Below are 72,089 nucleotides of genomic sequence, written 5' to 3'. Positions count from 1 at the left end.
TTGCTGCTATTAAAGGAGAGGCCCTTGGCACTTGACTTGGAACAGCAGATCTTGCAACCGAACTTTAATTTTTTGGAGAATATCTGAAATTATTTTAAACAATATCGGGCAGAGTACAATTAGAGCAAATGCACTCCTGGAGGTGCCTGTCTGCAGTCAGTGTGACTGCTGTGCCGATGTCTCTGGCAGCTGGTAATGGTGCTCCAGAATTCGTGCTCACAGCCTCAGATATGCTTTCTGCTTTGACATGATAACCACTCAGAAATGAAATGCATATCTCTCTCTCTCCCTTTTTTTTATCTCTCTCTCTCTCTCATTTATCTCAATTTTAAGAGCCAATAATGAGACGAATTAAGTGGTGATGCCCTTTCATTTTTCCTCATTAGGGTTGCTGGCTATTTCAGCCTTACTTTTGCTGAAGAATTACTTCAGGGATGCAGCCATCTTGCAATTCCTCTTCATTAAACTGGATGAAGTAAAAGTATGTAAAAATCACATTGTCCCTGTTGTGTCAGCAGTCTGGATGAAGAATTTAATGGTTATAAATGGGCTGTCTCTTCTAAAAATATCTCATGTGTGCAAAGGTAAACATAACTTTATAACATTGTATAAGCTTTGCTTTTGTTCACCTCTGAGAATTCTGCCTAAAACTTTGGGGTTTGTCCAGAATTTCTGTAACTGATGAAAACTTGTTTTCTCAATTTTAAAATGTGAAGAGGGGTTATACTTATTCACCACAAGGAAGAACGAGAAACCTAAATGTATCTCTCCTTTTCTCACATTTGAATTCCATTTCTGTTTCTAGCACTTTTTTTACCACAGACAGTACAAGAACAGCCATCTGACTCACTCCTAGCTCTGTTCTGTTCCTGCTGACACTACAGTTACAAACAAGCATTGAAAGTGGAGTATTTTCCTGTCACAAAGATAGTGTTTCATCAAAATAGATATTTTGAGAATAATGTCTATTTGGAGAACGTTTTTCAACAAGTCAGTTGAAAAATAACATTTCAGTTTTTCAAAACAAGGCTTTCAAATTCAAACCTGTGGTTTAATTCAATATTTCCTATATTATTTTGACTGATTTGCAGTAAAAGTTTAAAAATACTAAAAGGTAATGTTTTATAAACAAATGGCATCAAAACATAGAGTTTTAACAGTTGTTCAGATTTTATGTTCTCCAGTTTCCTATGGAAATTCCAGACCACGTTGTTTAATGAAAATTATTTTGAAATAGCTGGAACAAAGGATTTTATCAGAAAACTGAAAACTTTGTACATTCTTATCACACTCAGAAATAGCACAGTCATATATCACACACCACTGGGAAAACATACATCTGATTTTTAATATGAACTTTAAACCGTAGTGTCTTACCATGCTCCAAACATGAAAAGAAAATTTATGTTTGATATCCTTGCTCATACAAAATTATTTTGGTATTGTTGTTCTGTCACAATGGGAAAGGAATAATTTCTGCAAGTCTATTAATTCTTAAGTCTTTAAGTAAAAGTACAAAATAAAGAAAAACATAATAGACTCTAACACCTTTCATAATTAACCCAGTTGAATGACATTGCATTTATTTGTATTCAAAGTGTCTTTGTGTCTTCTCCTGTGTTTTTTGCAAACAGAAACAAGGCAGAGCGGGGAGGGGGAAAAGATAAAAATAAGAACAATAAAAGGTCCTTCCTACCTCCCTCCGCATAGGTACCATGATCTTATTCCTTGTATGAGTTGTAACAGTAAGTCAGGTGCAGAGCTGGCAGGAGAACAGCTTTGGTGGTCTTTCCTTGCAGTGCCAATTGGGCAGGGGAGTTGTGGTCTCAGGCTACCTTGAACAGGATCGATTTTCTTATAGTAACACACCCTGTCTCCTTTGTGCCTCAATAACTGCTGTCTGTGACAAGAAGCAGAGACAACCATTCACAGCCTAATAAGTCATGGTATCTCTTTATTTTTCCACACAAAGACACTTTTCTGTTCATTAGAGTTGCTTTGGGAGAAGACAAGAAGATTCTCTCGCTGACATTACGAGGGCAGAGCTGAGCAACACTGCAGTCCTGCACACAAATGGATGTCAGAGTCGCACGAAGCTTATGCCACTAAACCCTGCCATATTCACCTAAACTCGAGTCAGTAACACTGTCTAGAAGTGAACGTAGGGGGAAAAAAATGCACTTTCCTGAGAAACAGTATTCTGACTACACACCCTGTCATTTTTAGGAGTTACTGCTGACCCTATCCTCACCCTTCACAATGCCTAATGGAAGTCCCTCAAAGGCACTTTATTCTAAAATAATGTGTTTGTGAAACACTGTTCATTTTTATTACCTCAGGTTTGATAAAGATTATCCTACCTTCCAGTATCTAACAGAAGCAAGAGACATTAGAAAAGTAGTTCCACTGCAGAGGAAGAAAAATATATCCAACCATTATTAGTTTTCATTAATCTATACCATTATTATAAATTATAGGACTGTTAAATACAGTGTGTCACTATAATCTGTTATTTCTTACCAAACATTATTTGCATATTTTGATTTCTCATTTATAACCACCTATGCTCATTCTTCACTTTTATTTGAAGTGTAATTCATTTAAAAGTCTATAACATGGATAAGAATCTAGTTTGAAATATAGACATACTTAAGCTTTATAAATTGGGACTAAAGCAATGAAAAGAAACATCCAGCATTTTTTTCTTTGAAAGAAATGGATAAATAAACATGCAAAGAATTCACATACATTAGAGCAATAAGTATAATTATTTTTTCTGAAACTAAACTATTGGAAGCAGCATTGCAAGGCAAGTAACATTGACAGCCATTTCACAAATGGTTTTGGTGTTTCTTTTTTTCTGGTGCTAAATCTAGGCAGCAATATTAGTCACTAGCATTGGTCACAACCACAAAGAAACATAGACCCAAAATTTCCTAAGCCTAAATTAAGAAAACTAAATGCAAACTCTGTCTCTTCAGAACTAAAATGCAGCAGCTGTTAAACCCAGGATGCATAAAATTCCTCAGGCATCTGTGTTTCTACCAGTAAAAAAAACCAAACAAACCTACTTAAACTTCAATAGTTATAATCAGTGATAACTATGTGAGTCCTGACAATGCTGGGCTCTTCATTTTTTAAAGTGTAGCTAAATAGGTGAAGCATTTCCTTGCTTATCTTACCCGCAAACCCACTTTCAGCTCACACACTTCAAAACAAGGGCTGCACAAAACACGTAGTAGAGGCGGGAAACTCTTATAACTTACATCCCAGGTGGTTATCCATGGTGTGTTAGAGGTGATCATACTCAGTATTTCCTGACAGATCTGAGCAGAAGATATGATCCTGACACATGGTGTGTTTTACTGGGACAGTAATTTACCTTGTTCAAAGACAGGATTAAAAACAAATGAGACAAATTAATTTGCCAAGGCACCTGTTAAAGCAGGTTATCTTAAATCAAGATTGTTCAAGTTTAGGTCTTAAAACAGGTGAAAAAATGCGCCATTGATGGTTTGATTTCAGACTTCTGCTGGGCATTGCAGTGCTTCATTATAAAGTGGTAGCTGGCAGCACTGATAAATATGTATGAACAAAGCAAGTACAAGCTGCAGTTCGGAACACCAGGCTGCACCAATCGTGGTGACTATGTCTGCTTCAACTGCGTTTAACATACACTGTTTTGGAACATCCTTGCAGAAACCTATCTGCGGGTGAAAACCTTCACACATGTTCCCACAGTTGCCTTTTCCTGTTAACAACACCTGTCGTCACCTTCACAGCAGCAAGGAATTCTCACAGCAAAATACACGGGAAGGATAATTCATAGACTTTTAAAGTTCTCATTTAGATATTCTGCTATTTCTGTGCTGTTACACTCCTTTCTGAAAGTCTTGAAATTCACTGGAACAGGTTTGTAATTGTAAATAAATGTGTCTTTCAGTGCAGAATTCAGGCCCACCATCCAGAAAGTTTAGCCACTGGTATTTTACTGTATCCTATGAGAAAACATAGCATAGAAGAGTATTCATCTACAGGCAATAAATACTTCTGAAAGGGTTTTTATGTATGATAAAAGGATACCTCACATCCCGTTTAAAGTCATTACGATTATGATTTAATATTGGATATAATGTTTTGAGTGCAGTGCTTGCTAGGATGAGCAAGTCATTAAACGAACTGGCTTTGCAAATTAAAATTCCATTTTAAAGGTTGCAGGTTGCTGATGGAAGTCAAAAGTAATGCTCAGATGATTCTAGCATGTTTATTTAATTTCTTGACCAGGTGCTGTGCTTATGTTTTTACCATTCATCTTTCTTCAGGCAAAGCACCTCCTTAGGAAATGAAATAAATACAGAATGTCAGTAACATAGAAGAGGCAAGCCTTTACTTATTTGGACTTTAACCAACATGAAAATAATTAAAATCTAAAGGATTCTTACTACTTTACACAGATTTTTTGACACCACAATGACATCCCCCCATCCCACAACTGATGCTGACTAGGAAATTGTGTATTCAGGTTTCTTCTGGACAGGTAGTAACAAATTTAGGGTCAAGTCCTAGAAGTAGTGAACAGGCTGGGTAGTGACCGGAAGGGTAGAAAACAACCATTCCCTGAAAAAGAAGGCCAAGGTTTCTGAGGTTAAATCATGCTAAACATTTCTCTTCCCACATATCATGGCCAGCTTGCCTGATGCAGTGAAAATTAGAAGAGGGGACAATCCCAGTAAACCCATAGTTGATTTTGCTTAGGAAAATGTTGGCACATAGAGATCCTCTCCTTCATCTCCACTGAGGATATGCTGTGAACCACTGCAGAAGGTCTATCCCAAGGATTAGCTTGAGTATACTCTAACCGACACCGAATCAAAATTTTTGCCTATCTGCCCCTTCTAAGTCTGTTCGGAGCGAAGGTGACAGTCTGGACCATAAGGCACTGTAGCGGTGCTTGAGATGCTCCAAACTATTTTCTGAGTCTACTGCCAGTTAGCATGGGAGAAAGCACACCAATGTGGTAACACTCTCCTCTCGTCCTAAAGAATGAATGGTGTCTAGCCTGCTTCATTTGCTGGTATAAACATGACCTACATAATGTGAAGGTATGTCCATAGCCACCAAAAGCAGTTCAATTTAGGGTGCCCAAATTCTCATACAGCACCATGTGAAACTTTTGCAGTATTTTCTAAAGGTCAGAAGAAAGTAGGCACTGCATCAGGCACAAATGGCAGGGTTTGGTTGGGGCAGAGGGGTGACTTCTGGGCCGACCTGTGTGGCAGGTGTCTATGACCTGCTTGTATGGGTCACAGTTGGTTCTAAACAGAGATGACATGGATGCAAATTGTCCACCACACTACAGAACTGCTGCAGCTGGAGAGCCTGTGACACGTCTGCTCAGGCAGCGATGAGCACTGCAGAAGGAGCTGGTGCCTTAGGCTGAGGAGGGAAGAGGAGGAAAAGTGCTTCCACGAATGTTTGCTTTCTCCTTTGTGAGTTGGGGGGAAGGGTAGTTTTGGTTTGTTTGCTTGTTTTTCTCTCTCAACACACAAATCAGCAATCAAAACTTTCTGTTAATTTGCAATAGATTAAATTAAGAAAAGTTCCCCAAAGTCAAGCCTATTTTTCCCAGAGGGGCATGACTTTTACCCATGGGGGCAATGTAGGTAACTACTTAAGTTCATACAGGAGTCAGCTGGCCTCCCTTCTTAGCAGTTGCAGCATTTCTTCAGAGAGCAGGCAGTTTAAATATATTACAAGCAGTTCTTTCTCCCTCATGACTGCATAAGGAAGTCAAGGTCAAATGCAGATACCTGCTTTGTTAAAGCCAGAAGTTAGCTGAGATCAGTGCATTCCCTAAGCAAAATACTGTTTCATTTTTGGCACTGCTAATAGTTATTTTGTTTGTTTGTTTGTTTGTTTTTTCAGAGTCTTAACTTAGCTATAGAAACGCATAAGATTTTTTAAAAGTTGTGTGTCATAGTTCATAATCTCAAGGCTGAATATCAATTTCTGTCAACCTAAACAGTTTGTAAAACAAGAAAAAAATCATCAGACAGTATCCCACACAAAGTCTATCTAAAAATATTTCAAATAAAAATCTATCATACTGTTTATGTAGTCAAAGAGCTAAAGTTGTAAATTACCCATTAATCTAGCTGGTCCTGAACGTGACATGAGAATTAAAACCATTTTGTAATGGCCCCATTCTGTCTGGTTTTGACATAGTTAAATTAAAAGCATGCAGGGAACAGCTGGTATAAACACCAACTATTCTTCTCACTAAATAATACGAAGCAAGGAAGCAGCTTTTCAGCTTGTTTTCTAAAGCATAATTGTTCAACTCATGTTGACAAATTAAGAAGCAAACAGAACCTGATCACATTCAAGTAACACGTTACCAAGATGGAAATGTCAAACACTTCCTTATGAAGTATACTTCAGCTAGCAACTGCATATGTCAATTCTCATATGTTTTGACTAGAATGTAATAGGAAACATTCAGCAGCTCTCTACACAATTCCTTCCCATTAGATGAACGATTCAGAAATATATTTATTTTCTTATGTCATTTAGTGTGCAGTCATTCAGTCTTTGACAGCCAGTGTTCAGCGTAAAAACTATTAAAAGTAAACTACATTAATTATGTAAATGTAATTATCAACGGACTTACAAGAACTAAGCATTTCAAGAAGATTCCAGAGAGGCAGGGCCCATTTATTTAAATTCATTGTTATATAATAGTTAACATAAGATCAGACCTTAAGAGGAGTCTCTGGGTATTGACTTATCATAACTATTAATACTAATTTAACAAAATTCTCAAGCATATATGAAGTACAATTAGTAGGATTTGAATTTAATAAAGTATCCCAAGAGTTTTACCCTTGCCTTTGTCAGGACAAGAAACAAAAACGTAAATCAAGGCAGATCGGTAGATTATATGCATATTATCTCTGGACCACAGTAGCTTTTCAAAGTATGCACCACTATAATTAAACTTTTTAAGTAACAATGAAAAAAGTGACACAGATCCACAGACCAACATTGAGGTGTGCGTATGAAACTTGCCTACGCATTTTGTATGCCCAAATCTATCTGAAAAACGTGACCACAACGGGAATGAATGGCACAATGCTCAAGATACGATAAATACACATAGTATGAACATTTACTTGTAATTTCTCCAGGAACAGGGCAATAATCACAGCCTTTAAATCTTATGCAGTATATGGCACTAATAAAGTATTCACAGAGTTCTCTGACTGGTACTATTAGGAAGTAAAACACAGCAAAAGCTGGTCTTTCTGTTTAAAAAAAAAAATACTGATAATGAGATATTGGCCTTCTGAGTTTGCTATGGTGGTTCTTGGATGCTACCACCTTCTTAACACATCACTACAGAAAACAGTAACAACCTCTTGCAATTGATAACAGAAGCAGCTAAGAATTTAGAGATTTAGATGCGTAATATTAGGTATGCTGAAGCCAGCTTCAGACAAATACACAAATGTAAGAGAAGGAACAACTGTCTACACTGTAACAAGAATGACTTAGGTTTATACTAAATGACAACCTGATCATTAGCAAACAATATCATATGGTTGCAACATCATCTATGAGACCTAACAGTAACCTTCAACACATGTCATTTCTGAGCTAGAAAACTGGACAAGTTTACACAGAATTTAAGGAAAGATGGAAAACAGCTGGAGAAACACCAGCATGTAGCAACAGGTAAGATCTTGAAAATTTTGCCTGTTAGGAATGTCTGAAAGAGTGGTGCTTAATTTAGAAAAAGAAAAACTGAAGGACGATGTGATTACAGTAGGTAGGTAAATAGACAGACAGAGAGATAGATCAGATAAATAGATAATGAACCTAAGCTGCAGTCAGACATTCACTTTAGATACAAGGAAAACTTTTGTAAGAGTTAGGATGGTAAAATACTAGAATGTGCCACCCCGGGAGCTTGTAGACTCGTTAGAAAGATTTCATAAACAAATAAATAGACAACTGTAAGCAATGACTAAGTAGATTCCCCCTTCAAACCCTTTTAATCCTAGTTTTATGGGTTTTGATAGTACCACATGTAAGTGTAGCACTGCTTCACAAGCTGGGTTCTTGGCAATGTTTTTCTTTCAGGGAAAACCTTGTACAAAAATGGTAATATTTCTAGACTGTAGATCACTTAAATTCTTTCTGAACTTCTAGCAGCCTCTGTCTTAGTAAATAAAATGAGTTAGGCACCTAATTTTCAGACTCTGAGGACAAATGCCATGTATGATCAGCAGGTATTTGTACACCTAAATTCTCTGACTTACCCAAGCAGGTCTCTGTACACACAAATTTTTCTGGCCCTCAGGACCCTCTAACGATGTGCTTCTGGAGAAAGCTCTAGCTAGTACTGGTCAGCACCGTGTCAGGGACCTGCCAACAATGAGTATATGAAATAACAGTTCAGTACTCAAGCTGCAGTATAGCCTTAGTTTGCATACCTAAAAACCTCTAAGTCTATCTGTCACGGAAGCACCCCAAAAGTCAATTTTAGGCAGACAACATATTCCCAAACAGACTTTATTCTAGCCAGAAAACCGCAGTTAATAAACAGACTAGAAACAGGGTTTATGCAATTATTTAGCACTCTGAAAACATAAAAGACAGGTTTGGGTATCAGTTGAGGAAATTATTGGGGAACAACAACATAAGAATAATGAGGATCCACGATCCACAACGTGTATGCATTTACTCGCAAGAAACAAAACTAGAGGCCTCTCATTCATGGGTACCCAGAAGAAATAATCACTTGCCTGGGTTGGGCAAGGACCCATTCAAGGATATATCCAGTAAATAACCACTCACCACAGGAGGAGGTGAGGTGCTCTCAATCCCAGGAGGTCTCCTTAGACAGTGTCCCAGTCTAAGGGGAGGGCTCCAGTTCACAGACCCGCTGCTCAAATGAGAACACTCCAAGGGCGTTTTCGATGGGACCCCATTTTATAGCTTGGTCAGATCTGGCTGTGGTCATTACAATATGACCCAGAAGCTTCTCAGCTTCTCTGGGCACTGCCTTCATTGAGGATCCTGTCGATCGACTGAGGGTCCCACCCCTCCTTCCCCATCAGATGGGGGGAGGTGAAGTCCCCCTGCTCCAGGGTAGGGGAGGATGTGACTGTCAGCACCTTGGCACCATCCTAGATGTGTACATTGGGACAGGCACAGTGGGACATAAAAGGTGCCAAGGAGCCAACAGTTGCCCTATTGAAGGCTCCCGATATCAGGAGGATGTGAAACTGCCACACCATTTAATTTAAAACTTGGAACTTTGTAAATATTAACAATTTCTGGAGATACTCTCTTCTCTGGAGGAAATCTCAAATGCTGTAGTTAGCGTATCAAGTGCAGAACCTCAAAGTGTCTCCTTAAATTATGTAATATATATTAGATTCGATGTTGTGATGAGAAATGGTCTAATCTTCAGCAGTTTAAAAGACTGCAGAAATGCAAAAACACTGTTTAAAACTACATTTTCTCCCCATCAGCCAGTCTCTCCTGGCTGAAGTTGCAGCTTGCAGAGGCTGAACTGACATGTAGAGTTCCTGCTTTCCATTATTATATTTGTGCATCATGCATACAACATATGGTATTACAATAATAAAGGATGCAATGGTTTCTGAAGTTTGTTTCAATTTATTCAAAGGATCCTGCCCCAATTTTTCCAAACCTCATATGAACCTTAAAAACAAAATCCACTTTTTTTTCTTTTTTCTTTTTTTTTTTTTAACCTCAAAGCTACATCCCTGCAGTGAATGCCATAGATACTGTTTCTTCATACATTCAAATTATTCAGTCAGGTGATCACTGCTACATTCATTTTTGTCTGAGGTTTCAGTGACTCAATATTTTTGATAATTTGAAAGTAATTTTCTTTACTGTGTAAAAGGAGAACCACAATTTTAGTAAAAGAACAAAACTGATGTAAAAATTGTACATTTAAAGTGTATACAAATCTGTTTACAGAAGATGGAAATTGAACCCCATCTGTTACTGTAAAAGTCAAAATCAACTATATTTTCACTAAGGAAAATTTCAAGGATTACATACTTCTTTTCTGTCAATGTTTTCTGTTTTCAACACTGGAACATTTTGGTCATTGCCACTGCAACCTTCTGACAGGTTATAAAAAGAAGCTAAGCTGTATTGAAATCCATTAGTATTTTGGAAAAAGTTTATGACAAAGAAATACTGAAAAGATCTGTTAATGTGGTAACTAGAGTTATCAAAGAGTAAGTTCAGACTATCAGTCACAGTACTATTCTCATAATCAGAGCTTAGGAGACTTCATTCCATTACATATTTTTAAATAGAAGTGTCATTCATTAGTGGCTGAACCAGCATGCTGACTTAATTAAAAAAATATAATAGAAAATGTAATTATTCCAGTTCTGTTTAAGGAAGTCCTTTTATTTCCAAACAAAGTTGTGCTGTTCGTCTCCAGATTATTTTATTTTTGCTAAGAAATATATTTTCAATTAAATATTGCTAAAGCCACTGATTTACACTTTGTGATGAAAGTAGGCCAGCATGCACAACTGCAACAGAAGGAGGTTTAAATTTTTTTAAATAAACAGATCTGAGCTAAGGCAGCTAATTCCCAGCATCATTGAATGGTTCTTTGCTTCCCTGAACAGGCATACATGCCCTAGAAAAATGGTATCAACATGAAAGCTGTAAAATGTTTTGCTAAAAGCTCAGAAGCAATTTTGGGGTTAGTATTTGCTTGAAAATCAAAATAAGACAAATGTTGCAGACAAAGATTATTGGAATTATAGTTGTTTTGCAAACTCATTATTTGGTAGGCTAAACTGGACCCAGATTCTCAAAGCTGTTTGGAGGTATCCCACACTCTCCAGGAGGAGAAAAAAAAAAAAAAAAGGTTTGTTATTAAAATAAAGACCTGTTTGTTTATGGAGTTCCTTAAGACACAGCAACTTCATGAGGAGTCTCACTCTTCAAAAAGCAGCTGACAATGTTTGATTACCTGGCTATGTTAGAGCAGGTATCCAAGCTACATGGTCACAGCAGGACCTCAGACCACTCTTATCAGGAGGACATTTTTGGCATTTAGAAGCTCCAAATTCTTTCAGACTAACTGAAACAGCATTATTTGGCTGAAAAGAAATGGCTGCCTCTTACAAAATAGATAATAAAAATACTTAGCTCCGTATTTACAGAAATATATAGTAAATTAATTATATATAGTAAATTAACTTCTAGAATTTGTATCATTCAAGGAGTTAATAAAGAAGAAAATCATATTGTATTAAATCTGTGAATACAAGATAGGCAGATTAATAGAAACTCTTCATCAGATTAAAGGTTTGATAAACTGTAAAATGAAACATTTTATACGAAAGACTTCAAAAAAATGAAAATATTGGATTTCCTGGTGGTTTTGGAGCTTAAAGTATAACAGTTCTTTTATACTGGAACAGTATTCCAATACAGAACTTCTGCTTCTGGTGAGTATAAACAAATGGAGAGATGTCAGGTGTCCAGGGGAAAAAAAATTGAGTTTATGGGTATGAAGTAGTAAGGTGATGAGTATCTTCCAATCTCCAAAACATATTTTCATTTCTGTTCAGCAAGTGCTTAGCAAAGTGTAAGCAAAAAATTGAGCAGATGAAGGTCACCAGGAAGTTTGATTGGGAACTCAGCACTTCATAGAAACAAACCTTATGTCTTTTTGCTATTAACCTGTTTCAGAGACCACAGTAAAATGTTTGTTTTGGTTTTCAACAGGGAGCCTTAAACAGAAATAAATAGAAGCATAAAAGTTGTTTAAATCAGTTTAATGTTATAATTGGGGATTTGTATGTCAGAAGATAAATGCTTAATAATTCAGTGAAAAAGTATCCGTGAAAGGATGAGCGTATAGCAAACTGTAGCATGTGCAAATAGGAGACAATTCATTGGTTTGTGTAAAGAAGTAAATTAGTGTTCCAATTATTATGTTTGCAGAATTCCTTGGTGAGTATTTCTTTTCATTGTTATACAACCCAAAATGATTCAGTTTTGCAGAGTAAGTTTTCCAAGTAACTTGTGGGAATTTAACCGTAAGACTCAACAAGGCTGATGGGAACCTTATAACTGATCTCTGTTCACCAATATGATAAAGGTATTTACCTCTGAGATAGTTTTTAAAGGTGTTTAGACCTTGGTCTTCAGAGTGATTAGATTCTACTATAAGGAGAACAACCTACCCTTGGCAAATACTTGCACATGACAGAGAATCATGATGTATTTATTCAAGTGTTTTTTCTCAGTTTCGGTCAAATGGAAAGTCTGCCTTAACTTATTTGGATAATAAATATCTCTTTTTTTGTTATACTTCCAGCTTTACCAAAATTTTTAAAAAGCAAATGACCTTCTTTATATGTTGTGTTACTTAGGTAAAGAACTTTAGAAGATTGGAACTTCCAAAAGAGTCTTCAGCATGTCGGCAGTGATAAAAAAAACTGTTATAAGGAGGATTTTAATGCAATATATATATATATATATATATATGTCTTCCATAGACACACAGCTCTCACTCCCATAGACACACAACTCCTAGACTGCTTTATTCATCAGTATAAAGCCACTTCATCTGTAAAATGCTTTTTTCCCCTTTAAAATATTATGAGCTTTACCATCAGGAAAGATTATATCTGCCATGATTAAAACAAAACAAAGCAACAAAAAGAAAAAACACCACAAAGAAACACACACACAGAAGGAGACAAATTTGTTTTAGAGAAAACAAAAGCACACAAAACCACTTCAGAACTCCTCAGGCTTAGAAGAAATAGGATTATATATTTCCAATGCATTTTCAATATTGAGAGCACAGAGATAAAGCAAGCAACTTCATAAAGTCGTCATTCCTCAGCATTGTAGGGAGTCTTGAAAATGAAAGGGATGTGATCACTTCCTATTGTTGCACAGTAGATAAGGTCATTCTTCTTATCCTCTTTCATTAAAGTGACTCTAAGCTTGTCTCCCAGGTCCTATCAACCACATTGTTCAGATAGGAAAGAGAGAAAACAGCAACATACATCCTAGGACAGTTCAGAAGTAACCAGCGGGGGGGAAAAAAAACTAAAAAAGAAAATACACCCACCCAAAACGTAAATAATGAAATGATAAAGCCAACAAAAGCCACCAAGCAAAACATAATCATTCATATCACTGGCTGTCCTATTTTTCATATGACTATGCTTATATCTGCCCTGAATACTTCTGCTTGCAAAAGCAAGCCTCAGAGCAAGTTGCACTTTAGGCTCCACATGTCCATCCCGAATGTATCCCTCAAGTAACAGGCTCTGCTGGCTTTCTTCACTTCTTTTCCAGTAGGTCCATGTCATTCTTCCTCTGAGGGGCACCTGTAAATCTGCTTTCTCCCTGAGAACATGTCCAAAACCAGCCTTTTCCAAACAGGTTTGTCAAAAATTATCTATCACAGAGAGCTAAAGGAAGCTGAAATAGAGGTCCAACATGTACATTTCCCTTCCTTACCCGTAACTCTTTGGCAATTTTCAGCAGTTACATCCAGTTCACTCGAACCTGTTTTTGCTGGAAGAGACAGGTTGTGCTGTGTTGCTTTCTGTAAGTGGATCTCTCCCTCTAATAGAGAGATCATAATCCATTCACCCCTAACCATTCCTGCATAGCTATCATTTCTTAGCATATACATACCGGTAGAAGATAGTATAGCTTAATAAATAAATAAATAAATAACATTTTCTTCTTGATAGGGTATGGAGACTACATAAGGATCACACCCCAGTGCAACTATGGGCTTCTTTAAGATTTTCTTCCCATAAAACCCTTGACAATTCTTTGACACCACCATTATGGCTCATTCATTCCTTCTCTGTCTATTCTCTCTCTCTTGCACAAATGTACATGCACAGAGAGCCTGGTTTGTGTGAACTCAGTGCACTGAAGAAAGAAAAAGGTAAATGGAGGAGAGAGCACATGATACCTGTAAGCAAACAGCACACATAACAATTGCCCATTCTCCTCAGTAATGGATGTTTACAACAACCCAAATATGACAGCTTTACAAACAATATAAAATGCTCAGACTGTAAGTTAATGTTTTATCTTCTAATATAATACATCAGAATTATAAAATTGCTGAAGTGCTTTCAGCAATGATTTTCAGAAGGACTGAAATTCATGTTTATAACCAAGCAGTATTACAGGGGACTCCTGACTGAATGGAATAAGGTGATAGCATGTATCTTGCACCCAACAAACCATTTACTTTTCATTGTATTTGTGCTTTTCTAACTACAAAGCAATGAACTAAGTGAGAGGTATAATTACTTGTATCACGGGGAAAAGCAGAAAAGATGAGGGGTAGAGTATGCACAAATCAATACTCCCACAGGCAAACAATTGCTATAGAGTTGCACATTGTATTAATGAAGAGTGAATATTGATTTAGTTAATAGCAGTGTTCCAGTAAACTTTCAGAAGCATCAGTGACCCTGGTTTGTGAACTCTTCCATGAAGGTAGATCCCATTATCTGTATGGATTCTTGTTCATTTACAGAGGGCTTCTTCCATGAAAAGTAGTTTAAAGGACTAAGGATGACTAACAGCAGAGCAGGTTTGAATAGTTATAATGTAGACTTTCAAGAGGCCATTAAGCTTTACTTCTTCCTACAGTTCCTAGGAATCTACAAATCTCACCCTACTCAAAGTCCAGTCCTGAACTTGAAAATATATATGGGTAAAGAGACTTGGTTGGTTTTGTTTGAATATTTTTGATTTTTTTTTCCCTCTAGAATGAAACTACAGAGTAAAGGTCCCTTAAACATTTCTGCAAATATACTGAGAAAGAAAAGAAAGGCTGCAGTATTAATGTCTTTACAAATACTGGTAAAATACAGCTGTTTCTTTTTTAAAAAATACAGCTAATAATGTCCCTGAAGCCTTTTAAATAAAAGTAGATATGTGAAAGTGTCTTAAATATAGATTTCAGCACTGTAATCCAACTATACTTTCATGAACCCCCGTTACACTTCTAATTTTTAACAAGTAGACAAAAAAAAAATAATTCCTGCTGATTTTAGCTAATATAAAGTTTCTTACAGTATAAATGCAAAAGCATATTTAGTGTTCTGGATCTTTTAAAAATCTTGCTGTAGTACCAATCCCACCCTTTCTTTCCAAGTGTTCCTTTCTAATAAAAAAATTGTATGCCTTTGCTTCTATTCAAGCAGGACAGGTGGACTGAGGATTGTTTGCCCCAGCTGTCTGTCAACAAAGTGTCTGCCAGCACACTAATATTGCTCTTTATGAGCTTACACAAAATTATTTTAGCCTTTGTCCAGTAAAAAAGGATTGGATTCAGCTTTCAGTTAGAGATACAGGTGGCTACAGGTGAGATAGGTGTCTAAGCTTTCATTATAGTCAAAGGCAACCTAGTCAATATAATCAATGATGAGCGATTCAGAGGACCAGCCACTTGTGCAGAATTGCACAAAGTAAATATAAGCAATGGCGTGTCCTTGTATCTGAGATGCTTAAGGGTATACAGGACACAGGAATCAGCAGATAAAACACAGGACCAAAGGGTGACCTGGGCCCCTAGGTCTGGACTAGCAGCAACCAGGGTACTGCAAGGCATCTATCTCCAGTGTCACCAGACAACTCCAATTAGGCAAAGGAATCAACTCCCCTTGCATCTGCAGTCCAGAGGGGTAGATCACTCTCCAGGTACTATTCATTAAGTCGATACACATTGGCTCAACTGATATAATACTTCAGAACTATAACTCACTCCTGTAAATCCTGAAATCCATTGAGTGTCCATAATCTAGTCCCGCTTCCTGCACAGTCACCAGTGGATAATTAAAAGGCCAAACCACTGCTAGTACTACCCCTGTTTCAGCTGAGATCAGCACAGGACTTGCCAGGTTCACACTCTGGGACACAAAGAAATTCCCCTGAAGCAGCGTGCTGTCAGAAGGGTCAGGGCACTTTTCTTCTCCCAGGAATCCAGGAATCTTCCTCCATTATGGTACAGGGGTACCGAAAGGAAACTTGGAGGGGAAGTGGTGTCCCACTGAAAGCATGGCTGGATATGTGCGAAGAAAATGTCTCACCCTAGTTTTGGATTCAGATAAACTTTGGGTCCTTCAGTAATTCATCTGAAAGTGACAAGCACTTCCAAAAATACACCAAAACTGAGTGCATTTAAGATGTGATTCTGTCTCTAAAAGATGGCTGTCTTTCTTCAGTGACTCCAAAGTTTTGGCAGAATCCAGTCCTCATTTATTTCCATCAGCTAGGTAGGATGAATTCAGTCCTTCTGGCTAGAAGATAGTCAAAGGTAATATATGGCAATTAAGTTTTCTTATTTCTCCCTTCCAAGCCTGCTGGAATTTTATTTTGGAGATGCCCGTTAGCATATTTTGATTGAGACTAAGTTCCTGAAAGACACCTGTCTAGTTTTGAGACAGCCTCACCATCTTTGTCATTCAATGAAAGCTAAGCAGGCTGCCACAGAATAAGTTGTCAGTCTCTTGACAAAGTATATTTTATGTAAAAGCCTCATAAGACATTTCTTGTGATTCTTCTTAGAGAATTTCAGTACTACAGCACATAAATATTTTTTGTCATAAAAATCGTAATTGTTTTGGTGTTTTGTCTTATCCCAGGAAAAATCCTCCAATCAAACATGCCATTAAGTCATTTTACTCATAAAATTTATTTATAATATGACAATATCTACTATGACGTCAAATGTGGAAGTTTCTACAATTCTTTTTCAGAGACTAGTCTATGGTCTAATAGTGCTTACCCAAATGATGAATACTAGTCTATATATAAATACAGGAAAGTAGGAATTAAACTGTTCTTTATACAGTACCCCAAAGCTGTTAGTTAAAGCCAACATTTTTGAAGGTATTTTGATGCTGTGAGTCTATTAATATATAGCAAAACTCATTCTTCCTATTTCTACTCTGGAATTTAGTGTAATTGCCTCAGCAATAACTTTGTCAATTTTTGCTGGTTTTGGTGAAGCAAATTAGACGTCTAAGTGAAGAGGGAAACTGATGGGTTTTTCTTTACTTTTGAAATGTTATGTAATTAACAGCTCAACAACTGTGCACACCCTTGACCTTTCTATTTTTTTGTGAAATAAGGTTCTTGTTTCACATTTCACTTCCATAATGCTAATATAGTAAATAAAAATATTATCCAGTCTACTGGATTTATAGAAATCAGGGAAATATCTCCCTAATTTAATGCTATTTAGAAGAAATCATTTTATATCAAGCAACTACAGATATGCTATTTTAAGAGACTTTGATATATTTCTGAAAATCCAAGTACTGTCATCACTAAAGGATTGGATTCTCCAACCAAAACAGGGCTTTATATAGAAGCATCTTGTTGGCATTTACAGAAATGCATGTATTAGTGCATGTGACTCTCTTAAGCATTTTAAAGAATATTAATGCTAATATCTAGATTTTACTAATGAAAATAATGAATAGGGAAATGCCAAGAAGAAAAATTAACAGGATCATCCCCTTTATGGAAGCAAGAAAACAATTACTACAAGAATTGTTATCTCATTTGATGATTTAGCAAGTCTATTGTCTGTCAGTGAGATATATTATTTAAGATACTAAAGAAAATTAGTCAACATATCAAACTTGAGAAGGCACAAATCTTTCTAACAGCATTGTACTAACTAAAAAGCCAACATTTTTGTCACATTTGGAATACTCTACTCCTCAAATCACTCCTAACATTTGCTTGTAAGAACATTATTTAAAAGGCCTAAAGGAGCTCCAGCAGGAAAAGCAATGGACCAAGCAGATGGCACAACGGAGCCTCTGCCAGACTAGAATTAAACCATTATTTCCTCTGTCATCAGTACAGAATGAGAAACAAAAGGAAGATTCTGCAGGCATTAAAGTATATTTACACCCCTATGTATATGTAACTTCTGAGCTTCCCATATATGTGTTGCTACACTGCTAGTGATGGGAAATAGAAGGAGCTCCAGCACAACACATGAAGTTATTGTCTCAGAGAGGGAAGCTGATCATATCTTCCTCAAAAAGACATACACTCATACCTTTAGTCAGCTCATGAATTTGCACTATGTATCTGATGTTCAGTGACCGAACTACTGTAGTCTTTTGAAGTGTATCATTTTGAGAAGTATTAGAGAAGCCTTATATACATTTTTAATAACCCACCATAGTTATTACCTATAGGCCAGACAGGAATGAGAGCATACCTTACTGAACACTAAACACAGCATGTGCTTCTGGCTTCAAATAGTTGATAATCTAAAAACCACATAATAGAAAGGTGAAAGAAGTACAGTACACATGCAGTGCAGTGTCCACAACCATTAAGTTAGCTTCTTGCTTATTAATAGCTGAGAAAGTATCCAGGCCCAGGAGGAAGAAGTAGGGCTGGCATAAACAGACAGTAATAATGTAGAAAAATCTGTTCTATAGCATCGAATGTCCCTGCTTCAGCTGTTTCTGTTCTGTTTCTCCCAGATGGGGAGTGAATAGAAGGGAAATTACCCCAAGTCTCCTGTTCAACCTTTTACATACCAGACTCCATTGAACTTATTTCTGCTTCTTTTCAGTGTATTTCCATGTTGCATGAATCATACCTGAATACATGATACCTCATGAATTATGATTAGAGCTATCATTACAAGCATGACTGAACACTTACTGCCAAGTAGACTTGACTAGACTTGCAAATTACTCTACAGAGGGAAAAAAAAAAGAAAAAAAGAAAATAAAAAAAAAAATAAAAAAAAAAAAAATCAAACCGAACAAACAAACAAAAAACACCAAACTAAAAAAAATCTCAGGACTAGTTACAATTTAAGAAACAACAGAAATAAGCCTAATTTTACTATATGTTTTTATTTAGCATGGCCTTAGCCAAGACTCTTCTCTAATTGTCTCAAAATATGTCCCTGACCCCCAACAGACTTATTATTGGATAGATTTCATGAATAACAGTTCTGCATTCACTTTATCATTCTTCACCATGAAGGTGGTGAGGCACTGAATGGGTTGCCCAGAGAACTTGTGGATGCCCCACTACTGGACATGTTCAAGGCCAGGTTGGATGGAGCTTTGAGCAACATGTACTAGTGAAAGATGTCCCTGTCGATAGCATGGGGAGTTGGAACTAGGTGATCTTTAAGATCCCTTCCAACCCAAACCATTTCATGATTCTGTGATTCATAATTTTCAGGAAAATAAAAAATATTATACCTACTGGATATCCTCTCTCCCTGTGTTTAGAGACACATCCACCACACTCCAGCAGGTCAGTGTGGCAGGATATCTCTTTCTAGAACCTGTACTGAGTAACTGTAGATTGGCAGTAGACTGTCCTTATTCTCTTCTGCACTATGGATTCCACCATGTTGCCAGGGAAGGAATCTGAATTTGCAAGTAGTTTTACGTGGGAAAACAGAATGTATGAAAGTTAATTGGGATCACTCACGCTCAACAAATTATATTTACAAATATGCAAATCTGGTCAGTTTAAGCTGCCATGGAAATTCTTTGTGAAAGACACAGGCAATTATAGACAGAGATGTTGGACTAGTCCAAAAAGAAGTTTTCCTTATTTTTTTCAACAAGCATGTTTCAAACACATCTAAAAAATTAGATAAGTGGGCACAGAGACTACCAGATTCTCTTAGTCCTGTTTAAAGTCCTGTTTAAAATTTAAACTAACAAAATAACCCTAGGAAAATAAAAACAGAATGGGAATATTCCCTTAAAACACTTTCCTGGAGATCTAAATCTATAGTTATACCAGAGGACATCTGAGCCTAAAGAAGCTTTATTATAGCAGCAACTATGACTGCTATCTCTTCAAATCCATTGTGACAGCATTACCTTACTATTGTTCTAATTCTTAGAGATGAACTAACAAAAAAAATTTTAAAACCCAAACAAAAAAAGCAAGCCAGAGAGAAAATTATCCAGATAACTTTACCTATCTACAAGTGTCAACTAGGTGGAATGAAACTCATTTCTTTCTCTTACCTTCCCTTCTTGATATTTTTCCTTTTTCAACAATTATCTGATTTAGACATCCAAAACTGTGTATTCACCATCACTGCTGTGAGATTGTGATGAGAGAGGCAGCTGAAAACATCTTTAACAGGCTCATTCTGAGTTTGATCTTGCCAGCACAGTGAAGAACAGGATGTGAAGTTGTAAATGTGCAGCAGGAAAGCTGCAAGTATCATTCGATGCCAGGAAGACAGAAGCATAATTTTCTGCCTTGATTTTTTTTCCCTCTCTCTGATGTGTACCTTCCTATCGGTGTCTTTAAGAAAAAAAAAAACTCCAATAAGCACAGCAATAGTAACACATTCAGTCCACTGCAACTTTTTCTCGTTCACAGAAAGGAATGAAAAAGGCTCTGTCTTCAATAACATCTCAAAAACTATCATAATAGGTTTCCTTGATAAAAAATATTGCTATGTAAAGAGTCAGTACAGCTAAACCAATGAGAATTAGGAACGTTGTTGAAAGGATAGCTTTATTTTACCCTCTGCAGTTCAAAGCAAGAGATTTAAATATGGAACTAAACCTAATTTTCAATAGGAATAAGTAGAGGAAGTTGTACCTGGTGAGTTAGACTAGCTACCACAACCTGGATTAACTGTTTAATGACAATTTTAGCAAGAGCGACATACTAGGAACTTTATCTTTTATTCTATTGACAGTAATGGAATAAAGTCAATTTCAGCTAGCATCTGTAGGCATTATAACTCACAGATTCATCACCATTTTTCAGTACCTTATCAGAAAGAACTCTGTGGCTGGAACTCACGAAAATTATTAACATTGCTCATCTGAAATTTCCACTGGGACAAACTCACCTCCAGCAACCATTTGAAAAACACACTTCAGCTTCGTCTGATCTAAAGCTACATAAGCAGTCTATAAATATTGCTTATTCCTGGCTGCATCCTGAGGAACACTGCCTGTGATTTTACTGCCTTGCTTTTCTCTTCAAGTTCAAACACAGGGCTATGCCTAATGGGCATTATCTCTGGAACAGCTACCTTCAAATAGTACCTTTTCATCAGTTGCTTTCAGATAAGCCCCATACAGCTCAAATTTACACTCATCAATTGTTGTAGACCATTAAGATCTTTGGTCATTAACTTGTTGCCTCCAGAGATCCTATTGAACTGTTTTTCAAGTGGTGGAACTTACCCTTCAGGCCTGTAAAACTAGAAGCCCCTACTGAGATAGAATACTGTCAGACAGTGATGGTTTCAGCTGTTTAACTTACAGCTTCAGCAGACAGTGTTTGCCACTAGGCATTCTGATTAGGTCAAGTAACCAAGAAATCACAGCAAAATCATCCAGCTCTCAAGAATGAAACTTTTTTTTTTTTTTTTTCCCAGAGAAGCTGTATCCAAATGTTCTCTCTGAACCCTGTGATAATAGAGCCCCTCAGTTATTTTTGGCTGATACTTGCCAATTTCATTAACAAATACTTACTCTTTAGCATGAAAGGCAAGCTTTTGGACTCAAGAGTGCATTGGTGTTCATCAGATCTGAAAAGTGAGAAAAGCGCAATAACTAGAAGATGGATAAAACTGCTCCAAGTAAAATGAGATTATGTTAATCAATTAGATTATTTGAGAGAAAATGTTAGTTAGCATCCAATGAGTAAAAATAGAAAGGTGAGAATCTGTTAGCTCATGTGGAGTAGAGGCAGAAAAAGGGGTTTAGGATTAGTATTAGAGGAACAGGTTAGCTGGAAAACTGCATAGGCCATTAAACCAATACCTTTCTTCAGCCCTTTACTTTTAGTAGCAAGTAGAGTTATGAATTTTGGTCTGCAGGTTCACCTTGTGAATGAACTGCATAGGACTCCTTAGGGGATTAGGACTGAGCAGACGGAAACAGAGTGAAAAATGTCCTGCTCTTAAGTGGTTGTTTCTATCCTTTACAAATTGCCCGACCTACCTGATTCTAGCACACAGTACTCAGTTAATTGTACCCACACAGCATTCGCAAGAGGATTTGTCCATTGAATGAAGTATACCACAGATTGGGCTGAACATATATAGGACCTATAGAATTTAATGGCTTGGTTTGGGGGGAGTATTATCTGTAGTAACTGTGGAGAATGTTGGCATTCCTTTGGTAGTCTAGTTCCATTTGTTTTTTCTTGCTACGTGTGCTTCTATTTCAGAGTATGTGACTGGTAAGGCAGGGGATGGTTTCAAAATAATGAAAGGAGTCATTATCTGAATCTATGTAAGGCAGAATCTGCAAACAGCATTTTCAGATTTTTACTTAATTGCTCTGTAGATCTCAGTCTGGCGTGGGATGTTGTTCTCAAGGGTACATAGTTAACAGGGTTTCTTGCACTTAGGTAGATAAAACTCACTTTGGCAAACAAATGCCTTGTACTTAATGCATCTTTTAAAGTCAAATTAGAAGATGTTACTTTGGAATTATAAATTATTTACTCACAGTAGAGAATTATCCTGAGTAATTTAGGGAATTATTAAACAATTCTTTTGACAAATGCTGATAAGGAATTTTAAAAGCAATGGAACATGGGGTTTTTTTGGTAATTGAAATTGAAGCTCTTGCTGGTAGGAAGATTCTACAGAAAACACTATAAGTTAAGCCTAGTTTCTAATAGTTTCTACTAGTAGAGAAGCCTAGTTTCCACTTGACAAAGTAGAGTTGTTAGCAGGCTAATGAAAAACTATAACAGAGTCTGTACTCCCCACATCTCCTCTGTGCATTAACATTTAACAGGAAAAAAACAAATGATCATGGTAAACTGGGATTTTGAAGAGAAATTATTATTGATGCATGATGTTGATCATGACACATGCTCAGTTTAGATTAACTATGTGTAAGAACAGCAACATTGAAAGGTAGGAAAAATTTAAGAAAATTGTTAAATAGAATTTCGTATAGGCTCCATTTTCCAGTGTTTTCAAATCAATGCATCCTACAATGAATATTTACAATTATGTGCTTTTCATGCTTAAGCAGTCAACAAAGTCCAAATATAATTATTATATCTGCTTTATTGAGTTCAATGACATGATATAATTGTGTATAAAACTAATTACAGACAGGTTTTAGGAGTACTTGCTTTCATGTCCTGGAATTTAAAAGTTCAACAAATCCTACCTTAAAAAAAATGCCTAGAGTGAAAAAAGTGAGAGACCTTGCTTCAGGTGCAGACTAATCTAGATCAGATTCATCCAGAACTTAACCAAATCATAAGACAAATACTTTATCTCTTTGCATGGGCCATATAAGAAAAAGTAAAGAAAACGCATTCATATGGTCTGACATCAGAAAACTGTTCTAGCGTAGGGGCATTAACCATATCAACTTGTAATAGTTTTGGATGGTATAGAACCAAATTTATTCACAGTAGTTCACGTGGTATTATGTTTTGGAACTGTGATGAAAACAGTGTTGGTAGCACAGGGGTGTTTTAGTCATTGCTGAGCAGTGCTTACAAAGCATGAAGGACTTTCCTGCTCCTCACACCACCTCACCAGCGAGGAGGCTGTGGAGTACACGAGGAGCTGGAACGGGACACAGAACAGCTGATTCCAGCTGAATGAAAGGATATCCCACACCATATACGTCATGCTCAGCAATAAATGCTGATGTTTGGATGTTACAGCATCTACCTTCCCAAGTAGCCATCAGGCATGATGGAGCCCTGCTTTGCTGGAGATGGCTGAACACCTGCCTGCTGATGGGAAGCAGTGAATGAATTCATTGTTTCAGTTTGCCTGTACACACAGTTTTTTCTTTACCTATTAAGTTGTCTTTGTCTCAACCCATGAGTTTTCTCCCTTTTAGCCCTCTGATTCCCTTCCCCATCCTGCTGGAGGGGGGAGTGAGTGAACAGAGGACAACAAAAGAGATCTTTCTCTTAGTGGTTAGAAAACACATTCAGATGGCAGGGTAATGGAAGCAATGACCTAAAACCTCAAACTGGGTATTTAGGTTATATAGTCAATGCAAAGACAGACAGACAGAAGCAGCCAGAAAGAGCATTCAGAGCAGGGAGCTGCCTGAGGGAAATGTTACATGGGTGTTTCTAAATAGGTCTAAGGTATGTGCTGTGCTGCCTTGTGTTCTCTTTCCTCAGAGCACAGAGTGTGTCTGTATTCCTTCATCCATTCCTTCTCAAAAGAAAGCTGGAACATGTATTCCTTTCAGTCAAACTTTCAGAATTTTTGTCATCCACCCAAGACAGGGAAATAAGCTAGGTCACCTCTCTTTGAATTCAGTTTAATCCTCCTACAGAGAACCTTGACATGTACAGCACAGGAGAACACCAGGCTAGAAAGAGGTGCTTCAGCCAGCAAGCACATTAGAGGATGGTATTAAAATTCAAAATTATGGTGACAAATTGGAGAAGTGGCTTAAAAATGTAAGGTATAATCTAATAAAGACAAGTGGTAGAGTTTACTGTTAGGAAGAAATAATCAACTTCACAAATGTTGCATGGAGAATGACTGAAAAAAAAAAAGGCAACAGCAGCTTTTCAGAAAACTGTCTAAGCCTTATAATAAATAGATCACATGCTGAGCATGAATCAACACTGTCATGCTGTAGAGAAAAAGGTAAATGCCAAACAGACATGCAAACAGAATCATCATTTTGAAAACCCAAGCTTAATTCTTTTGCTGTACTAAGTGAATCATTAAGGCCCCAGCTGAATACTGCCTCCAGTTGTGGACATCAGACTTCAAAAATAATGTCAACCAACAACAGAAGTTTCTCTGCAATCAATGAAAGCTATAAAAATAATCTTTGAAGACACATTAAAAGCATTAATAAGTATCCACTTAGTTCAGAAAAACAAATATGCATGGCATAATGAAAGTCAGAAAACATTCAGAAAATAATCAGAAAATCTTGATCCTAGCAAAAAGAAAGGCTATCCATGTCCACTGCAATCAGGACAATAAAGAGTGAGTTTGAAGGGTTTTAGTTCGGCCATACAGAAAACCTTTCTGAATCTAGGGCTCATCAAGCCCTGGAGCAGGTTGTTGCCTGAACAAGTTTGTAATCTTCATTGTTAGAGGTTCAACAGACACCAGTTGGGGAAGGTTTGGTCTGTCAGATTCTGCTTTAGGATGTCAGCCTCTATTGGAAAGATCATGGTGGACTGAATAACTTCTTGTTGCCCCTTCTATTTGCTTTTCAGTGAGCCTATGATAAGAACAGCAATGGCTTGGATCACATTCCAGCACTCTCTTTGCTGTTCTTTATAGAACTGATACAAAAAAATTGGACTGAAGTATATAAGGGGAAGGTCAGGTGAGAAAGAAATAAGGGGAAAAGCAACAAGTAATGGGGGAGAAAAAAAATGGTACAAGAGGGAGAACTTTTCATTGGGCCCTAGTTCAATAATGAATGTTGAGTCTGCAGTTTTGTACATGCAAATTACAAATTAATTTGTTCCGGGACATATTCAGGCCTGACTGGATGAAACCCAGAGCAACCTGATCTGAACTTACAGATCACCCTGCTTTGAGCAGGAGTTTGGACTAGATTATTTCTTAAGGTCCCTTCCCACTTAAATTATCCTACGTTCTTACTGTTGCTACTCCACTTTGGCTATGTACTTATGATGACCTTTCCGCATGCATATCTTATTTTAGATACATATATGTAATTTAGACATGTGCAAGTCCTCTTGTAAAACCTTTTCTGTTTAGAAAAATACAGGGTGAAGACCAAGAATACGATTATTTCTAGAAAAATTAGATAAAACCTTGCAGATCTTAAATTCCCAGCAATTAATATGGAGATACGTTTAAAAATTCCTGATTTATTGTTGTTTAAATCTGTGGAATCTGTATCATTAATTATCAGTGTGTGACAAGCTACTGTAGCTCTAGATAAAATGTAATTTTTGCCAGTGTTCTGGATTTAAAAAGCAGCTTTAAAGCTCCCTGGATCAAATATTTAACCTGATTTATGGGTTGTGCTCTGAGAGTACTAAGGCTAAATCTCACTAAAATCACTTTAAATGACTTTTAAAATTAAGTAAAGAACCAAATGTAACTACTAATCTAAACATACTGTGAAATATTAATTACGCATTTTAAGTGAAGGGAATAAACAAGAAATAATTTAATCTGTGACATATAATAAATCCCAAAATGTATCCTTGCTGAAGGCATTTTCTAAATAAACACTTGTTTTTAAGCCACAAAGGAACTGAAGTTGAAACCATTAGTTACTGAGTCAGAAGCTGTTTATTAAAACATTTTTTGCAGTCACCTGTTAAAAATACATGAAAGATTCTAAAGGGTGAATACATTGAGAGAAAAGTAAAGTAGCCTAACATGAAAGGGAAGGAAGGATCTTTGTGTTATGCTTAGCAATGTCTATTAATGAGACAAAACTACTTAAGATCAATCACAACCACCAAGCCAATGTAAAATATATTTTAAGTTCACACAAAGTTACGATATTTCAGTCAACATATTGCACAAATGCAAAAATTGAGAGCTAAACAAAAAATCATACTTCCATGGACAAACTGTTCGTGACCCCCTAGGTACACATTCCTCATGTTCTTTCACGCAGAAACTCCCCTGTGCAAAGTAAGTTCTGCTCACTGCAGAACCTAAATATCATGTATACTTTCTAAATGGAACATGCAGAAAAAGGGACTGACCTCTTTCCACTGGACAATTTCATCAGTACTAAAACAAGATAGGTCAGGAAAACCTTCCTGGAGTGTAAATTTTACTCCTTCAGGAAGTAACCCTTTCAGTTCTTCTTCTGTACAATGTGAGTACCACAGGGCTATGTATCAGTTTACTACTGAAGAGATAAGGTGTTTTGTTTTGTTTTTCTAGTGAGCTATGCAGATATCAGACATATAGAGTCTACAGAGACACTATTAAACTTAGAAGCCTTGTGAGTGAAATCCTACTGCCCTCCAAAATACATAAGGAAAAGAAAAGAAAACAAGAATAAAACCACTGACCTGTGGAGTTTTCCCCTCGTGACCTTTCTTTAATCTGAGTAACAGTGCTATCTCACAGAACACTTACCTGGGGGATCTGGAGATGTGCATGTACAGGTGTGAATATTTAATAAAAGAAACATTGGTAACAGTCAGGATGAGAATACTTCAAACACTCTGTCCAGTATTGTTTGCATGCAGTCTTTTTCTTTGGCAGAGAAACTTAAAGGAAGGGCAAGAAGATAACTGCACTGAAGTTTGGGCTCAGAAGATGCATTTTCCCACTCAAAGTTACTACCTTTACATCTTTCCTACTCAGAGCTGCTACCTTTCCATTTTGATCCAGACAGCCCAGCAATTACAGATCTGTGTCTGGACTGGTGTACAACTTGTATTTCAAGTGGTCAGTACAAAAATTTTCACAGGACCCTGTGCTGTGGACCTTCAGAAAGTCCCATCAGAGTAAGACTAGAGACCATGGCCAAACGGCAGTCAGCTTCTTTTGCTGGGTGCTATGCATCTCCCTAGAAGCCCTTCGTTTCTTCTTCTTACAGTCTTAATAAATATATATACTTGTGCTGCCGAAAATCCTCCCTGTTTCTAGCTTGACTTTGTACGTTATCTTCTGAATATGTTGATGGTGTACCATCTCCTTCTCAATAATCGCATCACATAACATTGATTGTCATGTAAATATGTTTACGTTATGTATCTCTACAGATTATTTTTTCTCAGTTTCAGAACTTTATAAAATATTATCAATCTGGTAATGCCCTTAAGGCTCAGCTACTTGTGGTGGGTTGACCCTGGCTAGATGGCAGGTGCCCACAAAGTCTTTCTACCACTCCTGCTCCTCAGCTGGACAGAAGAAGACAAAAAAAACCACAATGAAAGGCTTGTGAGTCGAGATAAAAATGGAAAGAGATCACTCATCAATCACCATCACAGGCAAAACAGACTCAACTTGGGGAAATCAATATAATTTATTGCCAACCAAATCAGAGCAGTGTAACAGGAACTAAAACCCAAATCTTAAAACACCTTCCAGCCACCCCTCCCTTCTTCCCAGGTTCAATTTCATTCCCGATTTTCTCTTCCTCCTCCCCTCCACTGGTGCAGGGGGATGAGACACAGGGGTTGCAGTGAGTTTATCACATGTTGTCTCTATCACTCCTTCTTCCTCAGTGGGAGGACTCCTCACACTCTTCCCCTCTTCCAGCATGGGGTCCCTCCTATGGGAGACAGTTCTTCACAAACTTCTCCAATATGAGTCCTTTCTACATGCTGTAGCTCTTCACAAACTGCTCCAGTGTGTGTCCCTGACCGGGCCACAAGTTCTGCCAGCAAACTTGCTCCAGCCTGGGCTTCTCTCTCCATAGGTCCACAATTCCTGTCAGAAGCCTGCTCCTGTGTGTCCTCTCCAAGGAGTCATACCTTCTTCAGAAGTATCTGCCTGCTCCAGTGTGGGGTTCTCCCCAGGCTGAAGGTGAAGGTCTGCTCCACCATTAACTTCCGTGGACTGCAGGGGCATAACCTGCCTCACCATGGTCTTCACCATGGGCGGCAGGGGAATCTCTGTTCTGGTGCCTGGAGAACCTCTTCCTCCTCCTTCACTGACCTTGGTGTCTACAGAGTTGTTTCTCTCATATATTCTCACTCACTCTGCCAGCTGCTGTTGCACAGCAGTTTTTTCCCCTTCTTAACTATGCTATCACAGAGGGCTACTACCATCATGCATGGGCTTGGCCTTGGCCAGTGGTGGGTCCATCTTCAAGAAGGTTGGAACTGGCTCTATCAGACACAGGGGAAGCTTCTCATAGAGGCCACCCCTTTAGTCTCACCACTGCCAGAACCTTGCCACACAAATCCAATACACTACTATACAAATATGCTGTGCTTACAAACGTGACAAGTGAACATTTCCAAAACATTCCCTCTTTCTTTGAATATGGAGTGATCTGACTCTCAGTGAGTTCAGGGGTTATATTTTCACACCCACATAAACATTCTAATTTTTCTGTCACAACTCCAATTTGTGCTTACACTGGTCATTAGGCAGGCCTGATTATTGACTCTTGCTTCTTAAGACATTAGCCACTGAAATCCCTGCAATTCTCAAGTGTAAAACACATGAGCTCAGCAACAAATGGACTCAGCCTCTACAGCGTTTTAACAAAAGAAGACTTGCATGCCAACAGGAAGAAGGATGGTTCCTGTGTATCTATATATTCCTGTGTACACCATAGTGTGCACTGTGCCAAAGTACTCCAGAAACAGATTATATCAAGTCATATCAAGTCCTTGAAGAGGACATGTGCCACAAAAATTCCCTGCAGCTTCTTTACATTATGACCTTTTATGACATTATGACAGTGAATGTTGGGGTTTTATTTTGTTTTAGCAAAGCTTTTGGTACTGTCTCTCACAATATTCTCTGGACAAAATGACCAGCATACAGCTAGACATGTACACAAGAGGATGAGTGAACAATTGGCTGAAGGGTTGGGCTCACAGAGTTGTAGTAAATGAGCTAACATCTGTCTGGCAGTCAGTCCCTGGTGGTATTCCCCAGGGCTCAATTTTATGGTCAGTTCACTTTCATGTTTTTATCAATGACCTAGACACAGGACTTGAGTGCACACTAAGTTGGTTTGCCAATTATACTAAATTAAGAGGAGCCATTGATTCCCTCAAGGGTAGAGAGGTCTAACAGAGACACCTTGATAGATGTCACTGACTATGTGAAATTTAATGAGGACAAATGCCAGATTCTGCACCTGGGACAGTGTAATCCTGGATGTACGTATAGACTGGGGGACAAGAAGCAGGAGTGCAGCCCTGTCAAAAAGGGTTCTGGGGGTTTTGATTGATGTTAAGCTCAATATAAATCAACAATGGATCCTGGCAGTCAAAAGGGCCAACTGTATCCTGGGGTGCATTAACTACAGTATAGTTAACCAGTCAAAAAGAAAAGGTTTTGTCCTGTTATACTCAGCACTGGTGCAGCCACACCTCAAGTACTTTGTGCAGGTTTGGGCTCCGCAATATAAGGATATCAAAATATTAGAATGTGTCCAAAGGTGAGCAAAAAAGATGGTGTAAGGACTAGAGGGAATAAGTTCTGAAGAACAACTGAGGACAATAGGTTTTTTCAACTTAGAGAAGAGGATACTGAGGGATGATCTCATTGTTGTCTACAACTTCCTCAAGAAAGAAAGTGGAGAGGGAGGTCTTCTCTCTGGTGTCTGGTGATAGGACACGAGGGGATTGCTTAAAACTGTGTCAGAAGAAGTTCAGATTGGACATTAGGAAAAAGTTCTTCACTGAGAGGGTGGTTGAGCACTGGAACAAGCTCCCCAGAGAAGTGGTCATGGTCTCAAGCCTGTCAACGTTCAAGAAGCATTTGGATAATACTCTTAGATGTATGGTTTAACTTTTAGGTTGCTCTGTGTAGAGTCAGGAGTTGGATTCAATGATCCTCATGGGTCTCTTCCAATTCAGTATATTCTATGATCCTGTGATTCTGTCCTCCTCAAGCAACCATTGATACAGGTTTGATAAAGAGAGGTTAAGGTTATCTACTGTCGTTACCATCTGTCCTCATTCCAAGTGTGGCAACACAAGGGTTGAAAGACCCTCCTTCCCTCTTGTGGAGCACTGAGTAGGAATCTGGTTTAGTGTTTACACACTCAGACACCAGTTATAATTGCTGGAACCAATACATCAAAACAAGATGTTTCATGGGAAGCGATGACAATAGATGCAATTTGAAATATTGTATCTAAACATCACCATCTGTGCAGCTTCATTAGTGCAGACACTCACGAGAGGGATTAAGAATTTTAGAGGAAAAACACAGAGGTTCTACTGGCAATAGAGAGATGATATTGGTGTACCTCTAAACTTGGCATAAGAGGGGGGACACAAGAGAGGATGACTTCACTACATTTATAGTAAATTTGAGTAAATGTACCTCAGAAGGTATAGATGTGGAGGTGTAATGTCTATTGAACTGTGGACTCTGTGCCCCCCTGAAATGACCATATCTGCTTCTCCCAATTGCTTCTAGCCTTCCTTGATGATACCACTTAGCACCCATCAAAAGACAGTATAGAGAGAGATATGTTACAACATAATGTAACAGTCATTAGCTAAAACGTGTATTTCTTTATAGCGCCCAAGGTATGCCAATGTGCAGCAGGACTTAGAGAAGGGGAATGAGTCCATGAACCATAAAAAGCCACACAGCAAACAGGCATTCAGTAGAGTCTGGGTCTGACAATTAGTAACAATTATGGATTTTATACTAACAGAAAGACACACACATGCATATTTATTTATATATAAATACATGTGATTGCATTTGATATATGACAATAATAATAACAAACTTTTCCCAACATCCAGTAATGAAATTTAATTAGCAGAGTCATGCTAATGACCGTATCTATATGCCATGTTGTAACCTAAAGCATTTTAGCCAGTTTGTGAACATGTATCTTATCAAGCTACAAGCAGACAGACACTCAAATAGAGGGATTTAATTATTTAGATTTTTATAAAAGCCTTTGTTCACTGAGTTACTAACATGCTTTGCGGTGATGAATATAATCTACATTTCCTGAAAAAGAAAAATCCTGTCAATTGAAAGAATGGACTTGGTCAATTTACAACAGGCAATTGAACTCTGAGAGATGGGAAATCCTTCTAGGCATGCATTTGCCTTCAAAAATGTTTGCAATTTGTTTTTAAGTGGTGACAAGTGATGCATGGATGAAAGAGCAAAACATCCCTTTCATGCTCAGTGATATATGGGAAGATCATATATTCCACAAAAGATATTGCACATCTGTGCTCTTAAAGCTTGGCTTTCAAACCCTCCTAGGACACAAACCTTTCTTCAGAGAAGAAAGGGGAAAAAAAGTCACTTGCATTGCTTTATTTTTCTCCTGTGCCTATAAAATGTTTCTCTCTGCAGAACTGCAGCTGAGCACTGTTACAAAGATTAAGGATACAATTCTCCAAGAAATAAAAGCATTAAATCGAATGATTCTGAAGTTTAATCCATGCACAGTTTGCAACACTCAAGTCTGCTATCACACTCAATGCACACACCTACAGTCACACACACCCATCAGCAATGGATAATCCTTTCAAACAGCCCACGCTGCAGCACAATCACTGAGAAAATGATCCAATGCACTCAGGAGCACAGTAGGATTCCCACTCAGAGCTGGTTGACCTTCACCCAGGTTCCACTGATATGCTTTTGATCGTGTGATTTTTAAAGGTCAGTTTGTCATCATAAGGAAGACCACACTGCTGACAGTAAAATGATGAGCTTAGAAATACAGTTCTGCTGATGCTTGAATCATTTAAAAGCAGCTTGTATTAAGAATTTTCGTTCTTTTGCTATCATACCTTAGTTTGGATTATTCTTCTCTGTCAGAAGAACATGCTACCAGTAAAATTAAACAGCTGCGTAAAGTGAAAAATAGCTCATGATCTATATAGAGGAATGTGCTGCTTCCATCTGACTTTCCTTACAGCCCTTGCTTTCAGAAGTAGGCTGATCTATGTGCATCGTCGAAGATTCAAAATCATGTTTACCAGCTGTAGAGGGCTTAAAATCTCATGCATAAGGTTGCACTAAAATGAGGCTTTGGGGTTTTTTTGTTTGTTATCACAATCCCAGGACAATTCAGTAAGCAAAACAATCCAACTGGTTGCATTATTGTGTGCAAAATGCTAGCATGTATTTTATTGCTTGTTTTGAAGAATGGTAAATTGTGATATTTGGAGGATTCTCTCATTGTAGTATCTGATCTCTATTAAAAATGTGGTATTGTCATAAATATGGCACCTGTCAGCTGGTTCAAGGTCATGCAGTGGTGTTTTACATATGACTGCATAGAACTATGACACAGTATTTCCTAAGAGTATGTGAAAACAGGCATAGGAATGCAGAGAAAATGTAGCCAAAACTTAATGAACAGTTTGGGTGAAACTACACTGACTGGCAATATCATCACTTACCAACTCTGTAGTGAATGTGCAGATGGGTAACTCACAAGGTATTTTATTTTCACAGCTACAGAAGAGACTATGTTGTTTCTCAGAGGCTTTTGCTGTTTCCCCTTTTGAAGAGCTTGATGCATCTCAATGTATGTATTTCTTACGTAATAGTTTCCTGATCACTAAGGAGGTTAAATGGCCTGATGGACTGAGCATGAAGCCAAAAGCCAAGAACTCCCAAGCTGTAATATTGGGCTCTGACAGCAACTCACTATGTGGTTTGGGTTTAACAGGTGCCATTTTTCCCTAAATAAGGGCAGTATTATTTAAGAACGACAAAAAGTGCAGCAAAATATAATTATTATTTTACTGTGTTTTGAAAACACAAAGCAACAAAACTATCCACCAAGATAGGCATGATTCACTGAGTTTTTCAGAGCTTACTTCTGTAGTAATGAGAAGAGACAGATTTCACTGGAGACCATGCCATCAGCAGAAGGAAAAACCAGTTGTTAAGAGAAGATGCATATGGGAACTGTGAGATGATACCCAGACCAAGGAAAGCTGTTTCATTTTCTAATCAGAGCAGAGCAAACCGATAATTGCAGCAGTCTGAGAGGAGAGCTGCTGAGGAGGCTGTGCCTGACCCCCATCTCCCTCAACACCCATCTCCAAATGGCAGCTGAGAGCTGCCCGGGGACAGCAGGAGCCAGGAGGGAGCCTGTACGAGCTGGAGGCTGCAGCTGAGTGACCTCCACTGAAGCACAGAGCATCCGCTACAAATGCTGCCACGGGGCAGCCTGGCATCAATCTGGCCAGGAGCAGCTTGAGGCAGCTTTGCCAGCTGCTTCACAGGCATCTGCTCCTCACTCCCACCAGCATCAGGAAGGCACTGCTCTGTATGAAAAGCTAGTTTATCAGCCCAAATTCCACAGATCATTTTGGACCTGTGTCAGGGCATAGAGGGGGAGAGTCTTCAGCCAGCAGCACTCAGGCCAAATCTGAGCCCAGCCCCTTGGTTTGCTCCTGTCTTCTCACCAGGACACTCAGCAAGCTTCCCCTTTACTGGATAAATACATCAGCCCCACACCATTTTTAAGCTCCCAGGCATGACGCATGCTGTTAATATTTTCTCCGAAGTGAGAGGTGACCAGGTAGGGGCAGAACACCCAGGTGCCAGCAGATGACCTGCCATTAACCATGTGGTCTCCAGGTCTCCACTGCATGGCCAGGTGGTTAGGCATTTCAGGGGTGGGTGGGATACTCTTTCAGTCTCAAGTACAGCTTTATTTGAAGGTTATGTGGATCACAGCTGGTTTTCAAAGATGTCGTAAATTAGTAAGAAGAAGAAAAAAAGGTAAAAACAGACTTTTATGGACAAAGCTGTAACTGCTGCATCCTCTGAGCCCACTAACAAGATTCTAGGGCTTAGTCCCAAGTCCACAGGACTGCCGACTTTTGCTAGGCAGCTTTGTAGGAACGCTTTCCGGTGGCATTTCCAATTAAAAGGAATGAAAAAACAATATTGGATGCTTCTCTCCCTCCCCACCGTGTTTCCCAATCAGAAACACTCAAACTATTTCACTGTCTGGGTATGTGTTAGAAAGCTGATACAGAAAAACACCAATCAAATGCACTGAAAAAATAGCAGTAGGCTACAGTATTAACTTTAAAAGCTATTAGAAATCAATCAGGACTTCAGCAGGGCCCGAGGGGCAGACTGATGTAATGGAAGGCAGTCTATTAAGCATAAAAGTCAATTATACAAAATGTTCAAAGCTCCTGTCCTCCAATACAAAAAATTAAGGAAAAAGAGATTACGTCAGCTTGGACCCTCATCTTCTCACAGGCTCATAACCTGAGGGCTCATCTCTAACAACTATGGTCCCACAAATGGGTCCAAGTAAAGAACAATCAGGTAGGCATTTGTAGGAACCTATGTTCTGAAAATAGTTAAGATAGCTACTATACAAACAGACATCCTGGTCTGGTGTTTGGGGATGGTGCCTCACTGTTATTTGGAGATCGCTTTGAAAACTCCTTTAAAGTGCATTGCCACTGATTATTAATTAATTTTTAAAAAATAAATTTAAAAAAAGGAAAATCCCACAATCAACAACAAAAAGCCACGTTTACTGAGGCTAAAGAAAAGCTTAGGGAAAAAGTACATCTCAAGCACTTCTTAAATATCACCTACGTATTCCCTGCTCAGGGACATCAGTTCTCATTGGCACGTAATAATATCCTACACATACATAAGGTCATAATGACTTGTTCCCTAAATCTCTACACTCATGCAAAAAGAACTGGCAGCTGATGGGAAAAAAATTCTTCCTCCATCCTGAGTCTGTCAGAAAAGCTTAATTCCAGCAGCCAGTTTAAGCAGAAAGAAATCCATATGACAAGAGGCAGAGGTCAAAGAAATAAGGGGGTTGTTTCTACTTGCAGTCCCCTGATAGCAGCACAAAACTTTTAGAAAGCTGGGATAGGTTTTGGAAATGTCGTTCAATTCAAGACACAAAACAATTAAAAACACAGGAAGTGCTGCTTACTTTTCTTACATGTTCTAAGGCAAAAATCATTTATTTAAGAAACTATGTCACAAAGATAAATGTTGCCCTCTTATATTTTCCCAAAATATTTTTCTTACTCATCTCTTTTCACCTTTTCTGCCACTTGTATTGCATTATATAGAAAGAAGGTATAACATCTGCACATACGAGCCCTTGGTCTCTGAAGAGGAGGGTTTAAACTGGCTTTAAAAAGAATTTCAAAGTGAAATATATAAACCCACATAGTTTCTCACTCTTGTTTGATATTACCAGTGCTGGCAAAAGCCATTACTTGATAGAGCAGACTGAGTGTAGAATGAGAGAAAGGTGTTCCACAACCATAGGACAGCCTGAATGTTGGGTTAGTTCAGACTAATCAGTGATTAACTTTCTGGAGAAAAGAAAGTCACCAATTTCATCTATATGTTAGAAATACACCAAATCCTGGGAACAATGGAAAAAGCACATCATTGCATCACAACGGCCTACAGTTAGGGGAGCAGAGGAATCTAAAAGTGCCCGAGAGGCACTGTAATGTAAATGCAGTGTGAGCTGCAAAAATATTTACAGCTCACTATTGCCCTCTAGTGTATGCTGTGCAAGCATTTGTGGTCTTTTTAAGCGATGAAGGCGAAAGATTTTGAAGTACAGCTCTTTCTTTCAAACGGAAAGATAACAGCCCTTTCCAGAGAACTGGAGTTTTCTATAATTTCAAGTTAACCTAGAGAGAATCTGGAGTAGGAGGAGGGAGAGGACGGGCGTTTGGAAAGGTAATGATAATGCTTCATACCTTCTCTCCCCTGATTTTTGGAAGAACAGGTATTTTGCTTGGAAAATATTTGCTTCACAGACCCTCTGTCTTCTAATCTAGTTGCATCATGTAGCAACAAATAAATTGTTTCTTGACTGTTATAAGGCCAGCCAAGACAAGACAGCAGAAAATATTAATTCCAGCATGAGATAGAGAGTAAGGAAAGAGCTTTTATTAAAAAAAAATACATGCTCACAGTCATTTGTTATACATAAGTATTTTTTTCTGCTTAAGGGTATCTAAAAGGATTTAAAGAAGGTCCTTCAGATACCAAGATATGTAAAACACTAGGATAATAAAACCTGATTGAATATTTCTGAGAACAATGTTCCCAGAATGTTTTATGTACTGGGAAGCAATACTGCTGTAAGTTAAACAAATTTTTTTTTTTTTTTAGCACAGAAAAATATGTCTAAACAGATAAGAAAATTACTTATGCAATTTTCTGCAAAAAAATCTTGTGATTACCACAGCTTAAAATGAGAGGATGAAAGAGAATAGAAATAATTACTACATTCAAGATAGAATGGAAAAATATACTCAGAAAAAAAGACATTTCCCTTGCTAAGCATTTGATTGTGACCAGTCTCCATGTGATCCTGAATATAATCTATGATGTAGTTGTGCCAATAAAAGAGACTTCCAGATCCATTTCTGTGAATTACTGCTTGTTCCACCTGAAGCAGTGGTCTCAGTTTTCCCTGCCTATACTAATACTTTCCTTTTTCTACTCACTGCCTCCTCAGTTGTCCAGAGTGGGGAGTGGGATTCAGCTGTTCAACATGTGCAACATGAACATTCACATTTTTGTTTGCCCTCAAAGTTGAGCGTTGTCAGTGCAAATGTGTAAGTATTATAAGTGTGATTTCCGTTACTTTTAAAGAAAGCATAGAAAAATCAAACCCTGGAAAGGCCCTTGCCTGAGCCTAAGGAGATGACCCCACATGTCCACACAGAAGACCTCTAAAGTCAAGCAAGATGAGTCTATGAGTCTGGTCTCCAAATACCAAGAACATTTTGAAGATCCACCTTGCCTTCAAAGCAAATAAATTTGGGAAACAAGCTGCTCCCCTCTTTCCCCTGTTCTCCTGCACCAGTATGAAGTTCAAGCTTTCTTTTACTTCCAGATTCACTCAACTAAACTGCCTGCTTCAACACAGTTGTCCACAGCCCATTTCTGGAAGCTATTCAATCAGAGTCATTTAGCCACTGTGATGATACTAAGCCTTCATTCTTTCAAGTATTCTATTGTCAGCATAAATCAAGAGCAAAAGAACATTTGAAACCCTGAGGACTGCGTATTGACTGTCAGATCTGTGTGATTTGATGAAGTGGGATGAAAAAAACCCCTCAAATGTTAGGGTTTATCATGGGGCAACTGTAAAACTCTTAGCTTAAGCACTGCTGGCATGGCATTATCATAATGACATCAATTGCCACGGCAGATAAAGTATGTGAGTTTGACAAGTTCATTCTTTCAGAGAATCTGATTTGATAATAATTATTATTTTACAAGGACTAACCTGTAGATGAGATTAAAAATTAAGCAGACATGCTTTGCTCTCTCGTGCTCATCAGAAAGTATCCCAATGTACCTTCAAGGATCATAGTGAATAGCATATACAGACATTAATTTATTCATTACTCGAATCCAGGAAAAAAAAAAAAAAAAACACAGTTTTATTCTGGATTTTGATCTTGTTTGCCTGTTCTCAAAAAGCATTAGATGGTTATATTTACAAAGAAGCTACATTATTCTGATTGCATACAACTCCACTTCCACTGAAGTAATTGTCTATGGAAATACAAGGTCCTCTGGTGCTCAGCGGAACACTGAAAACTCAGACTCAGCAGCTATGTAACCACAGTTAAGGAACAGTTAAATCTGAAGTAGTTACCAAAAATAAAATACTTAAAAAATATGTTTAAAAAGTTAGTTTGTCTTAGTCACAATGTGCAAAAAAATCACAGGAAATTAAAAAATCCTATATTTGAAAGAATCTTAAATCAAGGAGTGAATTTTACCTCTTCTAAGCAACTATAAACTCCGTACCTGGATTTAGAGCCCTACCCTTTTGTAATCCAATAGAAACATTCAAGGCATGAATGTAATCCAATAGAAACATTCAAGGCATGAATGAGATTAGTATATTAGGTTATATTCATAGAAAAAACATATCACACTAGAACAGTTCTAATCTTAACAGAATGAAAGAAGGAAAAAAAAAAAAGAAGAGTGTTTTTCCAAATACTCTGCTTCCCGAAGAAGGTGACCACATTCAAATCGTGTCAGAAGAATCTCTCCCAGGTCATTCTAACTTTTGAGTCTTGCCTGGGGATTGTCTGTGAAGTGCAGCTTACCAGCAGCTTACAGACACAGAGGGCAGAGGGTCAGCACTGAGAAATATCTTGTGCACAGACCTTGTGATAAAGCAGTGCTAGGGAAGTCCCAGCAAACCCATTTTTGTCAGACTGCCCCAGGACTGGTCCCAGGGAAATCAAGTTCCCTGTCTTTAGAGTTCAGACTCAGGCTGGATAGGGAATGGAGATGTGAAATTTGACTTGAGGGAAAAAAAAAAAAAGAAAAAGAAACAAAAAGAAACAAGACAGTTTAATTCATTGCTAACCTCACTACTTTCCACATAGCAAGAAAATTTGAAAACTACACATTTTATTTGCTTTTTGGTGGGTGAGAGGGAGGATTGCTCTCTGCAGTAAAACTAATTTTAGCATTTCCAAAAACATCACAAATCAGAAATTCTGGCTTTCAATTGACTTTGCTTACAACAAAGAAAAATGTTGAGCAGTGAAATAGCTGCAGCAGGGAGCTCATTCAGAGGCAAACAAGATGCCATTGCATGACCCAAGAACAGAATAGTGCTCTGATTCTCAATGAAAATAAAAAACTGAGAGAAAGAAGGAAATTTCAAGGTGATTCAGAGTCAAACATGGTTGGTATTCAATTACATGTCAAAGCTAAAATCCCAGCCAATTTGTTTTCCATCTACTGTGTGTTTTATGCCATGGTACCATATGTTACAGTTTGAAGTACTGTCTCCCTCAGTTGTCTTTTAATTGGCTTGACCTATGGGAAAGATGGCAGGAAACCAAGCTAATTATATCAGTTCACCTCATGCTCTATAAAATCTGCTATAGAATGACATGTCAGGTGAAAAAAGCAAAAATGAAGCAATAGTAACAATGCAATTACAGTTTCTTAAGGCATTCCTACATGCTGGACCTTGTTTGTTGCACTACCAGTTTATGGATTTCTAAGAATTTTATTTATAAAGTGAGTGGTTTCAGATCCACCACCACCAAACCAAATCAAAGAAACAAAACAAAACATAAACACACACACAAAAAAACCCACAACACAAAACAAAAAAACCACCAAAACAACTCGTAACCTTTATTCTCCATAGAACTTTTGCTAATGCCATTAACAGTACTTCCAAAATGAGCAGACCCCAATGCAGAATAATTGGCTCATTTCCAATTAAAACCAGATTCAGTATTTTTATACCTTCTACTCAGCATACATCAGTGTTACTCTCCAGGTACACTGCTTTAAATTGAAATATCATTTTTAAACTTCTGAGAAACTGGGAGCTGATGTCAAAAAAACTCTTAAGAGTGCAAGGTGACATGAGTTAGACAGTGAAGTAGATATCAGAGCTGTAAGAAAGTCTTATTCAAAGCCACAATTGCATGTCCTATATGTCAATAAAATAAGCATCTTGTCCCAACTGGCATCATATCCACTTTACAGACTGATATTTGAAATGATAAACAATGGACAGCTTGTGAAATGCTATCCCCAGTACACTTCATAGTTGTCATGGAGTGCATTAGACACAAATAGGTGGTATTTTAATGGCTACCTACAATGAAATTATGAAGTCTGCCTTACCTAATTTGGGCCACCTAAAAGTCAACGGTCTATTCTAGCTCCCCAGTCCTTGGTAAACCTGGAGCCCTCTCTGTGTCTTCATTGACACTGGAAGATGTCTGGATGATTGACTTATCCGTCAAATACTTGGTGAAATGAGCACCACTTTAAATCCCGAAGATTTAATCCTAGAGATTAAATCCTTGAAATACATTCCTGAGATATTTCATCAATGTTTTTCAACAAATAGCATGCACACATAGTTGCTTACTTGTCACATCTCTCCCACATATTGGTTTACATGTATGAAAGTGAACCCTCAGTATGCATTGAAATACATGCCTACCATCTCCAGCAGTCTTTTAGAATACATTCCTATTTGTATGTTGTTTTTGCAGGTAAGAGGACAGCCTACTAACAAACCCACTTAAAATACTTCACAGGATAACTATAGAGGCTTAATGAAACCACTGGGAAAGAATTAATTAACTACCTCCACTAAACGGTTCAGCTTAAATGCAGCAAAGTGCTTGGATATCTGCTTAATTTGGACGAGAAAAAGCAGCACTGTTTAAACAGTCAAAGAAAAGTCAAAAGAGTCTCAGCTACGCATAGAGTATGTCAATAGCAACGTTGTGCAAAAATTCTATTGCTCTCTTTCATGTAGTTTTCCTGAAGTCCTAGTATTTTCATTTTCAGGGTGTTTCTTGGAAATGCAGTACATCACCAGATTTCAACACTGAACAAGATTAGACACGTAGGGCCCAGTCTCAAACTGAGCTGATATGCCTATTTGGCTAGTTCAGTTTTAAATTCACTGTCAAATTTCCATTTGGATACACTGCTTGCCAAAGTCAATATGAATCTCTCCGTGGGTTACAATACTACTGTGTTAGTCTAGTCCTTATTCTGTTATAAATTCCAGAGTTTTGGTGTGGATGCTGTCTGATAACTGGACAGAGATGATTCCTGCAAATCAGTTACAAAACGGTCCTGTTACTGTTACACTTTTGTAGAGTAAAGAGTTGTACAAAATTTGCCAGTACAAATGAATCACAATAGCCTGATTTTTGGGGTGGGTTTTTTTGTTGTTGGTTTTTTTTTTTTCCATTGAGGCAGTAGTTTACTTCAAAAGCAATTACAGGAAATTGGCCTATCTTAAGGAGAAAAACAAAACAAACAAACAAACAAACATGAGTAAACAGATACATTCTGTGCAAAATATTCCTCTTTTCACTCTGCAAGAACATCTAATGGGGCGCTCTGTAGAGATAGTCTCCACTCTCTGCAGACAATCACGTGCAGGGCACTCACCTGAGGCATGCCATTTTTCTAAAAACTGAGAACATTCTGCAGCACCCTTGGAGCGCCCTGCACAGCAGAGCATTCTCACAGGTGAGCTTTCTTCACCTTCACCCCTCCAAAAGAAGATACTGGATCTTTATTCAACCACATAAACTATTTTTGTTTGAAAGTAATAGGACCCAAGAAACATTTTTGGAAGTTTTTAAAATCTCAGGCTCAGCTGTGACTGGCCGGGGCTTAAATCAACATCTATTTGCTTTCTCACAGCTCACCTAGAGTCATAATCATGTTATGGAAAGATCACAGCAAACTGCCACCAAAGACAGTTATGATACTACAGATCTAATGCTGGTAGAGCCACAGAGTGAACTTCTAAAGAACAAACAATGAGTTTCCATGTAAGGACTTCCAGCAATTCAGCATGCTCCAGTAATTCAATCACAAGCTGTTATGTGCAACAGTCCCTGGGTGAAATTGTGTAGTTTGGGTTATGCAGGAATTCAGCCAGGATGATCATAATTGCTCCCTGCAGCCTTCAGAAATATTTAAAAAAAAAAAAAAAAAAGAAACAGCTGAAACCGCCATATGTAGGGAAGGCAGAATTGTTTCTAAATTTTGGTCTTTCATTTTGTTTTCCTGAAGTGCTGTTCTTGCCTGAGATTACAACTTCTTTGACAGAGCTGATATGACCTGGGCAATCAATCATAATGTTCTTTTCCAAAAAAAAAAAACTCATAGTGATCCTATAATTTTTAAGGTGAATTTCAGGAAAATGCAATTGAAACAGCAGGTAGTCTGAACCTGAATGTGAAATAAGAATTTTTATTTACATACACACATATATAACAGTTCTTTAATCACTGAAAATGACCATAAAGAGGCCTCCCACTGAAAGCTGCTGCACTGGTCTGCCAAAGTTTTAAGGCCTTTAAGACCAGTGTACCTATGAGAATATGAAGACAGTTTATTTTAGTAAAAAAATTGCTATTGCGGTTCTGTAATATAAAAAGCAGAAAGGAAGTGCATGACAGTTTGGGAGTTGAAACCATCAACATACCCAGCTTGCCAAATTTTAACCTCCAATATGAAATTATTCTCTCCTTTTAGTTTTTAATATAATCCACAAGCACAATACTCTTCAGCTACAAGTGAATGCTGAGTGCAAAACCTAGAGTTGCAATAAAACCATAAGAAAATTCAGTAGATATTTCAGAAAAAAATACATAAATTAACATCAAGTAAACCACTTCTGATGCTTCCAGCAATATATTGTGATGTTCATTTATTTAGCTTTAATTCTGAGAGAGAAAAATGAAGAATATGGAAACGCATCTGGAGTGGTTTCCATGTGGGAAAGGCTATGTACTTATTGAAAGAAGTGAGTCCAGAGAGGCTGTGAAATCTCCGTTCTTAGAGATACCAAAAAAATCAACTGGAAAAGTCTTATGGCAAACTGTCCCAACACTGAAATTACTTCTGATTTGAGTGGGATTTATACTAGTCCACCAGTTCACCAATTCCTTTCAATTTATATTATTCTGCAGTTCTAAAAATGCGGAAATCCTCACTGACCAGAATCTTAAAAACATCCTTCATGCCCTTTCCCTATATTCCATACCTCCTACTTAGGTCTCATGGAACTGTGCAGTAGTCAAAGTGCTTCAACACTGAGGCTTCCTCTTCTTTCTGTCTTCAGAGATGCACACACAAAATATCAGGACTCAGAGACAGAAATGCTTGCCTGGGGCTTATTGCCTAATCCACCTACATCAAAATAAATCAGGGGTCACTCCTAAAATGATCAAGTAGTGTGAAGTCTCACAATTAAGCTTACTACACAGTGGCCCAGCTTCCACCTTTGTGCACTCCTCACCTCTCCTCTAAGACGCCACCCTCTTCACCTTCTCCCAAAGTTGGAGAGATTTGAAACCTTCAGATATGCAGCAGCCTCAGTTCTCCCACTCATGGAAAACCAGTATCACCACTGAGCAGTTACAAAAAAAGGAAACAACCACAGCACTACCCCTTTTGAATGACGCTTCCCACCCACAAGAGATAGTTCTTCACAAACTTTGCCAGCATGGGTCCTTTCCACAGAGTGCAGTCCTTCAGGAATAGACTGCTCCAGTGTGGGTCCCCCAAAGGGTCACAGGTGCTGCCAGGAGCCTGCTCCCAGTGTGGGTTCTGCACAGAGTCACAGATTCCTTCAGGGAAGCTTGCCCTGGCATAGAGTCCTCCACAGGCTGCAACATGGGTATTCGCTCTGCCATGGTCTTCCATGGGCTGCAGGACAATTTGCTTCACCGTGGTCTTCTCCACAGGCTGTAGGGGAATCTCTGCTCTGGCACCTGGAGCACCTCCTTCCCCTCCTTCTTCACTGACCTTGGTGTCTGCAGAGCTGTTCCACATTTTCTCACTCTTCTCTCACAGTTGCTTTGCTTTTTACCCCTTCCTAAATGTTATCACAAAGATGCCACCAACAATGCTTATGGGCTCAGCTTTGGCCAGCAGCAGGTCCATTTTGGTGCCAGCTGAAACTGACTCTGACTGACATCATGGGGTTTTTTTCACAGAAGTCACCCCTGCAGCCTGCATCACCATCCCCACCACTACCAAAACCTTGCTGCATAAACAGAATATGAGCAAAAAACTAGGCTAAGAAGTGGCTTACCCATAGTCACAAACTACATTGATGTCTGAGGAAAAAAAAACAAACCCAGATCTCCAACATGCATGTCTACCACCGCACAAGCTCTTGCTAACCCGATTTTGCATTGCTGCATTAAGGGTAATGAGTTTTTTAATCAGTTTTCCTCATGTCAAATACACAGTGCAGGACAGTTCCTTGCTCCCCTAGTGTTAATTATAAATGGAAAGAAAATTACAGTCAAATAAACTCTGTGAATTTGAATTTCTCCTTAACTTCCCAGTATTATTTAAAAGACTGACTTTTTTTCTTACTGGAGAGGTCTCTAGCCCTGTATCTTCAAGTTGCCTTTTACAAAACAAGTTTTTAATTTATAGATATTAGAGATCTCTACATCATTTTCAAAAAAAAACCCTAAAAACCAAAACAAAATCACAAATGAACAAAAAAACAACCAACCAACCAAACAAACAAACAAACAAAAACAAAAAAGCAAACAAAAAAAAAAAATTTGCAAAACAGCTTTACACAGAGGAAAGAAAAACTTTTCTGGGGGAGTGGTAAAAATAAAGTGCCAGCATGTGTGTATTAATGCGCATTTGCAAATGCAGACACTAGAAAGCTTAAATTAAAATAATGCTAGAAAGAAATATCTTGTTCTAGTGGATAGCAACCATTGTTCATAGTGAGAGGAAAAATACTAAATATTGGATAAGTCGGGAGATAATGCTGTGGAAAAGATCCACTATATTTGCAGTGAACCGTATTTTCTGATTCTGCTTTTATCCAATGGTGTGTATAATAAAAGATGGTTGCCACTGAAATGTTATGTCTGACCAAGTATGAGGAAACATGGAATGTGATCTGGAGCATCATTTGTATTGGCAAAATTCTCAGCTAGAGTCCCACAGAACTACAAGATATTAAATAGATTTATTGCCTATCAGTTTTATACCAGAGGGAGAATATCTGCTTCTCACAGTGAAGAGATGCATTATAAAAAAAGTAACTGTGTGACTAAGAAATCATCATTCAGCCAAGCTAAAATAAATGATAAATTCTCTTTGTGGCTTATTTTTATTTGGCTGCACCTGACCACAAAAGTTTTCACAGGCAGATACTCACATATTTTAAAAGGAGAGTAACTATAAACAACATTTCGTGATATCAGTTTAACCCTCTCCCTTCTCTTCCCCATTTTCCCAAGCTATTGACTGCAGCAGAGAAAGCTTGAGTCTATAGGGAACTCAAAAGATAAGTCAGACAAAACATAGAATATAAATTTTCATTACCATTTTACACCTTCAGCAAAGCAAAGGTAGGCATAGTCTCTGCTAGAATTTTCTACCACTTTCTGGAGCTTCACAGTATAAAAGGATCCTGATGTCCTACAGCATATGAAAAATAAAATTCTTCATCATACTTCTGCAAGTAACAGAAACTAAGGTAAAGACCCTCATATGTTCCATACTAACATAAAACCCAAGAAAAAAGCCCCCATAGATTTATTGATTTTACAAGTGAACTATGAAGAACATCCTCTATTAAACAAACATTTACTGCATAGCAAAATTAATACATTATGTCATGATAAAGCATTCAATATTTACACAGATTCACAGAATGGTTGGGCTTGTAAGGGACCTCTGGAGATCAAAATCCATCCCATATTTGTTTTGCCAGGGTCTATAAATCAGGAATTATAGGAGATGGAAGCACACCAGTAGGCAGGTATAAACATCTTTTAAGTTGCATAGATTAAATATGAACATCACAAATCAACAGTAGTTCTGAAATCTCATTCTCTTAACACAAAAATGGTGTGAAGGGCTTATTCTTACTTAAAAGTTTTATACTTTTTTGTATCAGTGAAAATAACCAAAGAGCAGCAGAGTAGCAGGCATTACTTTACTATTCTGAATTCATTGAGTATCTTGTTTTTTTAATTCTGTACTCCATAAGATATGGTTTGTTTCTGAAATGTGTCTCTTGTCTCTCTTCCTTAGCTTTTCTACGTTGTTTGTTTTTTTCTTTTTTGTATATGGACATTTTCCTATTCCTAATGGATTTTTTGAGTGGGAGTACACTTCTTAATATAAATTCATTTGCTGCTACTGAAATTCACATCCTTTGCCTTTCCTGAAATGTGTTTTATTCTGAGAGCTGAAATTCATTTTTACTGTGAGTACAAGGCTGTTGTTTATAAGGGATTGTTGTCCCCTCCCATGGGAGCTGTTTTCTGTGACAGTGAGCATTAAGCTTTGAGCAATTGTACTATGGGTTCCAATGAAACTGTGCTCCAAATCTTACTCTAAAGTCCTCAGGGTAGGAAAATGTAGAGGCACTTAGGTCTTCATCTAACAGATAGAATAGCTTGTAAATAATAAAAAGAACCTGTACCTTTCTGGTAAAGGTGTGTAGCCAGAGTTCACATCCAAATTAAAGCACAATACATTTCACATGAAGGAGAATAGGGAAAGAGCTGTATTTGAAATAGGGCAACTTCTTGGCCATATCTATGAGGATTCACCCTGAAGCTGAAGGGCAAATTTAGTATTCTCTGTGCATAGGTGACAGACTGAACATGAAGGGAACAGAAAGGTATATTTTTGTAAACACTAAATTAAACTCATTTCCCCCTTTCTTTCATATTTTCCTTTTGAATTGAATATGGTCAGTAATTTCATTGAGAAATTGATGTGTGTAAGGTTTGATAAATACAATTATTTACCCTGCCAGTGGAAGGTCCCCCTACATTCAGAAGTAATAAAGCTTACTGACATGATTAGACTAATTTTAATCTATGTTCTAGTTCAATTTGCTCTCTCATTTCTCCCTTCACTTTTTTTTTTCTTTTTCTTTGACTAATTTTTCTGATAGATATTCAACAGCTGAATTACTCTGGAACCATGCTACGGTGCGAGGGCACAGGAAGTTCTAAGGCTTTACCCTTGCAATTTATTCTGTGCAGACAGAAAAAAGCAGGTTTAATGATTAACACGGTCTCTTATTTAGATTCAAACAAGGCACCCAAAGAGACAAGATATGTTATTGTTTGTTCTGTATATTGAAACACACAGATATCCAGATTGACTCAATTTATCTCAGCCCAAAGAAGGAATTTCAGTTTACAAGAAAACAAAACAAAACAAAAAAAAAAAACAGTCCTAGACACATTATTATTGTTTCTAATTCATTAGTCTTGATTGGCTTTAATAGGTAAGAATTTGGTAAACTCTCTGCCAAGGCTTCTGAATTTATACCAGAAAAATAACAGCAGGTTGGTTTTTATTCTAGCTAGCTTTGAAAATTAATTTGGAGGCATCAAAATTTTAGGTAGCGCAGAAGGGCTTAGAACTGTACTCTAGAAATCCTCTATTTCTTTGTTACTGCTTAGCTTGGGATGATACAGATAAGTAAACCAGACTTGCAAACAGAACATACTCAAGACCATGTTCTGGCCCTGAGGCTGGTTGTTGCAGAAGAGCAGTGTCCATGGTCTGAAGCTCCCTGGGCCTCCAAAGCAGGGTGGCTACACATAAAACATCCACAACAATATTCCCCAGACTGTGCTGAGCTTCCGAACAGTACTTGGGATTTAGTGGCATGGTAACAAATGTCCCAGGCCAGAGCTGTAGCAGGAACTCTTCCAACAGCAAGGATGAGCAAACACCAGTCCTCTGTGTCTGGCACTGCTCAAATTAGTAATACAGGCCTGGCTATAAAGTCTAAGTGCTTTGGTTGCTGTTTTGTGAGTGGCAGAAGCAGTTACTCCTGCCAGCTGAGCTGTTTGAAACCCACTTCACACATCAGCACAACCAAGATCTATGAATCATGACTTTTCCATCTGTATACTGCAAGTTCAGTCCTCCGAGCTTTCTTACAGAACAATTCATGGCTTGAAGGTGACTATTGCTTCATTTTAAATCCTTCTTCAGGTGGTCTGAGGCTATAAGAACTGCTTTGACATGGGGTGTGAATGTGGGTGTGCGGAGTGGGAGAGGAAGCTAATGAATGCCCCCTTTAGATTGAGGACGCCAGCTTCCAAACACTTGTAGAAGCTGCACACCTGCATTTCCAGAGGGAGTTCACACATCCCTGCTAAATCATCTGCAATGCAAAGGATATGCAACTGCTCTGCAGATCAGGACAGGTGGAAGCGTTCAATTAGGAAGGAGAGTCTAGGGTTCCTGTCCCTCTGAAAATGTTCCTTTAAATATGTAAACTATCCTGGAGCAAACCTACAATAAGTGGTCTCCTGAAAGTGAGCCATCAGTACTTCCTTCCCCTTCTCTATCGCCATTTGCCCAAAGCAACTTCAGTGCTTTTGTAAAGAGGAACAAATGCAATTAAAAGCATGATGCCAGAAAGGCTTCTTTGCAGTCTGGCAGTTGAGTCATTGCTCTGCAAGATGGCTGAAGTGAGGACAAATGACAACCACGCTTCTCCTGCCGAGTGGTGAGGCACAGCTTCTCTGACAGGGCTCAGTGAGTCACCTCTGTCCTGGAGGGGGATGCACTTCAATATACATTTCTAGAAGCTCACATCCAGCATGCAAGAGAATGCAGAGGCTTGTGCATATGCACATCATGGTGCTGTACTCTGTGGTGCTTACCTTATTCAATGTGCTCTTTAGAAGACAGTAGTCAAATACAGAACACAGTATTCATCTCTGGGCTGTGGACTTCAGTTCAATGCCATACATCCCAAAGTTAACGGTACCATTTGACCCTGCAGTAGCCAAGTTATTTTTGCAGCTCAGTCCCATTCTGACAATTTACATTTCTGACTTACATTAGAGAATCTCTTTGGGAACCTGGTCATAAATCTAGATGGGAATTATGTGATGGGGAAATAAAGAGAATATGTGTCCTTCAAGTCTTAGGTCAGGAGCTCACCACTGAAATTCCAAGTCTCTGCAAATGTGAAAGCTCAGAGTAATGCATTTCTCCTTCTCTTTGCCTACTTTCAGAGTTAAGCAAACTATTTTCAAATTAAAGACAAAATTTCTCACAAGCAGATTTAGTGTTTTTTTTTCCCAAGTGATGCCCTGTCTAAGTCAGCTTAAATGAAAAGGGAGTCATAAATTCATGTCCATTTCCTGTCTTCACTATGAAAACAGCTATTTCAAGTACTGTGGACAGATTACCATTTCCAGGTAAATATGAGCGAAACAAAAATTCAGAAACCAAAGGTCAGTGGTGAAATATTAGCACCATACAGTGTCAAAGCTATTGAACAGTTCCTGTCCCTTTCTGCCTTATAAATTCATGTCAGCTGAACATGAAATTTCCACATTTGGGACTGAAAGTTTTTCAGTATTATGACGATATTATAATTCTTGGTTTACAGCCTGGATTTAAAGAACTAGTTCCTGGAACATTTTCAAACAGCAAAATGTCTCAACAGCACGTATTTCCAGACTGTAGTTTCAGCAGATAACAAAAATAGCTTTTACTGGATAGTGTATGCTAGACTGCAGTCAGTGCATTCCCTGCCAAAACACTCGATGCCATTGAAGTACATCCAGAGTGAAGGGAGGCCAGTGAACAGCATGTATCTAAAACAATATGCAAGGTAATAGAAAGATATAACTTTCCGCTTCTTTTCACTGGCAGTTTCAGACACTGGGATTTTTGCATACTGACTGTCGGCTCAAATGCTGTCATTTGTCTGGCAGCTGCAAGGGGCCATGTATAAAGTGGTAGCCGCATTCTGGAAAGGTAATTTTTTTCCAGTGTGTAGAGTGCTTCTGCACATTTTGGAGAATTCACTCATGCTCTTGAGCTGCTGTACCTGGCATACTAGTATGTATATTTATTAGTGCAGTTTCTCAAATTGTCAAAGCTTTTCTCCCTAAAGTACATAAAACATGACTTGTACAGCATCCAGCACACTTTTCCACACTAGCAGGTGAGGTTTGTAATCCTTTTTCCTCTTTTCAAGTGACAGGTCAAGGATTCTTCACCTATCTCAAGGGTCAGACCCTCAGCTGCTCAGGCTTCCCGACTAGAGCTCCATCTGTTTTCAAGCTCTGTGGAAGACAAGGCAACCTGGGGAGCTGAGACTCTCCAGGAGCCAGACTCTGGCTGATTAATGACTCAGAAAACGGGTACTCCAGAACAGGATGTTATCTATTCACCTGCAGTGCGTAACACACACCACAAAGTGTCAGAACAACTGAGTGTTAAAGTGTACATTCCCTTTAAGAATACAATAATATTTCCTTGGAAGATATGTGAGGTTCTCTCATCCCAGCCAAGCTAAGAGTAGCAGATTGATCTGTTTACAGTACTTACTCTGCATCTTTGTGTAAAACAATTTCTCTGGATTTCAGTCTTATCTTCAGTAATTTAATCCTATTCATTAGTCCAGCACACCTAATTTAATACTACCTATAATTCTATGTATTTCACATGGAAAGATGAGCTGTAGAGTTATCAAGCAGAAAGTACAATAGCTCCCCCACTGTTTTTCAGATACTTTCCAAGTGATTGTATCTTTAACTGGTTCTCTCTTTCTTCTTAAACGTCTTTTAATTTATCTGTGTATTTTCTGATAGGTTAATATCACACAGGTAATCAGCCCGATCTATGACATTTATTAAAACACTACAAAGAATTCCCTTATTCATCACATAAAAGAATTCAATTCTCATTATGTGCTTATCAAATGAGTATTTGACTATTAAATATTAGTAAATGATACTTCATTTTGTCCCATTCTGGCCCTAAGCAACAAATACTGCTTGTGATCCCTTCCTCACCCACATCTTAATTACTCTGACCTAATGGTCACTCCTAGAATTTACTGAGATTTCTTCATGATGGTCACCTTCAACGTGTTACTTTTAGAGATAAAAGGAAAATACAGGAAAATGCTAGAGTCATGTTGCGATGGTAAAATATGTCTAAATATTTGCTACCAAAGAGCTGCATTATGTGTCAGGTTCTGGTGAAAACCTTTTCATACATATTCCATGGGCCTCACTGAAGTGCCTGAGAAAGACAGTGAGACTGAAAGTCTCTGGGCATGATCAGTGAATACTGGAACTACAAAAGAGAGTAACAGGCTTTTGTAGATGAGTTAGTAATTCTCCTAAGGTAAACGAGAAGGATTGGTTTGCTCTATTCTCCACATCTTTTAGGGAAGAGCTGGCTCAAGCCCAGTATTTAAAATAAATGAGGACATTCAAATGTGATACTTGACCCTAGGTATTCTCTCTTTTTCCTAACCTGGCAGATTGTGTTTGAATCCATTTGGAATTACACTAACAGTAACAGTAGCACAATAAAAGACTGTAACTGAAACAATAATTTCTCTTTTACGCACACTGCCTGCAGCCACACTGTGCTGGCATATGCCAGCGAGAACAGGGGCCGTATCACCTCCCTCGTCTGCTCTTCCTGACTCTGCGCACCCATCCACACCGTGTCATATATACAGGCTCCTGTGAAACCCCAAGGAGCACCACGCACCATGAGAGTAATCCAGGTGAAGCTTTCTTTTCCCTTGTTCTCTCCCAGAGTTTTAGTCCCAGTGCGGTTTCCTCGTTGGCTTCTCCTCTATCATTAGCAGGGGACTGAGGACAAGGCCCTGTTGTGGCTGAGACTGCTTCTTTAGTAGGAGTGCTGGCTTGTACCAGTTACATGTACACAATATCCTTAGTCTGTGGCAGGAAAGATTACTCAGATCAGCAGTATTGTAATACCTTTAGCTCGTCAAGATAACAGGGCAGAAAAGATAAAGAAGTGAAAAGTGAAGAGCAGACAGTTGATGCCCTGAATATTTATGAATGGAAATCATGACCAGAAGGTTTTATGAATTCCTGAAAAATAAGATATTGCTTGAAATTTGCTATTAACACTGAAATATTCAATTTAATTTTCATTTGCAACATTTTTCCCTTTCACTATTATCTGTAAAATTTGTGTAAAATCTTTCAAATAAAGAAAGGCTTAAAAAAAATCACTTTTTTCTTAAGCCAAACTTAAAAGAAAATCGATTTCACTGTGGTTGCAGGTGAATACATTTAAGCTTCACATTTTATACATACATTGACTAGAAAGATTATTGTGCTTTTGGGGTCATTTGAAAACAAGTGCTCGTGAAAGATAAAATTTGAGGGGGCTTTTAAACACACCATGTCCCATGAGCTGCAGCAAACAGTCTTATTAAGTGACAATCTCAAGTATATACACACAGCTATGTAACCCCTGTTGAATTCCTTGCCAGCTGAGTTAAGGTGCAGGGATTTAGGAAGCACACTGCTTTTTTTCATACTACAAGACACAGACACAGATTTATCCTAATGGCACACATTAACATCCTCATACCATAGATTTCAATTTCAAGTAGAATAGCTTCATCTGTTTTCATCGATCTGTTCTATGACAAAGAGGATTGAGGGAAGGAAATTCATACAAAAATCCAGTATGCAGCACCGAGGTTAAAACAACAGGTACCCTAAATAAGTAAGTGTAACATTAAGATTTAAAAATGCAGAAGTAAAAATAAATTTCACACTTAGCCATATGTAACTGGTACAGTTCGTATCACAATAATTACTTCATTACTAATATAACAGAATACAGATCTGTTTGATTTGTGTTAATACTGTATTTCTGTGTTGCAAAAAAAGCTTCAGTGCTTCTGACAGCACAGTTGGTGACTCTCTGACAAAGTTACAGTCCCACTTGCACATCAAATTCTGTTCTACATATCATGGCAACTATGAGATTATGATGATGTGATAGAGTCATCCTGTCTACACAGTACTTGGACTTTATGTTTCTTTCCAGATGTTTGGTTCAAACCTGCATATCTCTTCAGTCTCAATGGCTTTAAAGTAAGTGTATGGATATTTATTTATTTTAGTGTTTCCAAGAAAACCTATAGGAGAGAGTGGAACAGTTCTAAGGAACTAGAAGAGAAATGGCAAATTGTGCACAGTATCTACAGTCAGGGTTTTCACTGATGAGGTCTTCTTTGTAGCATTTTCTTTCTTCTTTCCAGTGAGAGAGACTGCTTGGGGGCTGAGAACACCTTTGTGTTCTGTGCTTCAGCAGCTTGACATGGCTTAGGCAAAATAGAACTCAAAAGTAATTTTCATTGAGAAGAAAAAAAAAACATTGTCCTGGTTTTGTTAAAAACAAGTTTCTCTTTTAGTGAATTTGCCTGTCAGCTAAAGCCTTCATGTTAGCTGCATTTTCCTGGAGAACCCAACACATGTTTTGGTTAAACCTAGCAATGGAGTGCAAACTTATTGATAAGCACGGATGGACATCTCGCGAGAGGGGCAACGAGAAAACTGATGACCAAGAGACTGACCAATGGTGTATAACATTCCATTCACGTGAATACTTCATATAAAAGTGGGAGATCACAAGGATCTCATCCCTTTTCCTTCCCTTTTTCCTCATGGTTGACATTAGGAGAGGACCTTGATGGTCGTCCCTGCGAACTGAGGCCTAGTGAGAGACTGAATCCAGCTCCGGTTGGCTACAGAGTCTAATCCAGGACTTTGGGTGCTGGCTCTGTAGTTGCTGAGACTTACAAGATTGGTTTTGTATATTTTGTGTTATTTTCTCTATTCTTATTAGTAGCATTAGTAAAACATCTTTAACTTTGCCAACTCTCTTCTCTCTGTCCTTCTTTCCCTCCCGATCGCCTGTCCTGAGTGGGAAGGGGGGAGAGGGAGGGGCAAAAGGGGGAAGGCGGGGGGGAGAGGAGGTTAACAATACATCTGCCAGGGTTTGATTGTCACCCCGCAATCTTAACCCTTGACAACCATACAGTTTATTAATTGTTTATTTTTTCCTCTGTAGCAGGGTTTTATCTTGGGAAATTCGAACCCATTTTTAATTGTTCGCTTTCCTCTTCTTTTTTAGATTTAAGACTCTCCAAATTGTTGCTGCTCTAATGTGTGCTTTCCTAACTACTTTCCAAAATAGCAAAGTGGAGAAAGAAAACAAAACAAAAGGGAGTGGTAGAGAATGAGAAAGAGGGAGATGGAAACCAAATGTGGAAGAATATAATCACAAAATGGAAACACGTGACCTTTCCACATAACACATTTCAAGAACCTGAAGTTTGGTTTTCCCTTGTCCAAAAAGTAAACGTGAGCTCCATTTGACTGATTTATACTGTCCCCTTGCTGTTGTGCAACATACAGTTGGTTATATTTGTGGCATAATGAAAGAATATGCCTCGAGTCCTGAAAACCTCTGAGACACCTGTAAGAAGGTTGTCTGCCGTTTGAGTAATCCTTACCTGCTGCAGAAAAGCTTGGAAATACCTTGGACTTCTCTTTCATACAGGTCAAGTGTGTGTTGCTGAAAACCAGGATCTTTAGGAGATTTGTTTCTTTGTTATGCATTCATAAGGAGTAGGTTTTTTGCTATTTCAGTAAGAATGAACAAGTGTAAGATAGATGTTTGAAGGTCAAAAGTAATGTAAAATAATTAAACAACACTGTAGATTCCTGTGTATTCAGTACAAATGGGGTCCAACTGGCTGAGTAGCTTAATATTTTCTTGTTGTGCATCCATCACAGTTGTCTGTGTACAGCAATCATTTTAAACAGATGCCTGCTTACTACATCTATGATGCCAGAATAAATCTAGCATCCAGTGATAAATCAATGTTGCTTTTAACATCACCATCCAGAAAGTCTTATATAGAGCACCATAAACGTGCTACTGACCTTATACTGTATTATATTACCTTATAGTAATTCTTTGTACATTTTATATGATAGAAAAATCCAATTCTGTAATGCTTTGGCAAATTCCCACTGCACTGTGTTAGTCTGATATTTCAATAGTAGTTATTCTTCCCTAATGTTAAGCAAAAGCCCTACTGTGATAATATTTTTCTTCCAAAACTCTCCCAAAAGCTCTTAGCCAAAGATAGCATTACATTTGTATAAGACTGAGAAGTTTTAAAGGTTTTGTAGGTAATCTGAGGATTAAACATCTGTAAAAGCAAATGTGAGAGGAAATAAGTAAAATAATTCATTCTGACCATAGGTAAGTTCTTCTCCTTGGCCAGAACAGCTTACTTTTCACTCCCAGAATTTTTTTGAAACATTGCATACTTTTCAATAACTACTTCTCTGTTCCCCCCACACTGTTCTTCTCACACAAAAATAGAAATTGCAGTATTCAATCTCATCCTATCACAAGCCACACCTAGCAGGAGCAAACTAACAGATGTTCTCCTGCTAGACAGACCTAAGCAACTGCCCATCTCCCTCCTCACTGCCTGTAAACCTTTCCTTCTCATTAAAGTCACCCCCTGGAGAAGTTTTACAGGCACTATGCAGTCTTTGCCACAGACCATGCAGCTCCTGCTGTAACCAAACCTACAGCTGGCCAGGTGGCCTCCCCAACAACAGGTGCATTCCCTGCACAGGCCAACAGCTGCTCTCATGGAGGTTTAAATCCCTGCTATATTAGCAATTTACTGGTCTCCTACATGTAAAAATGAAGACAACAGATGACCATTCTATCTCTTTCACCTATGTGATATAGTGGGGTACCAGAAATTTTCTGCACAATTTTCCTTAGATATGGTGTTTTGGGGGCTTGTCTGGTCTGTAATTGCTCCTGACAGAGGCAATGGACTGGATGGAGACACTAAATATAATAGGACAGGTGCAGTCCTCAGGCTGCCATTTTGACCTTATAAGGTAATGCTCCATCATGAAGAGGTGCAGATGTGAAACAGCCTTTGAGTTTAGGGTCTATGATTATATTTTCTGCTGATGAAGCCTCTAAGACCACTTTCGACATCATAGATTTTTCCTGTCTATTAGATGTTTGGGGTTTTTCAAATTTTCATAGGGAATTTGTGTGTGTTAAAAAAGCATGACATCCCTATGAAAAAATTTTTGGACACCTAACCACAAAACTCTGCTAATATAAGGCAGTACATACAGCGATAGCAGAGCTCAGTATGTCATAACCTCTTACAAACTTTCTTTTCAATATGAACAGTGAGTCTATCAAATTCCTTGGCCACAGAGAATTCACAGACTAACTGGCTACAGATGATTCTCACATCTGTTTCTTAAGAGTGCCTTTGCAAACACGGAGTTCAAATTGCTTTGGCACCAGAACAACAAGCAGAAATGGATGGACAAGCACAGCTATGACTCATACTACTTCACAGAAGCTTCCTATCCCAGAATTACCAGCAGAGCAAAATCAGACTGTTTCTTTCCTTTCCTCAGCTGTTGCTACAACCTAAATTAGCAATGCCAACATGTTGCAAGGAGGTAAGAGGGAGCAGAACTACTTGGTATGGATCAAAAGTGGATCATCTCTGTGTTGATTAAGGAACCAGGAGTACTGAGTGTGAGCACCTATCAGAAACTGGTCTGAAGTAACTGAATTTTCCTGTAGTGGAAAAGCACAGGTTCGTTTAGCAAACTCAAGGCACATCCATTTCCAGCTTTGATGGACAGATTTCCCATATAGGTCAACGCAGATCAGTCTTTGCCTGACATCCCCATGTATTGCACTCCACGTTCAGGGATTTAAGAGAGTGAAACCTACAGCATCTCCAGTGGGTGTTGTCTAGTTGCATTGACACTGGCTGCACATTGGGATTTAGTCTCTGTCTTGCTTGCTAACCACGACTGCATCGTTTGTAGATCTGCCATACCCACTGCTAACAATGTCTGCTGGAGTTTATTCCATTCCTATATAGAAATGTGTATAAAGCATTAAGACAGCTTCTTCCTATCCAGTAAATATGCTCAAAACCCAATCTGTAAGTCTGGAAAGACTCAGGAAAATAATGCCAAGTACCATGCAAAATATTCCAGGATTCATGAACTTTTAGGGAAAGACCAGACACTAGGTTTTAGGGACGTAAATTCTACTTAAAGTATCTGCCTTCTTTAGGAGTTTAGATCATAGATTTTACAAAGGAAATCTGAACAGAGGGCCCAGGGCCTCCCACTTTACCCTATTAAACAGAGACTCTCCAGGGGCAACCAACTTGATATTCCACCACTTTAACTTTTCAAAAAGAGACATAATGTGCAGCAGTGTACTGATGGGATTAAGCCAGTGCCACTACATCTGTGACTCCAGCCTCAGTCTGCGAGAGCCCTCAATGGTTTCATTTCAGTTACCCAAGTCTAGTCTCCCTCAAGTGTTACAGCCTAACAGTGGTAAAACTTACCATAAGCAAAATAAAATCATCAGCTTTCTTGACTGTCACCAACAGCTTAATACAGAATCTAATTTGCTGAAGTAAATGTTAGAAGAGTTTTTTGTCCAGAGTAGCATCACAGACTGCGATAACATTGATTTGCACCTCTAGTCACAAACAGAATCTGTTAAGATCTGAGTTGCCATTAACATTATTAGTTTCAGTTGTGGAAAGTGGGCATGGGATTTATTTTTCTGTAAAAGGACACTAATATCTTTTGTTATTTGGAGTTTTAAAAGCATTTTCAAATATAATGCTAAATAATTTCATGTCAACAGTCATACAGCAGATAACATAAGAACTAAAATCCTCTATCTACCACCCGTCTATTTTGCTCACTGCAAAAGAGCTGTGTAACACTCAGCTCATAATTTGATAATCCTGACCCAGAGGAAAGGGAGGAAACAGGTGTTTTATGTCAGCATGAGAAATATTTTTTTCTCACCCATTATGTTATTAGTATAGATTCAAAGGCGCAGAGATGATAATTCTGGCCTGGAAAATGAAATTCTTCTCCAGGGACCCTTTTCAAACTGATTTATTCCATCAGAGCTCTCTCCTGCTACCTGATCATGGCTATGGTGCCTTAGAGTGCCTAATCAAGAGATGATTAGAGATGATGACATTAAGTAGGTTCAGGTTTAGTGCCATCATGGTGGCCAATCAATAATATGATTGTCCAACCCAGTACTCAGAGGATCTGTGTATAAATCTTGTTATTTACTAACCCTTCCTTTCCTGCTATGAAAGCAAAACTGATGTGCTTTTACAGCGCAAAAATGCTCACTCGAAGAATATTTTGTCTGGCATAGGCACTAACACCTCTGAGACAATTCTTTCAGTCTCCTTTTGGCTTTATCATAATTACGAGTGTTTTCACACTTCCAGTGATTTGTCACTTTATCTGTGTTTCCTATGTTCCAAAGCCAAAATTAAGGCTGGCTGTACTTTTCTGGATATACAGATCTCCAGTAAAAGATACCTTCACAACACTTGGAGCCCTTGGACACCAGTTTTGGAAAGGCAGTCTGATCAGTGAATTTCAAACACTAGAAGTTATTCAAAAACACAACCTAAAAAACCTCCAAGCAAACAAAGAGCTTATTATGAAATATCAATAGGTTCCCCTTCTTACACTGTAAGACTTAATTTTTTTTTTCTTGTGATTCAAAACTAATCAAATCATATCTTCGTTCATAACTTATTTTACCTGGAGAATGACAAGGTTCAACATCTACTAGTTTTCCCGTTTTCTGACTAGGCATTAGATGTCGTGCTTCAACTGCAGAGCAGCAGAACTCAAGAACACTTTCAAAGTCCTTTTTGACAGAAGGAACTAATAAAAATTCACATTGCTTAATTAATAAAGATTCAGAGTCATCTAGCTTTGTTTACTTTGCTGCACTGTACATTTTTACTTTTGAACAGAGTACAGGATATTTATAACTTCCTCCAGGATTTATCTGTAAGTAGTCACTCTGTCGTGACTGAGTTCAAGGATTTCTGTGTTTTGGCGAGAGTAACTGAGATCTGGATCTCGCAGAAGATTTACCAAATTTCCATTTAGTTAGTTTGATTTGTATTCTGCAGTGCCTCATCAAAAAGCAAGGTAATACTGACACTGTGTGAGAAAATATCTGTAGCTAACATTCATTTTCTTCAGAGGAATTAGTATGCAATTATGCTGTACCCCAGCCATTTCAGTGAGAATCCCCATCTCTGAATTCACCAGGGCAGAACAAGATCATGTGGTGCTGTGAGTCAAAACACTTTGAACAGGAGCACTCTTGACACAATAATTTCATCATTCACTATTTAAGGAAAGGAAAAAAAATATTGTTATAACTTTTGTCCAGGCATTGTGGACAAGGTTTGTTGCCTGGTTCTATGCTTATTGTTTCAAATTTGATCATCAGGTCAGATCAGGTACTTGTTAATAGATGTTGCCAAAGAGTAGGTTTGGTTTTTTTTCCACGAGGAGGCAGACTTAAGTATTTATTGTTATATAAGATCTATGTGAAAGCCAAAGAAGCTTCAGAAGGTGAAATTTGAAGCGAGAGTTGAAATGTAAAACTACTAGATTTAAGATACTTCAAAGATTTGAACCTGTTATATATATAATGGTTTGCAGAAGTGCCTTTTGAAAGTAGTTTTCCCTAACACTTTGGGACTGTAAGTGAAATATCTTCTGTTTATTATTTTCATGATGTTCAGACTCTTATCTGATACAGTGTGAAGGATTTGATCCTGAAAAAAAATCTGCAAAAAGTAAATAAATCAACCTACTATGACCAAGGGTAGCTAACAGGAGCAAAAAACAGAGTAGTCAATGCTTAAGTTCTAGACTACAAACAGCATATTTAAGAACATAACTGAAAATGCAACACAGACGGGAAAAAAAAAAAAAAAAAAAAAAAAAACAACATTTTAAAATGAAAGGTATATGAAAAATGCACTTAAAATAAAGTACTTAAACCAGGTTCAAATACACTCCCCTAAAAATAATAAAGAACTCAGGTAACAAAAGTACAACTTGATACCAGTCAAATTAAACTAGAAAAAGAACAGAAGGAAAATGCATGAAATCAACAGTGCTTTAGAACTACAGATAAATAAGTAGAAGCAAAATAAAAGGGATAAACTGCTTGGTAAAACCAAAGATACTCAATTTGTTGTAAAATAACACTACACAGAAATAAAGCTATACAGACAACAAAAAGAACATTAAAGTTATCTGTATTTGAGACAAGGATTCAGGCCTCAGGTGTTTGCAGGAATGGCTGCAACAACGTTGTAAAGGGTTTTCAAACCACTAATAGTTTTATTTCCTTGCTTTACTTATTTTTACACGAGTAGTTGCAAAGTGATAAACTACAGGATAAGCACAAAGTGATAATAGAATTTGATAAGACAGAACATGTTCAGTGCAGTACAATTCATGCCAGATGATGAAACTAGCAGAAGTTGTAAACAAATAAAAGTCCAAACTGAAGTCCAAAGCTGACCTCCCAGAATTCACAGGGGGAATGTCACATAAAAGGAAGAAAGCATCTTTGTCCCACAGTACAATTTGACAGGAGCTACAGTGCAAGAAAGTTCATAGCTAAGCTATTACTGGCCTTTTTCCTCATTTATTACTTGGCCATATTTTGGCCCAACACCAAGTCTACTCCAGCTCTGGATCTCAATACAGTTGCTACATCCCCTAATTTGAAAGATGTAATTCTCCCCTCTTCCACCACTGCTTCACTCCTCTTGTTCATAGCAGGAGGCAATCCTGGTGTGGTCCCAGTCCAAGATGTATTCCAGACCACTGCTAAGCCCTCAGGGGATGAAGATGGGAGAAGCAGGAGGAACAGCAAAACCATCAGAAGTACAGACTCATTCATTCTTGCAGCTCACCAAGATCACCCAAGCCCTAGGCCTGATCTGTTACAACACAAGGAATTCTATTGCTAAAGGGGAATTTTTATGATGCAGACTCCTGCCAACAAATAAATACTTGAAGACTATTGATTAGCATCAGAGAGACCATCATCTGGCACAGTTTTGTCATTTCTAGTCTGAGCAGGCTTCAAACTAGCAGCTAAAAGAAGAGAATCTTTCTTATCCCATGTCAGCCACACACTTCCCTATAGGCAGGATAAGATTTGCCAATTCTGTAGCACATTTAATGGGTGTAACAAGAAAGAGTATTGCTATTAACTGACTATACCACTGGCTTCACATTTACAAATGCTGCTGATCTCCTCTTCCTCTGTTCCTAATTAACAGAGGATGCTTGTCTGTAGGCTTCAGGCTGGAAGCTGTCACCCTTGCACTCAGTCGGATGTGTGGCAGTAATTTCTGCATCTGCAAGGCCTCCTTTAAAGTCATAGGTCCTTCCAGCCCCAGAGCCATGCTGCAGCTGTGCCTCCTCCCGTCAGCCTCACTGCTGCAATGGGAGTTTAAGCCTGGCTTGGGTGACTGCTCTGCTTTCACAGATATTTTGTAAAGAGTAAGGGCTGGACTCCCTATTGCCTTGGGCAGCATGCTGTCATTTACCCCTATGCAAAGTGGGTATAACATACTGTTGGAGCAGTGCACTAGACAGATGAAAACTATTAAGATCAAGGTAACAACATGAAATGGCTTCCTCTCAGCAAGAGACTTCAGTAAGATGCTTTCAATTTAAGTGTAAAATTCTCTGCATTTTTCTGTACTGTAAATTCAGCAGAGGCTGGTTCAAGCAAGCCTCTGAGTTTATTTTTTTTTTTAGGCTTCTTGTTTTCCTCATAACCAAGCAAACACAATCAAGACTGCCACTGTAAAGCTATCTTACGAGGCTTACCTGATTCACACAGCAGGCTACAATGACAAAAACAAGAGATCTGCTATGTGGAAGCAGACTAATCCAGAGGAAAGGAATAGCAATCAAAGATAAAATTGTTAATGGAAGGGGGGAAAACATCTTTAAATAGCTATACAAGTGAGAAAGGCTGGTAAAGAACAATCAAAATTATAGCTTTAATTACTGAGGAACAAGTGGGGGAAAAAAAAAAAATAAATTAAAAAAAGACTGCTGTGTCCCAAAGATGAAAGAGGCTCTCCCCCAGGTCCTTTAAATATTGTAAGAAAATTAGACATTAATGAAGGTGGTAGGATGAATTCAGCCAAAAATGCAAGAAAATGAGGCAGGACTATCAAAGCAGTGAAAAAAAATGATGCAATGCAGTACATATTTATGACCTGTAGCCTTTAATGGCCCAGAAGAGAGGCATACCTAATTCCTTACTTTTGGGTTTGTTTCATTTTCTGTGGTTACTAGTTCTCCAGTTTGGTTCGTTTCCATTTTCTGTAGTTTCACACAATAATCCTTTACTACGAATTTTATAACTGAGTGTTTTGGGATTTTTTGTGGGGTCAGATGCAGCGTCTTGTAGAAGGAAAACTACACAGCTTGAAAGAAATTGTGGCTGTACAGCATCTTCCCCTCTATCTACAGGGGTAGTGGCTGTCATAACCTACTGTTTGGAAACCCAACAGTGCCTAAGTAGTTCAAACATCAGTGATGTTATGTATCCAAGCATGTGTGAATCACAGTCAAAGGCAAAACCATACAACCTAGCTTTGAACCAGACAGTTTGTGTGCCAACAGCAATGTATCTCCACATCACCACAGTTCTTCCTGCTATATTCCGAATTAATTTTGTAACGTGATCTATATAAAGAGAATTACAGAGCTCAGCACACCTGTCACTTCAGCCTGGGCAATATTATTACTAATAGCATCTCTTTTGTAGTAGACTTACAGTGATGTGTATGGGGAATATGCTACATAGAACAGACTTCGAAAATTAATCCTCATGAAACACCATTTTTCCATGTCTAAGCATCAGAAAGATTGAGGACAAATCTAATAATTATATTTGATGAGTACTCTATCCTTCCATCTAACTCTAGACAATAATATCTCACAGTATGTTGCATTTCCATCTCTCTCCATGGAATCCCAATATTTGCTGTTGAAGAAAATGGGGGCAGGGACTGATCTCTGGGCAAACAGTTTGACTTAACTACATCCACACTACGCAGCACTTAGTATTCATCTTTCCCTAAGTCTCAGTCACCTTAAGTCATGTTTATCACTTTTATATATTTTCAACTGGCATGTCTATACTACTGAGAAATCTGTGTTACAGTCTATCAGTGCTCCACTGCTTGAAAGTGGAGGTGTTTTGGAGGTGCTGGGGTGTAGCCTGAGTGTGGGCACACAGGAGTGTTTGAGGATGCCAGTATTTCTGGGATACTGTTGGAGGATTGTACAAGGGAGAACTGTTGCACCACGTACCTTTTATGGTCAGCGATATGAGTGCTCCCTGAGACATGCTATCCCCCAAATTTTACCGAGACATTGTCTCAGAAAATTCTAGTGGGTGCCAAAGCCACGACTGGGAGCATGACAGCAATTAAATAACATGCATGATGACAGAGCAAGTCCTGAAGGCCCCTCCCTGGATCTGGTTTGTTTAGCAGTGTAGACATGGCTTATGATACATTCCTGACTAATTTTTCCACTCCTTTTGTCTTGATCTTTTATTGATACTCCAGGCAAAAAGGCTAATACAATGCAATGGAGTCAGTGGAATCTTTTAACAGGACCTAGCAGTCAGCAAAGAAAATAATAGAATCAGGAAGCAAGTATAAAGAAACAAAAACCTGATTACAGTGAGACATTACATGTAATTAATGATAACACAAATCTGAGAAGTAAACAAAGGCTTAGATGCCATGGCAGCAATATTTCCATGTATGTGGCAACCTACTCAAACATGCAAACTGTTCTGTCCCTGATGTCACAGATTACTGTTATAGCAAAGCTACAAAAGGTGTCTTAAGGTTTGGGGGCTTGTTTGCTTTTATTCCCCTCAAAGGAAAGTGGCAAGCTAAAAATCCAACTCCAGAAAGTGACAATAAGAGCTGCCTTTTTCCTGACAAACTGCTCTAGCAGTTTAGATGGGTTCCCTGCTGCTTCGCAATTAGTTATGAATTTTTGAAGCCCTACTCTCCTTGCAGAGAGCACACAATGGAGATGATGAGGGCTAATGGTGGTGTGTGAGCCAACACTCCCATTAGTGGGTTCTGATGCACTTGCAGCTCTGCTAACTACATCTGAGCACTGATCAGTCTCCAGCACAGAAAACCTAAAGTAAGAATAAATTTAGACTGTAATCACATTTCTAAAACAACCTATAAACAACCTAACAAATATGTGCAAAAAGGATGTGTCCTGTTTTTCTAGGGACATTCACTTTACGACTTACCTTGATGTAGTTAGTCTTCAAGTAAATGAAGGCTAAATCATTATCTGCTGACCACTATAATTAAAGAAGCAATTACTTTAACAAGTAATTGGTAACAAAATGCCTAACCAGTAATCAGAAGCACAAGCCATATGTTTTTAAATATGACCAGATCATTTGCATAGTGTTTATGTTCAATAAATTAAACCCAAATGAAAAATCTGCTGACAGGAAATAAGCAGCAATAAGGGTAGAGCAATACGTTAAATCCTTCATTCTGGATCATTTAGGTAATGTTCCATTCATTTTAGATTCATGAGTAGAAGCCTTTACAGATTGGGCATGCATACCATAAATCTCAGGTTATCCATTATTAGGTGGCATTCTGCTGTTTGCAATTGTACATGTTTACTTTGTGCATAATTAACTGCATAATAGCTGTCTATGTTCTGCACAGAATTTACACTCAGGCTCTCATCAAAACAAATGAATCTAGAAAGTAGTGTGATTCCATTAAGCTCTCTGTAATATGCATTTTCTAATACTGGGTCACAGAAAATGGAGCTGGACCTTTGATTTTCCAACTGCAATCTGAACAAAATCCAGTCTATCAAAGGTCCTCGTGTTTGTTTTTCAGGGTATTTTATTAAATCTCAGAGAAGTAGTTAGAACACCAAGGGGTGGAGACAGAGTGAAGCTGAGAATGCCTTACAGAAACGGGGAGGATACATTTCCATAAAAATAATAAGTATGGAGCAGATTTGGACAGGCAATTGATCATTGCACAGCTCCATGCTATGGATCAAAAGCTTCACCCTGCAGTTCTTCTATTTCAGTGCATGATTACCACTATTAGGTCAACTACTTCGGCCATACAGTTTCTTTATACACTGTACGTCAGCAAAAAGCTCCCAGATTTCTTTTTCCATAATGCAAAATTGGATGGAGAAGATAAAAAAATAACATAAAATAAAATAAGGCTGAAAGAAAGGGGGGAAGCTGCTAATAAAATAAAGTCAGGCTGAAAGAAAGAGGGAAAAGCTGCTAATATGGAGGCCTGCAGCTACAGAATAAAATGAGAGAAAATAGAAAGAAGTGGTGAATTTAACTTCTTCATGGAACTGCAAGGTGATGTCTCTATATTTTAAAATTATCTAGATGCTACATAAAGAATATTTAGTACAAATGCAGGTATGTGGTGAATATTATTTTACAGCTGATCTGCCGCATAAAGGAAGTATTTTATAACAGGAGTTTTCTTAAAAGTGATTTGTAAAAATGTGTGGGAAGAAATCTTATAACCTACCCTTATGTTTGAAAGAAGTATTGTGATTAAATGTGACTATCATGGTGAAGAATAATATAAATATTCATAACAAATAAAATCTCTCATATTGGGCAGCTCTAAGCTAAAAAGCATGAAGAATATAAATGGCCCACTAACGCTAATGAGCTTCCATTTTTCCCCCTTGAAGTGATGTAGGGCTACACTTGAGGGAAAAAAATTAAATGTGAAATTAATTTCAAAGATAATAACATGTTTTTAATAGGAATTCCTTTGTTTCTGTTGTTTTACAGGTTATGATAATGTACATTTACATTTTTTTCTTACAAACAATCATACTCTGAATTCACTGGAGGGGGGGAGATTTTTTTTCCTGGTTTTCCTTTTTGCTTTTAAAAGAAGCTGTGGTTTCTTACAGGGCAACAGCAGGAGGGGCTCTTTTCTATTATTTTTCTAACTGCTTTTCTGGGAAGGGATCTCCCTCAGTCCACACCCTTCATCCCCCCAGAGAAGTCTGATATATCCGATTCATGTAATGTCAGAATGTAGGATTTTTTTCAGAGGAAATGTGAAGTAAATGACAGTGCCTTTCCAAATGTCATATTAAAACTGATATATATTGCTACAGCTTGGCATTATTTCCTTTATTTTTTTGCAAACTCTTCACTATTGAAAAGTAGTATCAAAACATATCAAAACCAAAACCAAAACCAAAACATACCACATTCTGCAAGCTGATGTCTATATGTATTTACATTATCTAGATGGTACGTAAACAATAATTAGTACCCACACAGGTATGCAGTGAATATTATTTTACATTTATCTACTGCATAAAGAGCTTTATAACAGGAGCTGCACTCAGTCCTCAAACTGCTTAATCCCAATGTATTTTTCTGCTCCTGTTTTTTTTTTTTTTAAATACATGCAAAAGAGATGAGCAGCTAGCCAACAAGCTTCTACTGCATGATTTTCCAGGCTGAGATTTATTCATTTCTTCTCAGTTCACATAACACTGCTGCTTTATACCCTACCTTTCAGCAAAACATCTCATTATTAAAGATTCCTTCCGTAGGCCATTGTTTTGTATTCTTTTTATAGATGATATATTAACACATGCAGATACCTAAATTTAATAAAAAGAGTCATTGAAGGCTAAAAGCAGCAAATGGAAGTTGATAGATGTTTCTGCTTATTTCCTATTTATGCCTTTGAGAATCCCTACTGTTACCCCTGTAAGCACCATTGTACAAGTTGAAACCCAAGTCTGCATTCATCAAAGTAGTCATCCTTTTCATTCAGGAGCCCTCATCATCTTTCTTACAAGAAAGAAAAAAATAAAAGGAGAAAGTAAAAAAAAAAAAAAAAAAAGGAAGAAAAGAGATGGAACTCTTCAAAGAGTAAAATAAAACTTTGGACATTAAATGCCATCGGGACCCATACACATCCAAGGGGTACCTGTATAAAATCACATACAGTTCAGAATCTTAAACAAACTCTGTCCATCTCAGCTGTGATCAAATCGAATACTTCACTTTGAACATCTGCTGCTCTAAAGCAGCGCAACCTTCTGGCTTTTGGGAGGCTTAGTCATTTTCATTAATTGAGCACTTGGTTCTTTTCAACTTGTGTTTGCTCTTGTTATGATTAGATAGTATATACATATTATATATGTATACATACGTATATATGTATATCTTTGCTATGAAATTTTTGAACACAAATATTTATACAAGTGCTGTGCTGTGAAAGATTATTTCCCATATATTTTGTAACAAGAAATATACATAAAAGCAGGTTTGTTTCAACAAAACTGATCTATTAGTGATTTTAACACCCTCACAAGAATATTTCGTGCCATGAGAAAGGTAAAGGATTAAAAGGATGAGAAAAAGAGACTTCAGAACTTGTATTAACTTCATAATGCTGATGATGCACAGTATAGTGTTGAAAAGCATGCTTGGACAAGATGAGAGCATTTACTAATGAGCTTTCAAGTGCACATAGCAAGAACCAAGAAAGTAACATTCTGTTTGGTAGGCTTCTTTTTAAATAACACCTGATGTTCCCAGGGTCAAATCCTTTCCCTTTCTCTGTAATATTCAATGGTGTGTAAGTTGCTTTTCTGTAAGAGATCCAGAGATCTGGAGGGAATTCTCCTGCAGGAACAAAATTACCCAATCTAGGACTTTCTTCTACTTAAGCAGTGAATCAGGGAATGCAAGAATGTGCATCTGCAGCTTACAGTTAATCAAAAATTAGCTAGATGAATGCCAGAGAGGGGAAGGATAAGTCTAAGCAGCTTCAAAGAGCAATCTAAGACTTTGGCTATAGTCTGTTTTGCCTGCAGCTGCCCAGGACACAGAGGGAATAAGGACTTCTCAGCTCCTCCTGGATCACCTGAGTTAGATTCACCTAACTGACCACTGTCATTGACAATACAGACATCTACATATGAACTGGTAATCCCTGGTTCCCCTCCTGCGCAATGGAGAGAATGAAGCGCTTCTGAGGTTCAGTGGCCTATTTCAGGTAGTTCCTTTGCTATGAGATAGTTACTACCCTAGAAAACCTCTTTCTCTGACAGGGAAGAGAATCTAGATACACACCTCAGCAATAAGCACCCACACTACATATGTCTATAATTTGATCAGATTAATCCAACCATTTTTTCTGCTCTGGTTCTCAGGATCCATATTAGCACTGTTCAAGACCTTGACTCTAAGTAATTGCTTTTCAGCTGTTGTAGCTCCCTGGTGCAAAGAGTAACAAAGTCTTTATCTGTAAACCTGTGGAGACAGAAATCCACAGCAGCAGGATTTAATCTGCTCTGGCCAGCTGAATCACTCTAGAAGAAAATCGGGATCAAAGCTCATAGTCTGAGTAACTGAGCAGGTAATATCTGACTCCTGGATCCATTGTTTTTCTGCCTAGATAATGTCTATCAAATGTGATCTTTCCTTTCAAGGTCTTTCCATGTTGATGAAAGAGCTCCAACTTATTTTTCCACAGAAGCGCTCTGTGTTGGGAATGATAATTGTCCTACTTTGCTTCACCTGGTAGTATGTACTACTGGGACAGCCAAATGACAGGGAAAATAGGCTGCCCTACCTGAGCTGCTGGTGTTGAGATGGCTGCATATTGCCTTGTAGGAGGTCTTACTGCAAAGGGTTCCAGCGGTTCATTCACCACAGCAAGCAGGCAACAAACTTTAGTCCTGTTATGAATGTATCCGGACAACCACATTCACTTCCAGGTTGTTCGTAAAATCAGTAGAACAAATTCTACTATAAATTCTGGATTCCAAAAAATCATTATGTCTTGCTTTATTGCTTTTGTCACTTTCATCTATGTAAATGTATGTTTCATAGGCAATGAGACATTCATCTCTATTTAATAGGTAAAAAGTCCTGCTGCCCTGTGAGCCAGCATATTTTTCAAGAACAAACAGAATCACGAATGTTTAATATATAAAGGCAGGAAAACACAGCAAATAATGGGATGTAAATTTATTTCATCCCATACACCCATTATAACAGCAAACATTTTTTAAATTAACTGATTTTACATCCTGTATGTCTAAGCCATAGAGGTTCTGATTTCTCTCCATTGGCTACAAAGGAAGACCCCAGTGCTAAAATCAGGTGAAGATACCTAATCAAAAGCAAAGCAACATGAATACCAGCATTCCTGTTTTCTGATTATCATTCTTGCGATTTGTACATGTAAATTTAGAGCTCAAAGCCAGCTTCTCTGATGAGCTGTAAATATTTACAGTAATTATCTTGGTTATCATCTTGGGTCACTGCTACATTTACCCTGCTGATTTTTCTTACTCTAGGATTTTGATCACAGATTCTGTTGGGAAAAGTCATCTTCCACCCTGTTAATGTTGCTTATTCAAAGTAACAGGAGTTTTTCTTCTGGTAAAATGTGTTCTTATCTCTAAACTGTGCTATGATCAGAGTAAAATCCTGCAGCTGGGTTTCTCACCAAGAATCCTAAACTGATATGTGTGAAAGTGATGACTGCTAACACCTATATTCCAGAATGTGTATATAGGTGCAAATTCAACAAGTTATATTTAAACTTCAGGTCACTGATTTCTCCTTTAATAGAAAGAGGAATTTTAATGCCCTGGACACTTTTTAAGTATTCTGCAAAGTATTAGGTTATGAATAAAAGCCACTAGCACTGACATTCAGAACTATTTCACAGTGTGTCTTCCACAGTATTGTGCAGAATATACTTAAAGTTGGATGCATTTATGTGGCTCCTCCATACTTCGTAAATTAATTTGCTTGCACAGTCATAGAAAATGAGCACTCTAGAAGTTATTTGAAATAAAGAACCTGTGGAATTTGTATAAGTATTATCCGACATCATCCATGCCTGTTTTTCACAGAAGCATCCTTCAATCCATGCTTAGAGTTCAGTTTAAGTTGCTTACAGAACATGGTAGCAGTTAACACCACAAGAAGGTATTTGCAGCAGCAGGAACCATTACAAAGCTAACAAGCCCCTTCTTCAACTGCTGTTTACAAATATCAAATCAGGAAAATAAAGAAGCATATTCAGTTCTGCTGTAAACACAAAGGCTTCTCAAATGCATTTCCTCACAGTCAGGTTCACTGAGGCCGAGGGTGCTTTTCACGGCCATAATCCCTTAATTGTTGCACAATGAAAATACACTGATGTTCAACAAGCAATTTCTTGCACACTTGTAATGTCAGCTTGAGCCAGACCCTGTATTAATCACACCACTAGTGTTGACTGTTTCATTTTTTTTCCAATCTAAGTGTCTCAGACATACTTGAATGAAACACATGTCAGCCCATAATGCCTGGTTTCTATTCAGTAACAGGAACGACAAATGTGTAGTCTGCAGCAATTCACGTCAAACCAGTGTCATGTTGTTTTTAAACTGTATTAGGTAGGGAGACTGAAGTGTTGTGAATAGGGCTATCAGTCTCTCTACCACCTACATCATCTTTGGAGACAATTCTCATCACATTTGAATAATGTTTTGGCACAGGAACACTTTAAGATCTGGAAGCAGCACTTACACAGAGTTTTCTTACATTTATCATGTCTTACATATTCTGAAAGAGTTAGAAGGAAACATTTCTGCCTGTTGGTGCTTGTCATCGGTAGGGCAAAGACCACCAGAAACGAAACTAGGCATTCTGCAATGATTTATCCAAACACACAGTCAGAAAAAAACACCACCTCTTCCCCAGGAAAGAGACTTCCATATTCTAACATTGATGCCTGCTGTCTTTGTGTCATAGCAGAAAACTAACTTTACTGTCTCCTGCAGCCTACTACTAATGAATGATTGAAGATCTACATATTCTATGCAAGAGAAGATGGAGTGCATCCTAAAAAGAACATATCATTGACAAAAAAGAGACACCTTCTATCAAAAACTAGTGAAGACATGAAAACCTAGTCAATACATCTCCCTAAGGTTTGGTGAGACCTTTTTATACACAACAATGTGAATTACTGTGGTCTGCACAGCACTTGGGGTCTTATCTGCAAATAGAGGCAGATCACCATGGCAACTTACATCAGCCTGGATGTTTATGGTTTGTTTTTTTCTGGTAGAACTTTAAATTCTGATATTTCCTCAGTAATCATAGCATGTGAAGACTGCACTAAGAACCTATGTGTATATCTTTACATCCTGTCTAATACTATTACATGCCTTTTCTGCTTGCTCTTATTTCAGCTTTCCTGTCCCTGTCACACTGTTAACTTGTATTAAATTTCCACTAACAATAATGTGAGTTAGTCATTGCAAAAGGAAATATGACAATGAGAATAAAGAAGTTGCCTTTAACACAGAAACTTTTATAAGGGGCAATACTTCAATGAGACATTACTTTAAGGAAAAGAAAAAAAAAAGAAAAAGAAAACATAGTAAGTATACAGGTAGCATGAATTCATTGTATAGTAATCAGAATTAATGTACTGGTTCTTTCTAATGAAGCATTAATGAGCTATCAATTGCACCAGACAAACAACAAAAACAACATGAAAACAAAACAAAAAAGTCTAACTACATACATTGCTTTAATTGTTGATTAATTCCACTTTCTCCTGTTGTTAATTGCTGCTATAAACAGATTATGTTTCTTTCAGTTTATGGTTTGTTTGTTATTTGTTTGTTTTCCTAATTCAGCAAAAGACCTCTTCTATTTTATTATTTAATATAGAACTCCATCTCTTAGAATTAGTGGGAAGTGCTTGGATCAAGAGAAATCAATCTGCTAATCCCAAGACCCTACTGTGCATGCCATTCTCATATACTTACTAGAAATGGAATTACTTCTATTTTGAATGAGGAGGGCAATGCTTCTCCACATTAATCACCATTATTTAGCAGTCAGAAGAGTCTCTGTTTTGACACATCCCTGAAATCAACAGCTTTGAATTTTCAGTGTGCAAAATGGAAATTTAGAATAGATAACATGCAAATTTTAAAGTAACACCTGTTCAAACATG

Source organism: Patagioenas fasciata, chromosome 3, assembly GCF_037038585.1.
Source record: "Patagioenas fasciata isolate bPatFas1 chromosome 3, bPatFas1.hap1, whole genome shotgun sequence".
In the NCBI taxonomy this organism is placed as follows: domain Eukaryota; kingdom Metazoa; phylum Chordata; class Aves; order Columbiformes; family Columbidae; genus Patagioenas; species Patagioenas fasciata.
Note: the sequence above shows the minus strand (reverse complement) of the source record.